General features: G+C 40.5%; 1 protein-coding gene across 1 annotated transcript; it reads right to left on the bottom strand.

Moving 5' to 3' along the window:
* Window positions 1-21,868: 21,868 nt before the first annotated feature.
* On the bottom strand, window positions 21,869-43,712 carry cnr2 (cannabinoid receptor 2). Its single transcript, XM_072547856.1, has 3 exons — window positions 43,485-43,712; window positions 43,033-43,122; window positions 21,869-23,885 (listed from the first exon to the last, which is right to left on the bottom strand). Exon 3 carries the CDS (start codon window positions 23,734-23,736, stop codon window positions 22,627-22,629), a length of 1,110 nt encoding a protein of 369 aa, XP_072403957.1. The 5' UTR covers window positions 23,737-23,885; window positions 43,033-43,122; window positions 43,485-43,712; the 3' UTR covers window positions 21,869-22,626.
* Between the last annotated feature and the right edge of the window lie 28,377 nt (window positions 43,713-72,089).

The raw sequence follows: 72,089 nt of genomic DNA, 5'->3' as shown, positions 1-72,089 counted from the left end.
CACCAACAATAATTGCTCAATGATGCTGAGTGATTGCAACCAGTGACAAGACAATCAAATTGTCAGCCAAAAACAATTGAGAAGAATACACCCTTCTGGAGAAGGGTGTATGATCATTGGATCAAGACAAATGTCAAAAATCGAACCATTATATTGAAGTTTGAATTATTAATCTTTTAAGTCTGTTTTTGCATTTCTATATAATTGTTGAATTAAAAACAAATGGTAAGATCCTGGCAGTGTTGCTGAAGAAAGAAACAATGGAATGCCAGTTCAGAGTTCCTTGAAAGTAGAGTCGCAGGTGGATAGGATGGTGAAGGAGGCGTTTGGTCTGCTTTGCTTTATTGGTTAGAGCATTAAGTACAGAAATTGGGAGATCATGTTGTGGCAGTATAAGAATTGGTTAGTCCACTTTTGGAATACTGTGTGCAATTTTGGTCTCCCTCCTATTGGAAGGATGTTGCAAAACTTAAAAGAGTTCAGAAAAGTTTTACAAGAATGTTGCCAGGTTTGGAGGATTTGAGCCACAGGGAGAGGCTGAATAGGCTGGGGCTGTTTTCTCTGGAGCATTGGAGGCTGAGTGGTGACCTTACAGAGGTTTATAAAATCATGAGGGGCATGAATAGGGTAAATAGACAAGGTCTTTTCCCTGGGGTGGGGGTGGGGGGGGGTTCCACAACTAGAGGGCAAAGATTGAGGATGAGAGGGGAAAAATTTAAAAGGAACATAAGGGGCAACATTTTTTTCATGTAGAGGGTGGTATGTGTATGGATTGAGCTACCAGAGGAAGTGATGGAGGCTGGTACAATTATGATATTTAAAAGACATCTGAATGGGTATATGAATAAGAAGGGTTTCGAGGGATATGGGCTAACTGCTGGCAAATGGGACTTAGATTAATTTAGGATATCTAGTCAGCATGGACGAGTTGGACGAAAGGGTCCGTTTCTGTGCTGTATATCTCTATGACTTTATGTGCCTATGCACTACAATGTGTACCTGTTTCAGATTTTGTTTTGGAAATTTGGGATTTTGTCTTATGTCTCACAGCAGATATGCAATATATCTTCAAGGAAATGCTTATGATGTCATCACTATATTATGACATGTGATCTAATTGTATAAGTTCCCAGTGTCCACCTTACTAAATTCTGCCTTCTTGCTGCATGACATGTGACCAATTCATCAGAATTGCTTTACTTGTGTCCAGACATACATATACCTGTGATTGTCATGTACATATGTAAATATCAGCATCTGTAACATTAACTGAATGTTACATAATTAACATTAATTAATTGAATTAATCTGTAACATTAATCTGTAAACATTAATTGAATACTTCAGTACTGCATGACTCATATCTCATCCTCATGTTGCAGGAGTTAACATAAGCATCAATTTGTGATAGTTACAGATCATCAGTACATTACTCCTTATATCACATTAACAGCACACCTGGTAGATTTCTGAAATCTTAATCAATATTAAAAATATCAAATACTGCTAACACCATAGCAATCGCCAGAGAAATCAACCAACAAAAAGCCTATAAGCAATTGCTGATCTCTTTAAAAACCTTTGGGGGACTCGGCAAGATGGCGGCGATTCAGAAGGATTGCTGTGGATGGCTCTGCCTAACAGCCAAGGCATATTGGTGTTTTTTACCATCCCTGACCAACTTATGTGGAGGAATTGTTAATTTAAAAACTTGAAGAACACATATTCGTTGACAATTTGGAGTGGGAAGGATGGCAAAAGGAAAAGGAGAGAGCAAACAGCAACAAGGAGGACACACAGCCTCTCCCGAACCCCTGGGGGACCTGACAGACTCACAGGAATTGGCAACGGCGATGGCGAGACTTACTGTGAAGGTTGAGGCTGCGATTGAGGAGACCCGTGCCCAGGCCCAATCCATTGTGTCCATGCTCCAGAAGCATGAACGGGAGCTCCAGGGTGTCGGGGAGTGGCTGGAGGAGGTGGAGGATTGAACCAAGGCCTTGGAAGCAGCGATTGAGTCCTTGTCTAGAAGGATCCAGGTGCTGGAGCAACAAGTGTGGGCCTTGCAAGATTAGGTCGACAACCTCGAAAATCAAGGCCAGAGGACAAATCTTCGGATTGTCGGGCTCCCTGAGGGTGAAGAAGGTGGGCAGCCAGTCAGATTCTTTGAAAACTGGCTCCATAGTTCCTGGGCCTTCAAATCAAGTCAGGCCCATTGCACACTGAAAGAGCTTATCAGCTGGTGGTGCATAGGTCTGGGCCAGTACAGCACTCCTGCCTGGTCCTAGTGCACTTCCTCACGTACAGGGACAAGCAAAGAGTTATAGGACCCTCCAGATCACTGGGGAAAGATCCACAGGCACTGCTGCACAAGGAGTCAAAAATCATGTTTCCCATGATTTCTCAGCAGCTGTAATTTGAAAGAGGAAGTCCTTCGGTGAAGTTAACAAGAGGCTGAGGAACCTGGGCATCCAGTACTCCATGAGATACCCCACAGTTCTCCGTTTCAGCCACGAGGACTCAGTTTATACGTTTGACTCAGCGGATAAAGCCAAGAACTTTGCAGACACTTTAAAATAGACATATTGGTCCCAAGACTATGGTTAACATTCATCCTCTTTTCCTTCTTTCCCTGTGTTTTCCCTTTTCCCTTTCCCCCCTAATTATTAAAAAAACACAGAAATCTTGGAATATGTTGGTGCTATTATATTTTTATAACTGGATTTTATTATGGGAAATTTTGTGGGTGCCCTTTGTTGTTTTTCCCTTTTTAAATTCTTTTTCTCTTTTAGTCACAAGTAGGGGTGACACGGAGCTAGGGATGGGCGGAGTGCTTATCCTGACTTTGTCTTCTTTTGTTGACTTAAGGATATCTCCTTGTTTATTTACTTTTATTTGCCTAAGGCTGGGGCACAGTCTGGGCCTGAAGGAGCTGTGGAGGAGGTGGTGGGTAGGGTGAATGACTTTATGAGCGGGGGGAGAGTCTCCCATTCAAGGTTTTGCAATTGGTTTACTTTGTAGTTTTTTGGTAGCAATAGTTGTTTGTATTTATGATCGAGTAGTTTTTGTGTACACAATTCTGTGACTCTGAGTCTCCATTTACTTGCAAGCAGGGGTTTCCCTCCGGGGGTTCAAGGGTCTATGAAAGGGGATATGGCTAAGTGTCTTGTTAAATAGTGCACCTGGAACATCAAGGGAAGTCATTCACCTGTTAAAAGGAAAAACGTGCTTTCTAGCCTTAAAAGGGAAGGATTGATATCGGCCTGTTGCAGGAAACCCCTCTTGATGATGGGAAATACTTGAAGCTACAACAGGGGGATTATGTTCTTCCTTTCACATTATTTGAGCAGGTGAAAGATGAACAAGGGCAGTTTGTGATACTTGGGGAGGAATATGGTATTTTAAATGTCTATTGTCCCCCAGCGCATTCCCTCAAATTTTTGATTAGTGCCTTTTCTAAGTTGAGTGCCTTTGGAACACGGCACATTATTACAGGGGGATTTCAATTGCCTTTTGGATCTGACAGTGGACAGGATGCCTTGTGGGCTCCCAACTATTTATTCGCAGGCCAAGCAGGTGGCTGACTTATGTGAGAAGTTGGGGCTGGTGGACATTTGGAGATGTCTTCACCATACTGGCAGGGACTTCACCTTTTCTTCAAACCCACATAAATATCACATGAGGATTGATCTTTTTCTGGCTCCCTCGGACCCTTCTGAATTTGATTATGGGTTGTAAAATCGGGAACATAGCTATCTCTGATCACCCGGCAGTATATTTGGAGGTTAAGGCCAAGAGTGATGGGCTAGGTTTGTGGCACTGGCATCAGGATCCTTTTCTCCTTAAGGATTCCAAATTTGTAGAATATATTTTGAAGGGGTTTCAGGAGTCCTCGACTATCAACTCAGGCACGGCTAGTAGTCTGTCAATGCTATGGGAGACCGCTATGGCCTTGCTAGGGGATTAGCTATTTCCTATTCAGCTAGCTGTAAACAACAGAAGGGGGAACAGCAATGTCTACTTGAGACGCAGCTGAAAGCTGGTGAGGTGGCACATTTTGCAAGGCCTTTGGTGACCAAGCTATAGCGCATCACGGCCATTCAGGCTGCCTTGAATTCAATACTTACACTAACCTCAAAGAAAGAACTTGCTTTTGCTAGACAAAGGCTGTTCGAGTATGGGGAAAGGCCAGGAAAGTATTTAGTGTATCTGACTAGGAAAAAGTGTGCTCCCTAATCCATTACTGCAGTTAGAGACAGTGCATGGGTCCTTACATACAATACCAAAAGGATTAATGAGGCTTTTCAGAGTTTTTACTCTGAATTGTATCAGTCTGAAGGTTGCGAGAATGGGAGGGCCAAGATGGAAACCTTTTTTAAGAGCCTGGACCTCCCAGGGGTAACCTTGGAACAGGCCTCTGTCTTTAATGCCCCCTTGACAGTTCAGGAAATATAGGAAGCAGCTAGACAACTTCAGAGTGGGAAAGCGCCTAGCTTTCTAAAATGATTTGGATGAGAATATAGAAGGCATGGTTAGTAAGTTTGCAGATGACACCAAAATTGGTGGCTTTGTAGACATTGAAAAAGGTTTTCCAAGATTACAAAGGAATCTTGATCAAATGGGTCAATGAGCTGAAAAATAGCAGCGGGCTTCAATCTAGATAAATGTGAGGTATTGCATTTTGTGCAAAACAAACAAGGGTAAGGCTTGTACAATTGAGGGTAGGGCCTTGGGTAGTGTTTTGGAAAAGAGGGACCTAGAAGTACAGGTAGATTATTCTTTTAAGTTTGTGTCACATACAGACAGGGTGGTTAAAAAGGCATTTGGCACACTTGCCTTCGTTATTCAGTCCTTTGAGTATAGGAGTTGGGAAGTCATGTTGAGCTTGTACAGTACATTGGTGAGGCACCTTCTGGAATACTGTGTCCAATTCTGGTTGCGCCGGTTAGAGGACGGATATTATCAAATTGGAGAAGACTCAGAAGAGGTTTACCAGGATGTTGCCAGGTATGAAAGGTTTGAGTTATAAAGAAAGGCTTGAAAGGCTTTTTTCACTGGAGCTTAGGAGGTTGAGAGGCAATCTGATCGAAGTTTATAAAACAATGAGAGGTACAGATAGGTTTAATGGTAGTTTCTTTTCCCTAGGATGGGGGATTTCAAGACTAGAGCACATATTTTTAAGGTGAGAGGAGAGAGACTTAAAAAAGACATGAGGCAAATGTTTTACACAGAAGGTGTTTCGCACGTGGAATGAACTTGTGGTGGATGTGGATACAATTACAATATTTAAAACATTTGGATAGATACATGAATAGGGAAGGTTTGGAGGGATGTGGGCCAGGAGCAGGCAGGTGAGACTAGTTTAATTTGGGATTACGTTCGGCATGGACTGGTTGGACCGAAGGACCTGTTTCTGTGCTGTATAACTCTGAGATTGTTTCGAGAGATGAGGGGATTGCAATTTGAGATTAAGCAGTTTTGGGCCAATATTCTAGAGTCTAGAAGTATGAAAGGGGATCAAATTGAGTCATATACGAGGCTAAGTGGGGTTTATAAAGTAGAGAGGATGTTTCACCTTGTTGGGCAGTCTGTAACAAGCAGTCAAAGTTTTAGTATAAAGGCAGCAGATTTAAAATAGGGATGATGATGAGAAATTACCTCTCTCCAGGAATTGTGAATCTGTTGAATCCACTACTCAGAATGTGGTGGATACTGAATAAATTTAAGGAGGAGACCGACAGATTTTTAATTATTAATGGGTTGAAAGGTTATGGACAGTGAGTAGGAAATTGAGTTAAGGTCTTGATGAGATCAGTCATGATTGTACTGAAGTCAGAGCAGGCTCGAGGGGCTGAATTGCCTGCTCCTGCTTCTAGTTCTTGTAAGTTCCACCTCAAAGACTGCTGGCTAATCAAAAGGCTGGCAGCACTTCAACTCAAGCATCACTGGAAGTGGTCACCCTTGTTTATACTGCAGGCGGTCCCAGAGCAGTCAGAATGAACAGGACCTGGACTGCAGGTACATTCGTTATGCTCACCGGGACCAACCTGGTAAGTGCTGATCAGGTGAGTGGAGTGGGATAATTGTGGATGCTTCGGTGGGGATCTTTCACCGTGGGAGCCCTTACTACCAGTGGGAGAGGTGTGGTGGTGACAGTGTGGGGATGAAATGCTTCTGTATTGCACAGGATGCCCAGTTCGGAAGACCCCACTGTGCCTGCAAGAAGACTGCCAGATTCTACTGGGCAGCCTCTTAACCGAGCCACTTAAGGGTTTAAATTGATCCCAGGGTGGAAAGGCTGTCTTCAACATTCTCTCCCCAACTTCATCAGGAAAAATCAGGAAAGCAACTTTCACCTTCCCTCCTGACTTTACAGCCACCCAGCCATCCATTCTGCTCTTGATGAAGATGGGGAGGGACATGGAGAATTAAATTCCTCCCTTTGAGTTTTCTCAATACTTCAAAATGGCAAATTGGCAAAGACAAACACTTTTGGGTGAATCACACCAACACCATTTTGGTGATGGTAATAACCTGTGCGCAATGGAGCAATCAGCTCACATTGCCTTTTTGGGGATCAAGACTCCAGCCAATCCTTTTTTTCAATCTTGCACATCTGAACATGAATTCAACAGCACAAAGGATCTCCCCTGACGCTTTTGTTCTTGTAAATACATTTATTAGCAAAAAAACTTTTTTTTTGACTTTATAAAAATGTAAAGTTATTGAAATATAATAAAATACCAGTATAAATTTTAAAAAACAATGCTCGGTACTGTCTACTAGCTAATATCCTACTGTATCATACAAAACAAAATCATCACTGTGCAAAACAACACCAATAAATAAGTAAGTGATGAATAAAACAAAAAACAACAACAAAAGAATACAAAAAACAATGCTCGGTATGAAGCTCCCAAAAAAATTGGGAGCGTTGTACCTCTCGCTGTATTCTCTCAGGAGACCCTCTTCCAGGGCCCAGGGCTCAGCAATCCTAACCATGCTGGTTAAACAAATGCCCTAGTTAAGATAGTAGACAGATCTGTGTCCAAATAACTCAAAAAGGGCTGCCATGTCTTATAAAAAAGGTCTGTTGCGTGGTGTACCATGTTTGTGAGAAAATCCAAGGGAATATGCTCCATATTTGATTTCCACCATCGCAGCAAGCCCAGCGGGTTCTCAGACGCCAAGGTCATCAGAATATTTTTCCGTGCACAGTAAATAGTTTCTTTCCATGCCCATCGAAAGATGATAAATTCGGTAGACCGAGGAGGAGAGATGTCTACTTTAACTTTGGTCCTCAATACCCTTCCTATCTCTCCTGCCACAGTACTCCAATAAACATGGAACCTGTGGCATTTCCAGAAACAGTGGATAAGAGTACCTACACTTATTTTACATTTGGGGCACATTGAAGATGCCCCTTTTTTAAACTTTGCCAGATGGTCCAGTGTCAAATGAACCCTGTGCAGAACTTTTAACTGCATCGCATATGTCCTTTTACGAATTGAGATCTTTCGCACGTTCTCCCATATTTCCTCCCATGCTTCAGAAGAGATCTCCACTCCTAGCTCTTAATTCCAAACCTCACATAACCGGTTAATATCTTGCCATGCCCAATCACCCAGCAGACGATAGAGGGCACTAACCGAAAGGGTGCTTGTGGAGCGTAGCCACAACCTCTCTGTATCAGGCTTATAGGGCTTAGTGAGAAGCGTAGTATTCTTCTGGATGAAATCCATAACCTGAAAAAAATGGAAAAGATCTCTGTTGGGCAGCCCATATTTGCGGCTCAGTTGCTCGAAAGGCATCACAACTTCCCCCTCAAACAAGTCTCCCAAACTGGAAACTCCTCTCGCTGCCCAAAGTCTAAACCCTGAGTCTATCATGCCTGGTTGGAACCACAGTATACCAACTATGGGAGTGAGTGGCGAAGTCTTGGATAAGCAACCCTCACTCTGACGCATTGCCCTCCATGCCTTGACTGTACTAATAACAATGGGGTTCTGGCAGTGGTCCATAACAGTCCTCATCTTATCCAGGAATAATAGGTTAATAAGAGGACACTTTGCCTGGGAGGCTTCGATATCAGCCATATTGAGCCTGGATCGTTACCTGTCCGATTGCACACAAAGGACAGCAGGGAACTCAGTTGATACCTCCTGATGTCTGGGAAATCAACTCCTCCCCATCTTTGAGACAACTGCAATTTAGTAAGTTTGATGAGGGGTCGCCAACGATGCCAGACAAAGGAACTAAACCAACCCATAAGTTTCCGCAAAGTTGACAAAGAAAAGAGGACACAGAACCGATCCCTGTGGAACACCACTGGTCATGGGCCTCCAGTCCAAAAGCAACCATTACTCTCTGTCTCCTGCTGTTAAGCAAATTACATATCCAATTGACACCCTGAATACCATGTGAGCTAACTTTACTAATTAGTCTACCATACGGAACCTTGTCAAAGGCTTTATTAAAATCCAAATAAACATCATCTACTGCTCTGCCATCTTCAATCTTTTCCTCAAAAACTTAACCAAATTTATGAGACACAGTTTTCCTCACACAAAACCATGCTGACTACCCTTAATCAATTTTTGCCTCTCTAAATGTCCATAAACCCTATTTTTCATAATCACCTACAACAATTTACCCACAACCGAAGTCAGGCTCACAGGTCTATTATTCCCTGGTTTCTCCTTACAACCTTTCTTAAACAAACGTACAACATTAGCCACTATCCAGTCATCAGGCACCTCACCCATAATTATAGATGATGCAAATATTTCTGCAAAGGGTCTCGTAATTTCCTTTTTTAGTTCCCACAATGTTCTGGGATGCATTACATCAGGAGCCAGAGATTGAGCCACCTTTTTACTCTCTAAGATCTTCCAAAATTCCTCTTCTATAATGTGAACTGTTTTTAAAACATCAAAATTTGTTTCTCTGCATTCTCTAGACTCCACTTCTTTCTCCACAGTAAAAACTGATACAAAATATTTATTTATTATCTCTCCTATCTCTTAGAGTTCAACACAAAAACAACTTCCTTGATCCTTAAGTCCAACCCGCTTTTTAGTTACCCTCTTGCTGTTTATGTATTTGTAGGATCTCTTTGGATTATCCTTATCCTTATCTTCAAATGCTATCTCATATTCCCTTTTTGCCTTCCTGATTTTTGTTAAGAATGCCCCTAACACTCTTTATATTGAAGAGATTCAATTGAACCAAGTTGTCTCTGTCTAAAATAAGATTCACTTTTATTCTTGACTGGAACCTCAATATCTTTATTCGTCCATTGTTCCTTAGTCTTACTAGCCTTGCACTACACTCTAACAGGAATGAAATGCCTCTGAACTCTCGTCATCACACTCTTGAACGCCTCCCACTTGTCAGACCCCCTCTTACCTGTGAACAGACTACTCCAATCAACTTTTGAAACATACTATTAAATTTTGCCTTACTCCAATTAAAACTTTAACTTTTATGGAAGGGTTATCCTTTTCCATAACTATTTTGTAATTAATATAATTAAAATTGACATGTTCTTCTCACATTCAGAATCTTTCCCATCAATCTTCCATTGCAATTAAATCCCTCCTCAAGTAAAGCGACCAAAGTAGTACACAATACTCCAGGTGCGGTCTCAGCTCATACAGTTGCAGTGACACTTCCCAGCTTTATGTTCTATTCCTTTAGCAGTAAATGCTAAATCCCATTTGTTTTCTTATTTACCTGCTGTATGTACATGCTACTTTTCCATGATCCCTACATGAAGGAGCCCAGATCCCTCTGCATTGAATAACTCTAAAGTTTCTCTCCAGCTGGATAATAAATTGCTTTTCTGTACTTTCGATCAGAATGGATAATCTCACACTTAGCCATATTAAACTCCGCCTGCCAAATTTTGGTTCATTCACCTAATCTATTGTATTTCTTTATTGCAAATTAGTTTCCCACCTATTTTGTTATCATCTGCAAATTTGGCTATAGTACCTTCTAAGCTTGGCAGCACTTTAATCACAGCAGCATCATTGTAAGTGGTCCCCCATCTTTATACTGCAGCATACTCCAGAGAGTCATTACTATAATTGGGCTTCAGAACTGAACCCTGTTACACTCCATTAGTTGCATTTTGCCAACCAGAAAAATGTCTCATTTATCCCGACTCTCTGCTGTCGGTTAGCAAATCCTCTATCCAAGCTAATAAGTGACTACTAACCTCATGTGATCGCAGCCTGTATATTAACCTTTTGTGAGGCACCTTATCGAATACCTCTGGAAGTCTATATATATATATATATATATATCTCCACAGGATTCCCATTATTCACTTTGCCTGTTACATCTTCGAAGAATTCCAGCAAATTAGTCAAAAACAATTTATTCTTCATAAAACCACACTGACTCTGATGGATTGCGTTTCGATTTTCTAAATGTCCTGTCATTATGGAGTCATAGAGTTATAGAAATGTACAGCATGGGAACAGACCCTTTGGTCCAATTCGTCCATGCTGACCAGATACCCTAACCTGATCTAGTCCCACTTGCCAGCACTTGGCCCATATGAATCATCGAGTTGTACAGTACATAAACAGATCCTTTGGTACAACTTGTCCATGCTAACCAGATATCCTAAATTAATCTAGTCCCATTTGCCAGAATTTGGTCCATTTCCCTCTAAACCCTTCCTATTCATGTACCCATCCAGATGCCTTAAAATGTTGTAATTGTACCAGCTTTCACCACTTCCTCTGGCAGCTCATTCTGTACACACACCACCCTCTACATGAAAGTGTTGCCCCTTACAACCTTTTTATATAGAATCATACAGTCATAGAGTCATACAGCACAGAGAAAGTTATGCCAAACACTAGTCCCAGATGTCTGCTCCTAACCCATATTCCTCCAAATCTTTCCTATTCATGTACTTATTCTTTTAACCATTGTAATTGTACCCACATCCTCTGCTTCCTCAGGAAGTTCATTCTACACGCAAACCACCCTCTATGTAAAACAAAGTTCCTCATGTCTTTTTAAAATTTCTCTCCTCTCACCTTAAAATTGTGCTCTTTAGCTTAGTCTTGAAATCCCCCATCTGAAGGGAATAAACAACTATGTTTAACTCTATCAATACCACTCATTATTTTATAAACTTCTATAAGGTCGCTTCTCAAACTCTTACACTCCAGTGAAGAAAGTCACATGACATCCCATCTGCTATACTCAATGGATTGACCAATAGAGGTAAGCATACCAAGCACCTTCTTCACTACCTTGTCTACCTGTGATTCCACATTCAAGGAACTATGAAGTTGTACCCCAAGGTCTCTTTGTTCAGCAAAACACCCCAGGACCCTACCATTAAGTATATAAGTCTTATCCTGATTTGCCTTACCAAAATGCAACACCTCACATTTATCTAAATTAAACTCCACCTGTCATTGCTCAGCCAACTTGCCTATCTGATCAAGGTCTCTTTGTACTCTAAGATAATCCTCCTCACTATCCAGTACACCACCAATGTTTACGTCATCTGCAAATTTACTAACCATTCCTCCAATATTCACATCTAAATCATTAATATAATTAAGAAGATACAGTGGACCCAGCACCTGCAGCACACTGATGGTCACAGGCCTCCAGTCCAAAAAACAACCCTCTATCACCATCCTCTGTCTCCGACCTTCAAGCCAATTTTGTATCTAATAGGTTAGCGCCTGCCCTGCCTGGATTCCATGTGATCTAACTTTGTTAAGCAGTCTACCACACGGAACCTTGGTAAAGTCCACATAGACCTCTCTGCCTTCGTCAATCATCTTTTCCACCTCTTCAAAAAACTAAAATCAAGTTAGTTAGGCACGATTTCCCATGCACAAAGCCTTGCTGACTACCCCTAATCAGTCCTGGCCTTTCCAAATATATGGAGATCCTGTCCCTCAGAATCCCCTCTACCACCTTACCCACCACTGACATCAGGCTCACCGGTCTATGGTTCCCTGGCTTTTCTTTACCATCTTTCTTAAATAAGGGCATCACATTAACTGCCCCCCAATCTTCTGTCAACTCGCCCATGGCAATCGGTGATACAAATATTTCAGCAAGGGCCCAGCAATCATTCAGCTAACTTTCCACAAAGTTCTGGGAAAAACCTGTTCAGGTCCTGGGGATTTAATCACCTTTATGTGTGTTAAGACATCCAGCATCTCCTCTGAAATCTGGATGCTTTTCATAATATCACTGTTTATTACTTAAAATTGTCTAGCTTCCATTTCTCTCTCCACAATAAATACTGACACAAAATATTTGTTTAGTATCTCGCCAATCTCCTATGGTAGACAGCCTTGTTGATCTTTGAGGGGCTGTATTCTTTCACTAGTTACCCTTTTGCCCTTAATGTATTTGTAGAATCTCTTTGGATTTTCCCTAACCCTATTTTCCAAAGCTATCTCATGTCCCCTTTTTGCCCTCCTGATTTCCCTCTCAAGTATACTTGTACTGCTCTTAAACTCCTTCAGAGATTCACTCATCTGTCTATACCTGCCATATGCCTCCTCTTTTTTCTTGACTAGAAAGTTCAGTCCATATTCCTTATATATTGCGCATAGAATAATAGAATTCTCACAGTGTGGGAGCTGGCCATTTGGCCCATCGAGTTCACACTAACCCTCCAAAGAACATCCTACCTAGACCCATCTCACCCCACTCTATCCCCACATCCCCAAATTTCCCATGGCTAACTCACCTAGCCTACACATCACTGGACACTATGGGCAATTTAGCATGGCCAATCTACCTAACCTATACATCTTTGCACTGTGGAAGGAAACTGGAGTACTTGGAGGAAACCCACACAGACTGTCACCCAAAGGTGGATTCAAACGCTGGTCCCTGGTACTGTGAGGCAGCAGTGCTAACCACTGAGCTACCATGCTACCCTCATGAGCAGCTATTTTCTGGCTCAATTTATCAAAGGCCAGAATCCAAAATGATTATTTAAAGAGAAAGTTCAAGCTCCAAATAATTTCCAATTTATTCAGAGATTGTCCTTCCAGTATCCTGCTCCTGACACTGCAACATGTTTATAATTTTTGCAGCAGAAATGTTTCAAAATAAATTACCCCAATTAATTCATAATCCATTAAAGCACCAGTTTTCAATATATTTTTCATGTTGATTACACAATAACAATATGTAGATCTGTTGACAATCAGAAACATTGTTCAACCTATCAAACTTCAAAACAATGATCCAATCAACTTCAAATATCATAAGTACAGGCATGTTTCTTATTATGCAACAATGATTGCAACATATTTGCAACACTTCTGGCAAATAGTTAATGTTAAATATTAACTGTATTGTAGAAATCATTAGTAACATTGTGTTACTTAACCATGATATTGTGGCCAGTTGTTGGTGGAAGCATTTCATGGGAACCTAGGAATATTGTTGAAAAGCTGTGAAATAACTCCACGAAAGCTGGTATCCTGTCACCTAGTAACCCCTTATTTACATGTGCATAGTACATGACACTGACCCAGCTAGCACAAAGCCAGCACCCAGAATGTTTATTTTTTTAAATTTTTTTTTCCTTTTTCTCTTCTTTTTGAATCTCCTGTTTATATCTGTCAGCCAGGGCTCCCTGATTGGACAAGGTTAACAGCCTCAATCAGGAAAATCATATTCAAAGAGATCCACCTCGCTGACCTCGTTCTATTCACTACATGCCTGCCCCTCTAAGTCCTGGAACATAGGCCTGTTGTTTTTCCTATAGCTTCCCTTGGGACTTTTCACACCATAGAACATAGAACATTGAACATTACAGCTCAGTACAGGCCCTTCAGCCCACAATGTTGTATTGAGTATTGATCTTAATCCAAGATCAACCTAATCTACATACCCCTCAATTAACTGCCGTCCATGTGCTTTTCAGGTTCTACTCTGCCTCAGATATGATCATGTACCGGACCATAGACTGCCTCTTGCGCCCAGAGCGTCATGGCCAAAACTCACCTTCTTCTTCAGATGGAAAAGCATTGAGGCTGCAACATCTGCCATGTCCATCTTGTCTTCAGAGGTTTCTTCAACACTAGGTAGAGGGGGAGATCCCATGGGAACTGTCTTTTTGGATGTTTTGAGGAACCAGGTTTGTTTTGCTATTGCTCTGTTTGCAAGGTTGCAGCTTTCATGTGGTCCACATGCTTGTTCTGGTCCACTTCTCCTACCCGAACATTGGATGTCACAGGACCTGACCTCACACCGACCATGCCTCTTACTCATGCAGGGCCATCCCAGTGGTTCCTACACCAAACCTCATGTCCTTCCACTCTTGCCTAGAGGAGCCTTCCGTCAGGCATTTGTATTCCTGATGCTGTTTCACCGTCACCCAAGGAGTGAGAAGATCAGATTTAACCTGGTGTGGAGTCTTCTCCCCATTAGCAATTCTGCTGGAGCTATCCCTATGGTTGCATGAGGGGTGATCCTATAACCAAACAGGAGCTGGGAAAATTTGGTATCGAGTGAAGCTGAAGGCTGTTTCTTTAAGCCAGTCTTCAAAGTTTGGACAGTTCTTTCCACCAGATCATTGGATGATGGATGGTATGGAGCTGTCCTTACATCCAATTGGCATTTGACTTTAGGAAATACTCAAGTTCCTTGCTGGTAAATGATGGCCTGTTGCCTGTGACTAACTCCTCCGGGAGTATGTGTATTGCAAATGATGCTCGCAGCTTTTCAATCGTGGTCCCTGTATTTGACAAATGAACTCTGTGCATGTCCAACCACTTTGAATGGGTGTCCACAATGGCTAAGAACATTGAAGTCATTAAACAGACCTGCATAGTTGACATGTAACAGGGTCCAGGGTTTACTCGATCATTCGCACAAATGTGGGGCATCTGCTAGTGTTAAGTTTTGCCTTTGTTGGCACTCTGGGCATTGCCCCAACAATGTGGTTATGTCGGCATCCAATCCTGGTCACCAGATATGATGTCTCACCAACATCTTCATTTTGGAAACTCCTAGATGACCCTGATGGATTTCAACCAGTATCTGACAGTGACCTTTGCTCAGGACAATCACTCTTGCACCCCATAATAACATGCCACTCTTAATGGTGATCTGGACTTGCCGAATCCAGAAAGGTTTCAATTCCATTTGTGTTGGCCCTTTTGTTTCCCCCATCACAACCAGCTGTTTTAGGTGTGTCAGGTTGGAATCTTTTGTGTCCACATTCTGCTATTGTTAGCAGTGACCAAAAGGGTGTCCAGAAAGTTTACAACCAGAGCGGACCCTTCCAATGGCAGCACCACCAGTGGTGTATCCGCCAGTGGGAGGCAGCACAAGGCATCCATATTTGCTGCTTGACCTCCCGGACAATGTTCAAACTTGTAATGGTGCACACTCAGAATAGGCTGAATCCAACCTGAAGCTATGGGCAGCACAGCCTTGTCCTCTTTAAGTAACCCTAACAGGGGTTTGTGGGTGCATTGCTATCGCAAATTTACATCGTTAAAGGAATTGGTGGAACTTTCTCACACCGAAGATGACCGCCAAACCTTTCTTCCCTATCTGGGTGTATCTTCGCTTGGCATCAGCCAAAGTCTGGGAAGTACCTGTCTATGCTATCAGGCATTCCTCTCCACTGGGCCACCAGTCAGCCAACACTGTAATGCACAGTGAAGCATCACATGTAAGCAGCACATCTCACTTGGGATCATAGTGGGTCAACACCTTAGATGATGATAGCTGCTTCTCTACTTCCCTAATGGCTACATCTTGTCTACGAGACCATATCCACGACTGACCCTTTTTCAATAGCAAATGTAAGGATGGAGGCCAGGTTATGTATGATTTCTCTGTGATAATTCATCAATCCAAGGAAAGACCTAAGCTCTGGAACAGACGTGGGAACCAGGGCACATTTGATTGTTCTCACACTTTATCTTCCACTGGATGTAACCCAGTCTTGTCAACTCTGTAACCCAGATAGGTCACTTGGGATGCCTGGAACACGCATTTTTCCCTCCTAAGGCATACCCCTGCCTTTAAGCACTATATCTAATTTTTCTAAATGCTCTTTATTGGTCGTCCGAGTTATTAGCACATCATCCAGATAAATGGCAACCTAGGGTAGACCTTGTTAACTTTTCTCTATCATCTGTTGGAAGATGGCACAGACTGATGATACTTCTGGGAATTCTGATCTAATTGCAATTGTAAATAAGCATGGCTCATGTCCAGCCTCATGAAGGATAGTACCCCCTCCCTGCCAGTGTGGCCTGATATTCCTCTATGTGAGGGATTGGGTATTTATCCAGCTGTGAAAAGTAGTTCACCATTTGTTTGAAATCCTCACAAAGGTGAACCAACTCATCAGACTTCACAATCGGTATGACCAATGCTGCCCATTCCACAAACTGGACTGGTTTGTTGATTCCCTCACTTTCCAGCCCCCTGATTTCTGTATCTACTTTTGTACATAGGGCAAATAGCACTGGGCTGGCCTTGCAGAATCATGAAATTGCTTCTTGGTCAATATACAAGGTAGCCTTGGCCCCTTTGATAGTCCTTAGACCTTCCTGAAAAACATCTGGATATTTAATTAGGACTTCACTCAGGCAGCTATTTTTTAATTGAAAAATGTTGAGCCAGTCAAAATGAATCTTTCTCAACCACTTCTGCCCCATCAATCTTGGACCCAAGCCTTTTATTCCAATCAGTAGTAATTGAACCAATTGCTTCTCATAAGAGACCAGAAACAAAGTTGTTTCGTAATCTGTAAGGGTTGCCCAGTATTGGTTCTTAGCTCAGCTTACGTCTTACACAAACTTAAGGGTTGGAAACCAGAGCAAATTTTGGTAAAGACTTGTTCTGCAATCACTGATACAGCCACACAAGTATCAACATTCATTAGAATTGGGTGATCTATTTAACCAGACATTTATTTTGATTGGTTCTGATTTGGATGTTGCTAATCAATTTACCTGTTCCAAACTAGTTGTAGGTGGACTTTCCAGGTTGTGCACTCTCCTGGATACAGGTCTCTTAATTCTCTTACTCGATTCAAACCTAGTGGGACTTTTTTGCTGTCTCAAATCTGCATACCATAACAACTACATGGCCTGCTGGCCTGGATCCTTGAGAAAATTTTAATCTTTAGCTGAGGCATGGCTTTATTTTGGGGTTTTGCTGTTCAGGAGATGTCCTGAGTGATGCTATGCAATTGTGGGTGGCACGGTGGCACAGTGGTTAGCACTGCTGCCTCACAGCGCCAGAGACCCGGGTTCAATTCCTGCCTCAGGTGACTGACTGTGTGGAGTTTGCACATTCTCCCCGTGTCTGCGTGGGTTTCCTCCGGGTGCTCCGGTTTCCTCCCACAGTCACAAAGATGTGCAGGTTAGGTGAATTGGCCATACTCAATTGCCTGTAGTGTTAGGTAAGGGGTAGATGTAGATGTAGATGTAGATGTAGATGTAGATGTAGGGGTATAGGTGGGTTATGCTTCGGCGGGGCGGTGTGGACTTGTTGGGCCGAAGGGCCTGTTTCCACACTGTAAGGAATCTAATCTAATTATAGGGTGTCCATGTCAAACTACATATCCTGTAGCTCATAAGCTCTAATTGCTGCACTTTCTAATGTCAAAGCCAGTTGTAGTGCCTACTGAAGTCCAGTTGGGCTTCAGCTATTAGGTGCTTTTGCACAGTCGCATCATTAATCCCACATACCAAACGATCTCTCAGCCTCTCACTTAGGATTAAACCAAAATCATGTGCCTCTGCCAGTCGTCTTAACCCTGTCAAAAATTCCAATTTGATTCTCCTGGTTCTCGAACTATCGAGTAAAATCAATAGAGTCTCAAAATTAGAGAAGGCTTGGGGTCGAAATATTCCTTTGCTGAACTCTTGAAAAGTTTTAGTTACTGGTGCCTCTGGGAAAGTTAGGCTCCTAATAACTGAAAAAGCTGCAGGTCCACACGCTGTCACGAGAATTAGGCATTGTTTTTCATCTGCCTCAATGCCCAGAAAAAAACACATTCTTTCCATATACTGGGCCCAGTCTTCAAAAGCAGAATCAAATGAATCAAGCTTCCCAAATAGCAGCATTATGCCAAAAATGCTTACCCCGCAACCCCCCCCCCTCCCAAAGACAACTTGCAAAGGAAGTTTTTCAGGGTGTGCTTTCCTCTTGAGTGCTAAACTCTTCAATTGAGCATAAAAAGTGTTGTCTCAGCATTACTTAGCACCTCAGTGCGACCACAACTAGCGACAAAAGCTGTTAGCAATGCCACAACTGCATAGAAAATTGCAGACAATCCATGTTGTACTGTTTAATCATACAGTTATAGTTTTATTGATATATACAATTCACAAATGTCTACTACAAAGTATTTATTTTTTCTTTCAGAAGTAACTATTTAGACAGAACATGACTTTAGTTCAGTCTAGTTTACTGTATTCATTGTTCACAGTGGTCTCCTCTACATTAGGGAGACTGGGTGACTGCTTTACAGAACACCTATATTCTCTCTACAAAGATGACCTCAAGCTTCTAGTTGCCTGCCACTTCAACAGACCATTGTGTTCCCTAGCCAATGTTTCTATCACAGGCCTTCTGGAGTGTTCCAGCAAACCTCAGCGAAAGCTCAAAGATCCATACCTCATTTTCTGCTTGGCGACCCGACAGTCTCCAGGATTCAACATCAAGTTGAATAACTTTAGAGCCTGAATCCTTCCTTCCATGTCTTTTACCTACCGCACGCCCAGTACTGTTGTGACATGGGTTGCTTTTAGCAGAGTCACTCATTCTCATATACTCCTCGATCTATTATCACATTATATGGGATGCTTTCAGTACAGCTTGTCCATTCTCTTCCAGCCTTAGCTCTTTTTATCACTTGTACAGCTTTTCTTCTATCCTGGCCTGCTATCCATTATCTCCTTGTTTACCTACCTCTTTCGCAGCTCTCTATGGACTCCATCCCCACCTATCTGCTCACTTATACCCTTCCCCCAACCTCCAACCTCACTTTCAGGTAGCATGGTGGTTCAGCAGTTATCACTGCTGCCTTACAGTGCCAGGGACCCAGATTTGATTCCACCCTCGGGTAATTGTCTGTGTGGAAACATTCTCATGTCTGCTTAGGTTTCCTCTGAGTGTTCCGGTTTTCTCTCACAGTCTAAAGATGTTCAGGTTAGGTGGTTTGGCCATGCTAAATTGCCCATAGTGTGTAGGCTAGGTGGATTAGCCATGGGAAATACAGGGTTACAGGGATAGAGTAGGGGGAGTGGGTCTGGGTGGATGTTCTTTGGAAGGTTGATGTGGTCTCAATCAGCCAAAGGACCTGTTTCCATACTAAAGGGATTCTATGATTCAAAGTAAATACTACATTTTCCTAGTTGCTAATACTTCTGATGAAGAGTCACTGGACTCAAAACATTAACTCTGATTTCTTCCCACAGAGGCTGCCAGACCTCTTGAGTTTCACCAGCAATTTTTATTTTTGTTTCAGGTCTCCAACATCTGCAGTTCTTTGTTTTATGTTACATTAAATGATTTTAATAAGGAGAGAACAGGGCTCCTTAAAGATCAAAAGGCCATCACAGGAGATGGGTAAGATACAAAATGAATATTTTGCATTGTATTTACTATGGAGAATGACCTGGAAGCTAGGGGTCTTGGGAAAATAAATTGTGAAGTCTTGAAATTGTCCATATTCCAGAAGAGGAAGCGCTGGAAGTCTTAAAATGCATAAAGGTACATAAATCCCTGAAACCTGATTTGGACTATCCCAGACTTTTGTGGGAAGCTAGGGAAAAGATTGCTTTGCCCCTTGCTGAGATATTTGTATCAATAGCCATGGGTGAGGTTTCCAGAAGACTGGATGGTGGCTAACATGCTGCCATTATTTAAGGAACGTAGTAAGGGAAGGCCAGGGAGCTATAGACTGGTGAGCCTGACATCAGTGGTGCGTAAATTGTTAGAGGGGATTCTGAGAGACAGGATTTACGTGCATTTGGAAAGGCAAGGACTGATTAGGGATAGTCAGTATGGCTTTGTGCTTGGGAAATCAAACCTCACTAACATATTAGGTTTTTGAAGAGGTGACAAAGATGATTAATGAAGGCAAGTGGTAGACATTGTCTGCATGGACTTCAGCAAGGCTTTCAACAAGGTTCCATATGGTAGACTGTTAGCAAGATTAGATCACATGGAATCCCGTAGGAGCTAGCCGATTGGATACAAAATTGGCTTGAAGATAGGTGTCAGAAGGGATGGTAGAGGGTTGTTTTTCAGACTAGAGGCCTGTGACCAGCGGTGTGCTGCAAGGATCAGTATACTGGGTCCACTGCTTTTTGTTATTTATGTAAATGATCTGGATGTGAATAGAGGAGGTATGGTTAGTAAGTTTGCCGAAGATACAATTATAGTCAGTATTGCGTACAGTCAAGAAGGTTATCTCGAGAGTACAACACAACCTTGATTAGATGGGCCAGTGGGCCAAGGAGTGGCAGATGGAATTTAATTTAGATAAATGTGAGGCATACTATATTTGTAAGGCAAACAAGGGAAGGACTGTAGGGTCCTGGGGAGTGTTACTGAACAAAGGGACCTAGGCATGCAAGTACATAGTTCCTTGAAAGCGAAGTTGCAAATAGACAGGGTGGTGGAGAAGACATGTGGCGCACTTGCCTTTATTGGTCAGTGCATTGAGTATAGGAGTTGGGATGTCATGTTACTGCTGTATAGGACATTGGTGAGGCTACTTTTATAATACAGCATTAAATTCTGGTCCCACTGCTATAAGAAGGATATTATTAAACTCGAAAGGGTTCAGAAAATATTTGCAAGGATGTTACGGGGATTGGAGGGCTTGAGCTATAGGGAGAGGCTGAATAGCTGGGATTTTTTTCCCTGGAGCATCGGAGGTTGAGGGGTGATATAGGGGTTTATAAAATCATGGGGGGCATAAATAGGGTGAATAGCCAAGGTCTCTTTCCTAGCGTAGGGGAGTTCAAAAATAGAGGGTATATATATATAAGGTTAGCGCAGTAAGATTCATAAGGGATGAGAGTGGTATGTGTATGGAACAAGCTGCCAGAGGAAGTGTTGGAGGCAGAAGGAATTTGGTTGGGTACATAATTGGGTACATAAATGGGAAGGATTTAGAGGGATATAGGCCAAATGCTGACAAATGGGACTAATTCAGTTTAGGATATCTGATTGGCATGGACTAGTTGGACTGAAGTGTCTGTTTCCATGCTGTATAACTCTGTGACTCTATAATTGCCATCTGAACAAAATATCACACTCACCCCCTGAAATACATGAGCTAATTCACTTAAACCCCATTAGTATATATTTTCCTGGTTGTATGCAAATGTGGAATAGGTAAACAATTTACATTGACGTAATTGTTGCATTTTATTTCATTGTTTCCTTCAATATTGCATGCAGATTATCAATAATGAGGAAGTAACGCTAATTCTTATCACTAGCTTCAATATGAATTGAAAATAAAAGATAGCAGATCATTAATGGTCAGTTATGACTTGGTCTAGCAAATGTACATATTATCTGGCCACCTGCAGTGGAACCTAGAAATTCTATCACAATGATGTTGTCACTGACAGACTGAACTACTCAATTGAACTGGTATACACAGTGATCTATAGGATGAAACAAGAAACTTTTTAACTAAGTTGTGAAATATAAATATCATTTTCTTTCATCAGTCAGAAGAACAAAGAAAAATGCTTCCGGTATTTACAAAAAACACAATTAAAATTCTTTTTCATAACATTATAAGTAATATATAACAAAAACTGAAGAGAAAATTGCATTCATGCTTCAATATGGTGTGAAATCATCAATTGCAATCAGATAGTAATTTTTCATTTGAGAACAATGATCCAAATAACAAATATTACTCTTTATCATATTCTCTTTTGTTAAATTCTGCAAGTTTCTTGCTATTGCAAATTTACAGAAAGGCATCAGTCTGTTGTCATTGTGCTATACATTAAAGATCCACAGTAAAATTTATGAAACATGGGCATATATTTTGATCACTCATTGGCAATTAATGCAATGTTCACTTTCAAACTGTTAATTAATTTGACCCTGAAGTTATGAGCATGAATCTTTTCCATGAAAAGCTCACAAGCATGATGTTTGAATTCTCTAAATAGTTTTGAAATTGAAACGATCCTATTTGTCTGCAGATAGAAGTGCCATTGCTCGGTGCAATGGGACCAAGCTGTGCCTAAGATAGCATTTCTTTAAAACAAATCCACAGTAACAATGTTCACAATCAATAACATTAGCTGCACAGCTCTTTTGATGTGCATAATTTGGCCTGTGCAGTGATTACTACAAGGTCAGCCAGGTGGACCTCATAGAATATGAATTCCCTATTAGGGCTGGTAACCTGGTCCAATCAGGGAGTTCTTGCTAACAGATATAAACAGGAGTGTCAGAGATTCTGTTCACTCTGAGGAAGCTGGACCAGTGTCAAGTACGATGCACGTGTAATTGAAGGGGACTTGGTAACGGCATACCGGCCTCAATGGAATTGTCTTAGCCTGAATGTTTAGCATTCAGGTGAAGAATGATTTGATTCATTCAGAGATCATTCTTTGAATTGTCAAGATTGTATTGCTCAACTGAAGAGATGGTCACAATTGTATTGTTGTTTTTAAAATGTCCATCTGATTCTGTGCTGCCTTCCAGAGATGGTAGCTGCCTTTTGTGCCTCAATAAGATATTTAACAATACAGTTCGCATGTCTTTACTTCTTAGGGCATAAATGATGGGATTTACTGTAGAATTTAACAAACAAAGCATACTACAAAAAGCAAATACCTTTTTGGTTCCTTTGTTTACCTTGGCAAATACATCATATATCATCAGAGACAATACTGGAGACCAACAAGCAATCAGCACTATTAATATGAGACCCAATGTTTTGGCAAGTTTAATGTCCATACGTGTGTGGCCCACTTTTACTTGTCCTTTCCTTCCCTCTTTCTGTTTCTCCATGTAGATTGAATGAACGTGGGCTTTCCACAGAATATGTATATAGGCATAAATTATTAATACTAATAGGAAAGTTATAAACATAGTCCAGCAAGCTAAATAGCTTTCATCTACAAGAGGAAATAGCTCAGAGCATTGACATCGTAACTTAATGCAATTCCATCCCATCAAAGGAAGAAAAGCAATAAAAACAGCAACTGGCCACATGAATAGAAGAAAGGTCACTGCTTTTCGTCTCGTTAAAATTGTCCTGTATTCCGACGGCTTATGAATGCATATGTACCTGTCAATGGCAGTGAGCAGCAAACTGCCCACAGAAGCTGAGAAAGATGCAATGACACATCCAAGCTTAAATAAGAAAACATAATTTTCATCCTTGTGTTTGAAAACATGGAAGTCGACAAAACTGTACACAAAAATAATGCTTGCACAGAGGTCAGCAGATGCAAGGCTAGTTATAAACAAATAAGAAGGTCGATTTCGAAGTTGTGGAGTAAAGAATATGACACATAAAACTAAAATGTTCTCTATAATAGTAAAAGGCCCCACTGTCAAACATAATGCAGCAATAACCTTTCTTTGTTCTTCTGTCAGAATCATGAAGCATTCCATATCCATGAAATTTTGTTCACATTCCTTTTCAAGCGTTGCATTAAAAGAAGTAGTTGAAATTGTAGTTGCATCACTCTCATTCATTTTTGAAGCAGAATATCTTTAAAGTGTTAATTCTCAAAGATCTTCTTTATTTCTTATGGTAATTGATATGGTTAAGAATCATTCACGATGAATGTAAAAGCTGAATTTTTGAAGTTCCTTACTCTGTTCAGTGAATTCCGACTTTGTACCTGAAAGAGAAAGATAATATTTTGACTGATAATTGACAATTTTTATAATATCTTATTTTTGTAATGATTAAAAATACACATTGAGGGAGTAGAATCTTTTCTATTACTGTTTTGATATCTAAGATTTAGCAAAATGAATGAATGATCATTTTAGTCCTAGAAACTTGAAATATTTCTAAGAAATCGTTGACATTTAGGTTCACTGACTATTTCATGGCATTCCGATGCAGTTTTTAAATAGCTTTTAGGAAAAGTATAAATGTCACAAGGATGTATGTTGTGAAATCTTAATACATCTTGGTAGCAACACCTTTTGCCATTTTTACAATAATTCATGTACTGTATTGTGTTTGTCTTTTTTTGAAGTTAATGAACAATAATATTACATCTGAAACTTTCATTAATATATCATCTCATAATTTCAATATGGTTCTTTATTCAAAGGGGAACAAAACAAATTAACATTAAGAAAGGGTAAGGAAGGCAGGCAGAGAATTCCTAAAAAAGTTATTTATTTTTATAAGAATAACTTATAAAATGTTTTTTGGCAAGTTTGGCAAGCTGTCTTGTTGCAGTAACACTTGGTTCTGCAAATCCCAATTCCTGTGCACAGCCTTCAGCCTCTTTTGTGTTTCTATCTGATGTTCTATCCTCCGCATAAATTCCAACTTACAACTATTTACCAGCGTACTTACAACTACAAAGAAGTAGGAACAAATTTAATAAGTAAAATTGTTGATTCAGATATATTGCTTCAGAATTGTGTTAATTGATATTTTCAGATGTTGTCCACTAAAAGAATCAGACTGTTTAAGGCTATATAGTAACATTACTGAGAATGGGAATAACATCTGAGCAAAACTTTTACTTTGGTAATAAACTAAAACCTCACAAGAACTAAGGTTTTTTAGTTGCTTCCTTAGGTGGCGCTATGTAATGCAACAAGAGAACTGAATGTTGAATCGTCAGAGATGGAAATTATTTCTAAATTGAAAATAAATCTATTCGATGAAATGTGATTCAAATAAATTAAAACTATATTTCGGGTCTTATCAATTATTGATCAACCTCATTGTGGATTTTTTTTAAACCTCTTATTCCCAAACAGTTTCCTTTGTGGACATTTTTGAATCAGTGTCCAGACATGGCATTACGTACCTCTGGAACAGGAGGGACTTAAATTCAGGCTTTATGGCTCAGTGTTATGGACATTCCTAATGGGGCACAACAACATTAGTTTTCTCTGAATACTTTCATGGGAAACTTTCACGCAAGTGCCTTGAACAAGGGAAACACAGCAACGTTTAAAGGTTTACACATAATAAGCTATTTTTTGAGACAAATTATAATTCTGATACAGGCTATTCTACTGTAATGCGTGTTTCCTCAACATGAATTTGCTGTAATGCAATTGATGAATGGGGGCGCTATTTGTAAAGTATGAATGTGATTACACCGCCAACACTTTAAGTGCTATTTCTAAAGCATGATTTTTCTATAAAGCAGGGTTGCAAAAAACGCAACCGTTGCATTACAGAAGAACTGACTATATTTTCTATTTGCTTGATTTAATTAAATAATTTGAGTAAACCAAGAAACAGTGCTCAAGTCTTCAGTTGAAATTAGAATGAATAATAAGGAAAAAGGAAAGTGTGTTAAAGAGCTGAAAAATAATGGTCATAACATGCAGGTTGATTTGTAGACAGGATTGAGAGTAAGATTTGAAAATGACACATAAGTTGGCACTTTCTTGTCTTTCAGTGATCTTTCCTAAGGATTAGTCAATGTGGCACCAGTTACCAAATTAGTAGTAGCGTAAGCAAATTAGACCATTTAGGGGCTAATGCCATGACTGAGGCAGAATGCAGCCAAACTTTTCCTGGCACTGGACAGGCTCCTTGCTGACACTGAAGACTAATCAATTCTTGAAGGCAGTGACCAGCAGCAGGCTGAAGGGGGCCAAGGGCACCTCCCCTCCAAGCCTCCACCACAAAAAAGATCAAAAGACTAAAGCTACAACCAAGGCAGTCCTCTGAGGGATTAACTCCCCACAATGATGGCCTGATTACTGCAGGTAATCTTAATGTTTAAACTTGCAGAGATGCCCTCACAGGTTCGTGGGTATTTCAGCAAGTGTTGAATTCTCCCATTAAGGGCTGCCAGTCTTCAGTGCCTCTGATTGGGGCTCTATATTGGGACACCTCCATTGTACTTAATGAATGGCAAACATCGGACATTCTTAATCATTGTAATCTAAAAGATGACAACACTGTGCAATCAGCTGACACCAAAATAGTTAGGATGCACTTTTATATCCATAAGCAGAATAGATCCAGAGGTGTTAAGATCCTGCCAATGTATTAAATTAGAAGGTTGCAAAATTATTTCTCCCTGTTCTGTCAAGTAAACTACTGAAATATAGTTCATTTGTATATTTCCAAGTCTAACTCTATTATCTTTCCAAACTGAATACTCCACTGCTAATTTTTAGTCTCCCAATATGTGAATTTACCATGCTAGTGTGAATTATGCATGCAAATTCTTGACACTGACTTGGTTGTCTAGTTTCACTGGTTTTGATTGAAATGCTAATTTCAGAACAGCCAGTTTAGTATATTCCATATGGGTTCCCTAGACTTGCTGCAATCTGTGGTCAGGTGATCACAACAGCTATTTTAAGGTTAGCATTTGCCTGCATTAAAAATCACTTTTGTCCATGAAGTCGCCGATATTAAAAGGGAGTCCCAAACTATAGAAACCATAATTGTAATGTTTGATTGATAATTTACTTGTTCATTCAGAATTCAGTTTTCATGCTCTGTATGATGGAAGACAACTCAAAGGTGAGACAACATTTTCATCGAGGAAAGACAAGATAATCAGTTGTATTAATAAATTACAAAACTTAATTAAAGCAGTGAATGAATTACATGGCATGTTACAAGTATGCTTCCAAGGTTTCAGATTAGTAACATCTTTGCTGCCTCCATTTGGACTTCTGACCATAACATGCAAAACCTTTATCTCTATTAGTCACAGAGAAACAATATCCCTTTTCTATGGCACTACCTGTGTAGAGGAGATGGTGGCATAGTGCTATTGTCACTGGGCTTGTAATCCCAAGACCTAGGCTAATGTTCCAGGGCTTAGAGTTAAAATCCAACTGATAGTACCTAGTGGATGTTAAACTCAATTAATTAACACATCTGGAACTGAAAGCTAATCATAGAGATACTGACCTTGAAGTTATCATCAATTGTTGTAAAAGCTCATCAGTTTCACAATGTCCTTTAGTGAAGGAAACAGACTGTCCTTACCTGGTCTGGTCTACATCTGGCTCAATATTTATCATTTTATGTATCTTTTATTTACATATATAACTCAAATTATTTGCTTCAATTGAGATAATTCCAGTTTGGAAAATATGTAATTAAAGGTTAAGAATGTCAATCTGGATTCAATACTTCATAAGTTACCAATTCTACCTTGGCCGAAGAAGAGATAATGAGGATAGCTGAATATATTTATTCATAAACAATGGCAGACAGAGGTGATAAAGATCTAAGCATTGTGGTCTAAAAGGACAGGAAGCAAACTTTTTGGTGACTTCTCAAATTATGAAATATTATATTCTGGACATGGATCTCTGACCTCTGACCCATATAAACATGCATCTTGTGTGAGTTTTGTTAGCATAATAGTCAATTCTAAATGAGAGCTGTCTCACCAAAATACTACAAAAATATAGTTAATTTAAACATTCTAATCAAATGGTAACTGGAATAGGGCATATCTGCACTGATGCCATTTCTGGTTTTCTGTCTACATTAGCACATGTAACGTATACCACAGAGAGTTAAACAGACATGCTCATGACAGACAGGATCGGCTGGGATTCACAGTGCTGCTGGTACCATATTTAAAGTGCAGTATTGCACCAGGTCAACACTGTCAGTCCTAAGCTGCTTTGCATGATTCCTTCTTCTCAACCATTGTCCTGGACATGGAGAGCAGAGGAAATTTGGCACCCTGCTTTGCCAACAGGTAGCTGGAGGTCCTGGTGGACAGAATTGGGGAGACCATGCCAGCAGACCTCACCATCTGGTTTCAGGTTTCCACTCGGGTCACTGTTGTTTCCACAGTCTTGGAGGAATGTACAGCAGTGCCACAAGAAAGTCAATGATGCTCTGCACTCCATAAGGGTAAGTGCCACCATCTTCCCACTGCTACCTCACACTCTGCTTCTGCTACTGCACCAACCTTCCACCAAGCCTTATGGTTTAGTGCCGTCACTACTGCTTACAACATCTTCCCTCACATATTAATAACAATCCAATGCTTCAGACTACTAACCCTGCATGATTTCTGCACTTTCTACCCACTCTTTCAGGGCATCTCACCACCTTACCCCAACCTGCACCAGCTCAACTGCTCTGTCAGTCACTTTCATCTCATTCAATCCTTCCCTTTGTTTCATTCCAGCAGAAAATAGGCCACAATATGGCAGAGAGAGCCAAGACAGGTGGTGGGGTATCTGACATTTGTCTCCTCACCACTTATGACGAGAGGATCCTTGCCCTAGTTGAAGAGGACCAGAGGCTATTTCTGTGGGAATGCTGAAATCTCCATGTCCCACTGAACAAGAATCACTGTTTATTGTTGTGCTGCTCTCCCATTACCACCACTGTGGATATACACTTAACATACCTTAAATTCTACCCCTTTTTTTGCTACACAATCTTTTGTCTTGTATAGGCTCTGGTGAAATCTGTGTCGTCCTAACTCTTGGGTAAAAAGCAACAAATCCCTGCAAGGCTGCCTCTGGCACCCCACAATAGCTCAGATACTGACACCTCAGTGGATACTTAGCTAGATTAGAGTTGGGAATGCATGCTGGTGAGTATATCACTGCCATATCCCTGCAATTGTTTGAAGAAGAATTGCCCAGGTCACTGCAGTTGAAAGACTGCTGGAGACCAGACTCCTGCTCAGCCCAGGCAGGTCAAAGCACCACAGAGTCAGCAAATAACAACTTCACAGAAATGGACAAGTGAACACAGGAGCAGCAAAGAGTTTGTTCAAGACACTGGGCAAGCTGACTCAAACATTAGAGAATTGCATTACCAATGTGTATACTGTGTTGCCTATGTCATACAAGCACCTAGCTTGTACTATACATGAATGCACGAATCATTAGAAGTAAGATGGATGAGCTTGAGGCTCTTCTGGAAATTGGCAGATCTGATATTGTGGGGATAACTGAGACGTGGCTTCAAGTGGACAGGGCCTGGGAAATGAATATTCAAGGTTACTCGTGCTATCGTAAGGACAGACTGACGGGCAGAGAGAGTGAGGTGGCCATTTAGGTAAGGGATGATACTGAATCCCTTGCGCGGGGTGACCTAGAATCAGGGGATGTAGAGTCAGTATGGATAGAGCTGAGAAATTCTAAGGGTAAAAAGACCCTCGTGGGAGTTATCTACAGGCCCCCAAACAGTAGTCTGGATGTCGGATGTAAGTTGGAATCAGGAGCTGAAATTGGCCTGTCGCAAAGATGTTACTACAGTTGTTATGGGGGGATTTCAACATGCAGGTAGACTGGGAGAATCAGGATGGTATTAGACCTCAAGAAAGAGACTTTGTGGAGTGCCTCCGAAATGGATTCTTAGAACAGCTGGTGCTGGAGCCTTCCAGGGAGAAGGCAATTCTGGATCTGGTATTGTGCAACGAACCAGAATTGATCAGGGACCTCGAAGTGAAGGAGCCATTGGGAAGTAGTGACCATAACACAATAAGCTTCAATCTGCAATTTGAGAGGGAGAGGGTACAATTGGAAGTGACAATATTTCTGTTGAATAAAGGGAACTATGGAGCTATGAGGGAGGAGCTGGCCAAAGTTCAATGGTGCAATACCTTAGCAGGGATGACAGTGGAGCAACAATGGCAGATATTTCTGTGTATAATGCAGAAGATGCAGGATCAGTTCATTCCAAAAAGGAAGAAAGATCCTAGGAGGAGGCATGGGTGGCCGTGGCGGACAAGGGAAATTAAGAAACGTATAAAGTTAAAAGAGAAAAAGTATAACATAGAAAAGATAAGTGGGAAAACAGAGGACTGGGAAGCTTTTAAAGAACAACAGAGGATTGCTAAGCAGGAAATAAGCAGAGAAATAAATGAGGTACTAAGGTAAACTGGCCAAAAATATAAGGGAGGATAGTAAAAGCTTTTTTAGGTATGTGAAAGGCAACAAATGGTTAAGACTAAAATTGGGCCCTTGAAAACAGAAACAGGGGAATATATTACAGGGAACAAAGAAATGGCAGAAGAATTGAATTGGTACTTCAGATTTGTGTTCACTGGGGAAGACACAAGCAATCTCCCTGAGGTAACAGTGGCTGAAGGACCTGAACTTAAGGGAATTTATATTTGCCAGGAATTGGTGTTGGAGAGACTGTTAGGTCTGAAGGTTGAGAAGTCCCCGGGGCCTGATGGTCTACATCCCAGGGTACTGAAGGAGGTGGCTCGAGAAATCATGGATGTGTTGGTGATTATTTTCCAGAGTTCGATAGATTTGGGATCAGTTCCTGCGGATTGGAGGGTGGCTAATGTTGTACCACTTTTTAAGAAAGGTGGGAGAGAGAAAGCAGGAAATTATAGACCAGTTAGTCTGACCTCAGTGGTGGGAAAGAGGCTGGAGTCTATTATAAAGGATGAAATTACGACACATCTGGATAGTAGTAACAGGATAGGTCAGAGTCAGCATGGATTTATGAAGGGGAAATCATGCTTGACTAATCTTCTGGAATTTTTTGAGGATGTAACTCTGAAGATGGACGAGGGAGATCCAGTAGATGTCGTGTACCTAGACTTTCAGAAAGCTTTTGATAAAGTCCCACATAGGAGGTTTGTGAGCAAAATTAAGGCACATGGTATTGGGGGCAAAGTACTAACTTGGATTGAAAGTTGGTTGGCTGACAGGAAACAAAGAGTAGTGATAAACGGCTCCATTTTGGAATGGCAGGCAGTGACCAGTGGGGTACCACAGGGATCAGTGCTAGGATGACAACTTTTTACAATTTATTTTAATGATATAGAAGATGGTATTAGTAATAACATTAGCAAATTTGCTGATGATACTAAGCTGGGTGGCAGGATGAAATGTGAGGAGGATGTTAGGAGATTACAGGGTGATCTGAATAGGTTAGGTGAGTGGTCAGATGCATGGCAGATGCAGTTTAATGTGGATAAATGTATGGTTATCCACTTTGGTGACAAGAACAGGAAGGCAGATTACTACCTAAATGGAATCAATTTAGGTAAAGGGACAGTACAAAGAGATCTGGGTGTTCTTGTGCACTAGTCAATGAAGGTAAGCATGCAGATACAGCAGGTAGTGAAGAAGGCTAATAGCATGCTGGCCTTCATAACAAGAAGGATTGAGTATAGAAGCAAAGAGGTTCTGCAGCTGTACAGGGCCCTGGTGAGACACACCTGGAGTATTGTGTGCAGTTCTGGTCTCCAAATTTGAGGAAAGACATTCTGGCTATTGAGGGAGTGCAGCGTAGGTTCACGAGGTCAATTCCTGGAATGGCAAGACTACCTTATGCTGAAAGACTGGAGCGACTGGGCTTGTATACCCTCAAGTTTAGAAGACTGAGAGAGGATCTGATTGAGACATATAAGATTATTAAAGGATTGGACACTCTGGAGGCAGGAAACATGTTTCCGCTGATGGGTGAGTGCCGAACCAGAGGACACAGCTTAAAAATACAGGGTAGACCATTTAGGACAGAGATGAGGAGAAACTTCTTCACCCAGACAGTGGTAGCTGTGTGGAATGCTCTGCCCCAGAGGGCAGTGGAGGTCCAGTCTCTGGATTCATTTAAGAAAGAGTTGGATAGAGCTCTCAAGGATAATGGAATCAAGGGTTATGGAGATAAGGCAGGAACAGGATACTGATTAAGGATGATCAGCCATGATCATATTGAATGGTGGTGCAGGGTCGAAGGGCAGAATGGCCTACTCCTGCACCTAATGTCTATTGTCTTGGAAAGGTAGGCGCGACCATAGATTCAGGTGTCTACCTTGGAGTCTGCTGGATATGTATTGCAATTTGCATTGTGGGTCTACCTACAACACATGGACTTCAGTGGTTCACAAAGGCAGCTCATCACCAACTTCTCAAGAGCAACTAGGGATGGGCAATACATGCTGGCTAGCCAGCGGCACCCATATCCATGAATGAATAAGAATTTTAAAACGACATGCTGACTTGCACGTCATCTCTCTGACTATCGGTGCTCAGCAATATATTTGAACTTGCAGGGGTCAGTTTCAGCATGAATGCATGGTGTCCATTCTTTTTGGGAATTATCATCTGGATGGAGGTAGAGGCTTCACCTTTTTGGATGATATCCATGTGATGTTTAAAGTTTATTGCACGTACTGGCTAATTGGGGTTTTTAAGCTGTAGTGTTGTAGGTACCACTTAGACTTTGCAATCATGCTGTGTGCCCTGGATACAAGTTTGAAGTCTTCTTTTACATTGTTCCATGTTTGGTTCTTCTTCACATGCAGCTGTGAGGAAGTGTGTTACACTTTGGGTTTTCTTGACAATTGGATTATTACACATTTCAACGTATTTTAGAACATCTGTTGCACATATCACAACATGATGGACATTGTCTTGGTGGGAAAGACATGTCAAATCTGATGTAAGGTTTGGATGTTCCATTGAACCTGTTAATGGATACAATAGTTCTTCCACAGTCAAACACTTGCAGATGTTACCAATCTGCTTAAAAGCTCAACTTCTTTGTTTAGCGAAGTATCAATGGTATATTCCTTAGGTTTGTACAGAAATACTTTTTGGAAGAAACTGATAATGTAAAGAGGTAATGTCCAGTTTCATGAGCCTTTCACCTAAATTAGCTTCAGTGAGATCACATTCCACACCTTTGCTTCAACACTTGTCTACAAATTGGCTGATCTTCTAACCTAGCTGTCGTTGGTGTGATATAAACTCAAACCTGGGTATCCTGAAGTTGACTTGAACTTTAAATTGATCTTCTAAAATCAGAATTAGTGTCATCAAAAATATCAGAAGGCATTATTGTTCTTAATCCTTCAGTGCCCAAAATCAGAATAGGTTTGACTGTCTGCCTTTATCAATTATTTGTTGATCTGTAAGTTAAAGATTGACATAACTTACGTTCTAACAGTTTGTTAATGAAATGCCAATCAATGGTTATGCTTTTTTCCTTGCCTTTTTGCTCTTTAAAATGTCAGTAGAAGGATCTAGAATGCTGCATTGTTCTTTGTTGCATTTTGGAGGCTTCAGTTTTTAGTTTATGCTATTGATTCCTTAGAAATTACAGGCATGTTTTAGCAGGTTGTTATTCATCAGTTGCATTGATGTTAAAAACGAATAATGATATCATGAATGCATTTTCTTATTTTCACACCGATTGCTGGTGCAGTCGATTGATATCTGGAAACAGGTATAGAACTTTAGTATACAGAACATATTTTTCAGTATTTTAAAGCTGCATTTTCTTCTTGTGGTATCTTGGAGTTGTCCTTCCAGAACCACTTTAAATTCCTGTTTTTTTAATTAAAGGATCAAAAGACTTTTATGCTTTTTTAAGAGGGAGGCAGAACACTTACTGTGTTTCAGGAGAAGATTGTAACCTTTAGCTTTGGCTGCAGTAATTTAGTCTTCATTATAATTGTAATTCTAGCTCTGAGCTTGGATGGATGATGAGGAATGATGACTGTTATTAAAAGCATTTTTACAAACATCATGGTGCCTTTATCTTCATGCCATTTCTGGTTTTCTATCTACATTAGCCCATGTAAGATGTGCCAAAGATAGCCACATTCTGTTGAGTCAGATATCTTGTTGTTTATCTACAACACTATATATTTACAAAGCTACAATATTACAAACCTACAGGTAATATCTAGGTTCTGTCTTACCAATGTCACTTGTACATTACAGACACAGAACTGATTGACCACACTGACTTTACTACACAGGGAAAGTGATTGAAGGTGAGGCAATAAATACTTTGATGCTGGAACATTACATGTCATGATATCATATAACTTTCTGAAAGGTATAGAATTGTTTGGTTTGGAATCTATGTGATAATGCATCACAGGCTGCAACTGCACACCTGATTTATGTAACAATGCTGCTCAGCCAATTCCAAAAGATCGTGATCAAATATGTTGAAGGAATTGCTAAGTCTGAGCCCAAGCAGGAAGAAAATGAGCACTAGTGAGTGAAGGAACACAGCTACTGAACAGTCAGGGAATAAACTCTACAAGTTAAAGGCAACATTACCTGTGCTCCAGCAGTGCTTGAGACCAAGGCTGATTATTGCTGATTGCTGCTGACTTTGTTAAATATAATTTTACTTCCTTTAATAAATGTTGGTTGTTTCACAAATTATCAGTTGTCCTACCTTATTGGATTGAAATCTTGTTTAAAATTCTGTAATAGTTTTCGTTCTTTGATATTTGTATGCTGCAGTAAATCTTCAAAGAATTCAGAAATTCTGGTTACATTTTCCAAATATATTCTTATCATTCATGGTCTTGTATAGAATGAGGTTTCAGATTGAAAGAACAATGTTTTAAAAGATTATTGTCACTTTGGTATAATTCCAGAAGGAATTACTTCATTGCAAAGGATCAACATCTGAAATAATTTGGTAGACAGGCTGACAGAGACAATAGGCTAATTTAAACATGGATAGCAATGTTACTGGATTGTGAGTTCAAACTCAAGCATATGCCATTTGAAAATTTGTGTTTAGTTTAAAAATAATCTGGTAATAATAATTATTAACAGTAATGACTGATGCAAGAGTAATAAAATTCTAATTCATTTTTTGGAAAGAAAGCCTGACATGTCTATTGAGCCTGGCATACACATAATGGTCCCAAATAAATATGAACAATTCTTAACTACCACCTGAAGTGTCCTGGCAAGGCTCTCAGTTACATTAAAATAGTAGCAAAAGAAATAAAAACTGTGTGCAGACGCACTATCTCTGAGCACTAGATGTTAAAGCAAAGTTGTACCCAACTAATTCAGACTGTAAAATTCATTAAAATCTGGCGATGGTTGTCAAAGTTTGGAAAACTGAGGATTAGGGTGGATGTAAATCAGTAGGCTTGTCTAGCAACAACCTGAAATGATCAGACTCACAGAATCATGCCAATCATCAATGTCAGCATCTTTCATCATTGTTCTGTCTGTTTTGTCTCACTCGCAGGGCAGATTAGTAAGAGGTGGGGAAACAATTTATACATTGCAAGCCAGCAATCTATGAATACTATAACATTCAGGAACCACAGTATTCCTAGGGGTTGCTACTTTTGACTGTTCCAAAATATAATTAATCTATACTGCCAATGGACAAAAGTGGGCTTGTTGCAAGGTTTTCAAGAGATTCTACAAAGCATTTGCATAATTTATTGAAAAACGTACAAGATAATCAGAAGGTTAGATAGGATGGACAATGAGATCCTTTTTCCTCGGTCGGTGATGGTGAAGTCCAACACTCTTCACATTAAGGATTATATCATTCAACATTACCATTAGGTGAAGTGTGACATATTGAGAATAGTTCATGTACCTCAAAAATAGGCATGCATGAGGTGTCATGGTCATTACCAAGAGCACATTTGTCAATCACTGCAATCTATACACTCATATCTGGCATATCCCTCACACTTCTACCCAAACTAAGCCAGAGAATCAACACCGTTTCAAAGAGGCATATAGAAAAGTGTACCAGGATACCACTACATGCATCTGGAAATTACATGTTAATCTGGTGAAACCTCAACCCCAAGTCACATATCTAGTAATACGGATTACTACAGAACTATTTGATCCGACAACCACTGAATTATGATAAAACCACACAATTGTGACACATTCCATCATTTTTGGTGGCCAACACATACAAATCTAATGAACAATGAAAGAGTACCCATTTATATCCATCTCCAATCTTCAGCATGGTGGGGCCCAACACGTGACTGCAAAAGACAAGGCTGAGATGTTTGCAATCATATTCAACAAAAGTACAAAGTAACGATCTTTCTCAGTCCTCTCCTAAAGTCTACAATATCACAGACAATCTGATTCACTCCATATAACATTCGGAAATAGCTGTGTGCACTACATAATGTAATTGCATGTTCCTCAACAACATCCGAGCTGCAGTACTTAAACTTGTTGCACTGGAAGTAGCCACCCATTTAAGCAACTGTTTCAGCACAGCCTAATCATTTATTTGACAATCTGGAAAATTGTCCTTGTATGGCTTGCCCACAAGATACAGAAAAGATCATTCTCAGTTGTTAATGAAGTGGTGGAGTCGCAATTTTGTTGTCAAATGACACTTTCTAGCCAATGATCTCTTCACTAATGCTTGACTTAGACTGTAAAGTGATCTAGAACTGAGTGATCCTGGCAGAACCTTAGTCTGGATGTAGACAGAGCATCTGAGTTCTAAAAGTAGGATGTGTTTGACTGTCCTTGACATGAAGGCAACATTTGACTAAGCGTGGCACCAAAAACCTAGTTAATAAAGGGCAAAGTATTCCAGGAAAAAACTCACTCATGCATTGGGACACAACTGACATAAAGAGTGATGGTATGGCTGTGGGAGAACAATAATTCCATTTCATGAGCGTCAAGACTAACTGTCTTCAGCTGTTTCATCAACGACATGCCCTCGATCTTGTAGTTGACTATCTGGTAATTTGTAGTTGACTATTTGAATCAATCCGGATAATGATATCAGATAATGAAGCAATGCAGGAAAATCTGCCAAAGATCGATATTTGGGTTGATAAGTGGCAATTAACATTCAAAAATGCCAGAATATGACTATTTTCAAGAAGACAGACAGCATAATCACACCCCCTTGATGGTCAATGCACATACAATTGTTGAGCATCCAACATCAACATTCTGGGAATCATCATTAACCAGAAGCTCAATTAGATTAACTATATAATTGCTATGGTGACCACGGTGGATTAGAGGATGGGCATTCTGTAACAAGTGGTTCACTTCTGCAACATTTCTCCACTCTGACAAGATAACATTCAACAGTGTGATAAAATAATCTATATTCACCTGAATTGGTTAACCTACAACAATATTCAAGAGGCTCAGCAACATCCAGGAAAAGAAAAGTCCACTTGTAAAATATCTAACCTGTCAGTTTAAAAATCTATCAGAGAGAGCTCTTCTGTTGCCCTCCCATAACGTCAACTAAATGATCACAATTAGAACATTAAAAATACATTTTCCACATCTTAAGTACCCTTCTGGAGACTAATTTTCTCACCTCACTTACATATGGCAAATTCCAGACATATTATCAAAATGGGAGCACTCATCATATAGAAGTCCACTCTCACCCACATCACAGCTAGCATCCAAACCACTGGAATATTGCTAGAAATAGAAGGAGGCCCGACCAATGATAAAATAAAGCTGGCAACTTAATGTAGAAATGAGTTCTCTCTCAAGGCACTTCACAAACAATCCTGTCACATCTCCTGACCCATCATTTGCAACTGTGAGATGTCATGGTATGGCATAGTGACCAAACGTTCCCAACGCCATCATCTGAACCGACCTTCCAAGCACACATTAAGACCAGAACAGAATCATAGATTAAACACAAGAGATTGTTGCAAGTAGATGGCGTAGGCTCTGCTCTCCTTGTCATTGATTTCACAAGATTCCAAAGGTAAAGTCATCACTAATCCATCTCCTTCTTTCAGTTCAAACTAAATTGGGATCTGTGAACCTTTTCTAGTGCCATGTCACACTATCAATCAGATGTCATCTGCAGATGGTGAACAAAGAACACCAATGTCTTCTGGTTTCTTCTTTACACAATCAGCGCCAAGTTCCAGCAGGACAGCAGGGGTGTTCCTAATGTTGAAACTTTATTTCCATTTTGCTTTGTCTTTCAAACTTTGAAGTTGCAAAGTAACTTTCTTTGATTTGAAGCAGCCGTCCAAATTTTGTCCAAAAGATGAAAGAAGACTCAGGCAGGGATCCCCAGGATGTGAACCAACAGGAGTTTTTCATTATCTTCATGAAACACATCTGCCATGGAAATGTTGAAGTTGTAAATTGCCGGCAATTCTAAAATGATGTTGTCACTTGGGAACATTTAAGTAAGACTTTAGCACGTGTATATGAAATAACTCCATAGAGGCCGGTATCCTGGCACCACATTACCCTTTATTTACAGATGGAGAGTCCTTCATACTGATCCAACTTCCACGGAGCCAGCTCTCAGAATGAACTAGAATCTCTGCCACTCCTGTTTACATTTCTCAGCCCGAGCACCCTGATTGGATCAGTCTAATGGCTCCAATAAGGGAACTCATATTCTATGAGATCTGCCTGGCTGGCCTCATTACACTCCCTCTTCCTCTGGGTCTGAGGATGTAGGCTGGTTCTTTGTTTTGTGGCTCCTTCTGGGACATTTCAGCACTGTGTCAGGTTCCTCCAGCTCTGCCTCTGATACGGGTGGTACGTAATGCACAATAGCTTGTCTTCTGCACCGAGAGCATCTCAGAAAAAATTCATTGTCCTCTTAATGGGAAAAAGGTGTTGAGGTGGTGACACTTACCATGTCCATCTCAGATTCCAAGGTATCTTCAACACTAGATGGACACTGAGAACACATGGGTTCTGAAACAACTGGGAAGGCAGGCAAGGAGCCAGGCACATTTTGCTGCAGCATCATTTGCAATTTGCAGCTTTCATATGGTCCACATGCTTGGTCAGGACTGTTGCACCTACCCAAACTTATATATCACCAGACCTGACCTCATGTCGACCATGCTTCTTACCAATGCAGGGCCATTCCCATACTCCCTTGACCAAACTGACCCCTAAGGTAAATGATCTCTCCTGCTTAGCAAAGTTTTGTGTCCAGCATTGGTGTTCCTGATCCCATTTCACCCTTCCCCCCCAGATCTAGGAAGATTTAACCTGGTCTGGAGTCTGCTTTCCATTAGCAACTTTGCTGAAACTAGCTATGTCGTTGTATGACGGATAGGAATCAAAACATTTTGGTAAGTAGTGAAGCTGTAGGCTGTTTCGTTAAAACTGCCTTCAAAGGTTGGACTGCCTTTTCTGCCAGACCATGGAATGATGGATGCTATCGATCTGTCCGTTTATGATGAATACCATTAGACTTTAAGAAATACTTAAATTCCTGCTGATAAACAATAGTCTGTCATCAGTGACCAACACTTCTGGTAGTCTTTGTATTGCAAAATATGCACACAGTTTTTCTATCGCCATTCCACTGTCTGACAAATGAACTCTGTGCATGTCCGGCCACTTTGAATGGGCATCTACAATGACTAAGAACACTGAGCCCACAAAAAGACCTACATAACTGACATGTAACTGAGTCCAGGGTTTAATCAGCATTCGCACAATTGTCAGGGAGCTACTGGCGGTAATCTTTGTCCTTGTTGGCACAATGGGCACTGCCCCACCTATGAAGCCATGTCTGTTTCCAATCCTGACCACCAGATATCGATTCTTGTCAACATCTTCATTTTGGACACCCTTCAATGAACCTAGTGGAGTTCAGCCAGTATCTGGTGGTGACCTTTGCTTGGGCCAATCACTCTTGCTTCCCATTATAACATGCCATTCTTTACCACAACCTGGTCACACTGGGTTCAAAAAGGTTCCAATTCTGGATGTGATGGCCCTTTAGCTCCCCCATCACCACCAGCTGTTTCAGTTTGTCAGGACCGGATCTTTCTATATCCAAAGTCTGATATTGTCAGCTGTGACTGGATGTGTGTCCAGAAAATGTGAAACCATTACAAATTGTTCCAGTGGCAGGACCCTGGCAGTGTATCAGCCAGTGAGAGGTGGCTAAGCCATCTGCATTTGCTACTTGGCCTCTTGGTGTTCCAACTTATAATTATACGCACTTAGTATTAGACCCCACCACTGAATTCAGCCTGAAGCTATGGGTGGCACTGCCTTGGACTCTTTAAATAAACCTATCAGGGATTTGTGGTCTGTTAATATTACCAATTTATGTATATAAAGATACCGTGGAATCTTCTGGCTCCAAATTATGACCGCCAAATCTCTTTGTCTATCTGGATATATTTAAGCTCTGCAATAGCCAAAATCCTGGATGTCTACGTGATTGGGCTTTCCTCTCCATTGAGTCACCTCTCAGCTAATACTACTCCGATGCTGTATGTGGAGACATCATATGTCAATACCAGATCATGCTGGGAATCATGGTGTGCCAACAGGTCAGAGGGTGATAGCTGTTTCTTCCCTTCCCTGAAAGCTATAGCTTGGCTATGCAACCACTTTGAAGGCTGACGCTTTTTAAAGAGTTGATGCAAAAGTGCCAGGATGGAGGCCAGGTTGTGTTTGAACTTTCCATAATAATTCACCAGCCCAAGGAAAGACCTAAGCTCCAATACAGACATGGGAGCTGGGCACATTGATCATCCTCACCTTATCTTCCAATGGATATAACCTGACCCTGTTGACTCTGTAGTCCAAGCAGGTGACTTAGGCTGCCTAGAACACCCATTTTTCCATTCTGAAGCATACGCCCACCTACGGGAAACATCTAAGAATGACGTCCAAGTTCTCAAAGTGCTCCTTATTGGTCTCCCCTGTTATTAGCCTGTTATCTCAGATAATTGGCGATCTAGGGTAGACCTTGTAAAATGTTTCTCTTCGTCCACTGAAAAATTACACAGGCTGACGATACCTCAAATGGCAGTGTTGTAGAATAGTGCAAACCCTTATGGGTATTAATTGTAGCATACATCTGGGAATCCTCATTTAACCACAATTGCAAGTATACATAGGTCATGTCCAACTTCATGAAGGATCATCCCACTGCCAGCTTTGCAAATATATCTTTTATGCGAGGGATTCGGTATTTATTCAGCTGTGAAAAGCAGTTTAAAGTTTGCTTAAAATCCCTACAAAAACAAGTTGACCTGTCAGGCTTCACAATTGGCATGAAAATTGCGCCCATTCTGCAAACTGGACTGCTTTGCTTTCCACTTTCTGATTTCTGACTCTACTTTTGCCCGTAGGGCAAATGGCACTGAGTGGGCTTGCAGGAGCATGTAGTGGTTTCTTGGTCAACATGCAAGGTGGCGTTGGCCCTTTGATAGTCCCTAGACCTTCCTGAAAAACCTCCTGGTATTTCAGCATTTCTCCCCGTGTCTGTGTGGGTTTCCTCCAGGTGCTCTGGTTTCCTCCCACAGTCCAAAAATGTGCAGGTCAGGTGAATTGGCCATGCTAAATTGCCCTTAGTGTTAGGTGCAGGGATAAATGTAGGGGAATGGGTCTGGGTGGGTTTCACTTCGGCGGGTCGGTGTGAACTTGTTGGGCCGAAGGGCCTGTTTCCACACTAAGTAATCTAATCAGGACTTCATTCAGGCAGCCATTTTCTAACTGAAAAATGTTGATCCAATTGAGCTGAATCTTTCTTAACCAATTTCGCCCTATCAGGCTTGAACCCAAGCCTTTTACTTGGTAACTGAACCAACTGCTTCTCGTAAGAGACCTGAACTGAAGTTGTACCCTTAATCTGTAAAGGTTCCCTGGTACAATTTTTCAATCTGGCCATGGTCTTATGCAAGCTAAGGGTTGGAGTCAAGAGTGAATTTTGTTAAAGACTTGTCTCCAATCACTGAGATGACCATGCCAGTATCCACCTGGATGACGATTTATTTTGATTGGTTCTAATTTGAATGTTGGTAAGCAGGTTAACTGTTCCAATCCAGTTGTAGTTGGACTTTCCAGGGGATGCACTATCCTGGATACTGCCCCATGAATTCTCTTACTCCATTTAGGTCTAGTGGGACTGTATTGCTGTCTTGAGTCCACATACCAGCAGCATGTGCAATGGCTTGCCAGCCCTGATCCTGAAGTAAACATTAACCATTTAGCTGAGGCTTGGCTTTGTTTTGTCGTTTTGCTGTAGACTGACCCTCTGTTCAGGATATGTCTTCAATTGTCTTCGCTCAAGTGATGTTCCCCAAGCTCAGTCAGCTTGGTGAGGGTGTCCACTTCCACCAGAGTATCTCGGCATCAATAACTCATGCATTTTCCAACGATAAAGCCAGTTGTAGTACCTGTTTGAAGTCTAGTTAGGCTTTAGCTGGCCGGAGTCTTTGCATGATTACATCATTAATCCCAATCTCATCACCACAGAAATAACTCCACAGATGCCAGTATCCTGTCACCAAGTCACCCTTTACTTACACATGGAACGTCCTTGATACTGATGGCTGGCACACCTGCTTCTACCTGCCAGCCAGGGCTCCCTGATTGGACCAGACAAACATCCAAGTTTTGAGGTCCACCTGGTTCACAATCACTACAGTATTATCACATACAATATGATAAAAGGATTTGCAGACATAGAAATAATGCATGTCTTCCGCATAGCTTTATCGAGCTAATATGTGTCAGTAATTTGCAATGATTTCAGTCCAAGCTTCTTTCAGCCCTGTTATTTCAGTCAAACCGCATCAATATGGAACGTGCCCATCCTGGGTCGCTGTCTGTAACAGAGTTTACCCGCACAATGCCATAGAGTGAGCTTCGTTACTGTGTTGAAACTGCTGTTACATTATTCACAAGAGGCACTACGCTCGATACGCTGCTAATCTGCTCTCGGCAAGTTTGTTCCTACCAGCAGCTACAATATGGAACTAAAAGGACAAAGTCCTTTCATAGAGCCAGAACAGGCACGACTGGCCGAATGATCTTATTCCACGCTGAGATTCTATCAGTTTCCCATTTCTCAAACCTACATCATTTTCCACTTCCGGCTGCATCAGCACAATCACCAATTCCATCTCCTTTCACCAAAACCAAGAAACGAATATTCGGCAAATCGTGTGAAATTAGAGAAAAAAAACTGATATAACTTTCTCTGTCTCCAGCTGATTATTCTGAATTGAGACAATCCTACGGTGGGAACTGTTCTCGCCCCGGGATGGCTTAAGAATTGCAACTCGATATAAAAAAAAGGCGCCTTTCAGGGAGCTGAGAGCAATGAAATCTCCTTACCCGAAGAATTCCAGTGTCTTCTGTGGGATTGAAGCAGGCGCTCAGCTCTGACCTTCAGGCATTCTTCACGTCTCACCATCCGCTGGACTCCTGCACAAGTGACGGACAGTCAACTTTTCAACTTTTTAAAACATTGTCACAAACTCTCTCCCGGAGATTAACGATTTACCAAAGCACATGGATTAATATCGGGAACTGTAACGTCCTCTCAATCTGCATGACTACTGTAAATTAATCAGAGGCAGGAGATTTCAGACAAGGTTCTACGCAGTAACTAAATCCGCCTCATTGTCAGCGCAAAACACTCCTTATTAATAATCTGCTAAAACAAAACCTTAAAGATATCAAGGGGTAGACAAATTAAAACTTTTATCAGACGAAATATTGATTTCTAACAGCGGGTGATAAGCCTGAACAGTTCCAGGGGAGAGTTAATCCTGGATTTGCGTTACCTTGAGTCTTCCGATTCTCTCAGATAGTGGTTTTTGGGTGTGACTGGTTAGCCCCGAATGTTCTGGATCTCAGCTCCTGGTCTCCTTTAATGTGTTGGGTTCCTCGGTCCCGTGCCGTCGCTGTCTCTGAAGCCGCCCCCCCCCCTGTCACTGCACGCTGCCTTTTTGTTCGCCTCCGAGTGTTTCATCACAGGGTCACAGGTTCCAACCTGATCACTGGGCTCTCTCACACTGACACAGGCTTTGCCCCACACCCTGCTTCCTCCTGACTTTACCAGATAAAGGGCAGAGGCGAGGAATTCCTTGACAACACATCGAAACTCACGATCCAAGCGCCACTTTCGTCACCGTCCCTCTTTCTCCCAGAGAAGTCTGGACCACGAAATCACAGCGATAGGTTTAGCACACCGTTCGTTCCGATGGTGATTTAATAACGTTGCATAGACCCTCTCTCACACATCAGCCAGTCACGGTACCTTGGGGTCAGGAGGACGGGAGGCGGTGTGGGGTTTGTAACTCGCAGACAGCAATCCTTCTTTAACAATTAATACTGAAATATATTGTCACTGAGGAGCTGGAAGGAGAATAACGGGCATCTAGTGGGGAGGCAGTTACAAGCGGTTAATTTTTAATAAGGGATTTAGTTAATGTGAGAAGCAGCAAGGCGCCCGGAATAGCTTGTGGCCATCAGCTGTAACCCCACAAGGTATTTTAATCATTCATTAGTGGTGCAATCTTAACCTTTTTTCGCCATTTTAACCTGTAACACATGCTAGCTCCTGCCACACTCTGTTTAAGGAAGCCGACCCACCACAGCAGCGATAACAAGAAGTAGTCAGTTGGAGGGATGGCATGGGTTACAGATTTTATCTGTCCAGGACTGAAATAAAACAGACAAAATCACTGTTAGAAAATCGAACCAGATGTGAAAATGTCAACAGAGTAGGTTACCTTCTTAGGGCGTTTTGTTTTTCGTTGTTACTGGTTAGGCCAGTGTTCACTTCTCATGCCTAACTGCCCTTGAGAAGGCGGTACTGAGCCGCCTTCATGAGCAATCGCAGTCAACTTGCTGTGGGGACACAGCAATAGTGCTGTTTGGAGAGAGCTCCAAGATTTTGAGCCACCCACAGTGAAGGAATGGTAATGTCATCCCAGTTTAGGATGGTATGTGATTTGGGGGCTGTGGGGAAGTTACAAGTGGTGGCCTTCTCATGCATTTGCCAACCTTGTCCTTCTCACTAGCAGTGGTCTCCACTTTGGAAGGGGGTGTGGAAGGAGCCTCAGTGAGCTGCTGCACTGCACCTTGGAGATGGCCACCCTGCTACTACTACTGTGTGCGATGGTGGAGGGAATGTATGTTTAATCTAGTGTTAGAATATTAATTGAGTGGAATGTTTTCTCTTGAATGATACTGAGCCTCTTTGAGTATTAATGAAGCTACACTTATCCAGACTAGTGCACAGCATTCTGTCATCCTCCTGACTTGTGTCTTTGGCGTGTCAGGAGGTACACATTACTCACCACAAAATTATCAACTTCTAACCTGCTGTAGTTAGTGTTTAAATGGCAGGTCAATTCAGTTTCTGATCAATGATAATTCCCAGTATATTGATGTTGATGATTAATTAATTGTAATGCCATTGAATGTCAGGGAGAAATGGTGAGATCATCTCTTGTTGGGAGATGATCACTGGTTTTCTTCTGTGATATTGATGACCCTTGCTCAAGCTGCAGGTCTTTTGCTGTATCTGACACCTGGTGATTAAGTATCTAAGGAGCTGCAAATGGTACTGATCTGTGTATACTCATCAGCAAACATCCCTACTTCTGACCTTATGTAATAGGGATGGTCATTGATAAATCAATTGAATGTGATTAGATATAGAACACTATACTGATGAAATCCTGTGGCAATAGCTCAAGGATGAGATGATTGATCTGTGATTTCTGTGAGCTAGGTATGATTCCAACCAGTGCAGAATTTCCTCCAAGTCCCATTGATTTCAATTTTGATATGTCTCCTGATGCCAAATTTGGCCAACTGCTGTTGGGTGCAACCATTCTGACCTCATTCTTGTGATCCAGTTATTTTATTCAGATTTTGCACTAAGTCCTGGAGGTTTGGAGCTAAGTGACATTGGTGGAACTGAAATTGAGTCTTGGTGAGCAAACTGTTGCTAAGTAAATATTGCTTGGTAGCACTGTTGACTACTCTTTTCATTATTGATGGAGAAGTAACTAACTTGGTTGAATTTCTCCTGCTTTTTGTGAACAGAATGTACCTGGAGAATTTTCCAAGTTATTGGGTCGATGTCAGTGCTGTACCTGTTTTGAATAACTTAACTGAAGTCAAGGCTACTTCTATAGCATAAGCTTTCAGCTGGGAACTTGACAGTGCCCACAGTATTTATTTTATCCCATACCTCCAGCCACTTCTTCATATCACAAGGAGTGAATCGAATTAGCAGCTAATAACAGTGGGAAATGCAGGAGGAGCTGTAACAGACCATCCAGTCGGAGCTTCTTGTAGCAGATGACTGCAAATATTTTCAGCTTTGTCTTTTGAGCATTAAAACCCAATCAATGAGCACCAGAATTCAGTGCATTTCTGCTGACCACCTTACAATCTTTATTCAATTGACACTGTGTTAGAATTTATAAGAAACCTACCAACTCAGCAGGGTACTGTGAACAGAATTCATCATACTTGTCTATAGAAAAAGAGACAATAGTACCATCAACAATACTATGGATTTGATCCCATGGCTTCCTACAAATGTCATGATAGATGCACATTGAAAGGATAATAAATGATTAAAAATGCTTTACAAAACTAGCTGGGGAGTTTATTAATATGCTGTTCAGCAATGGAGGAGGCTAACACTGACTCCCAAGTAACATAATGCTTTGAATTAATCTTCAAATGTGTTTGAGTTAGTGAAATTTCAAGTAATGATACTATGTATTTTAGCATAAAATATAAAATTTACAATGTAATGAATAAGTCAGTACTTGGAACATATAGGATAGAAAACAAATTGCCAAAAATTGGCTGTCAACTTATGTGGAATTGAAATAAGTGGCTAGCTCTGTAATTCCCTACAATAACGTCTCTGGTTGTGTTTCTTTTTGACCTTGCAATTTACATTTGCTGTTTCAACATTGACCTAAAGGGATAGCTGTATGAGTTGACAAATTTTTGTTCCTGTCCCAACTTCTTCTATCTGAAACAACCCAGATATTTTGACATTTTTAGCAATTAGTGTTTGAAATATAAAGTATTAAACAAAACAGCATCAAAGTTGCTGCTTCATTTCTTCTTCCCAAAGTTCTTTACATATATTAGCATTTTTTTGACAAAACAGAATGAATAAGTACTTATTTATATAAAACTGTAAAAGTATAGCAGACAGTAAGTGAGTTAAGGATCACAAGGAGGTAAATATTATAAGGAGAGGGACACTACCCCTTTAAGTTTGACGTGCAGACTTCAGTTTAAGGAAGATAGTATAAGTGGGCCTCATTAATTAACCTTTCAAAAGAGGTTAGAAGTCTGAGACTATTGAAGTTTTGTCCTGCATCAGTTAAAATTTGAATCTTTAATTACAAGCCAAGCATATCTTTTCTTAAGTGAAAGACAACATTTATTGATTAGTGTAGAAAAATCAATAATGCAATCTATTATTACTCAGCATAGTACATACTAATATGTTGTCCACTCCAAGTTTTATACACACACATACATATATATGTATCTGCACTATGTGATCCACCATTATTGTGGATCACTAATTTTAACAACCTATTACATTGACAAACTTAACATGGGTTCAGAAGTGTTAACGTAAATAGCTATTACTGTACAAAGATCATGAATATTGGCAGAACCCAAAGAATTATGTTTTTGAAAACAATTAACATTACTGCATATAAAGTGTTTGAGATTTTGGAGAAGTTGAAAGTTTAACTTGTATAAAGTTTACAGACACATTGTTGAATTAAAAACACTAACTGGGCCTTTTTTGTATTTTCGTGGTTTTGATCGGTGACATAATTTAAAAGAGAAATAGTCCCTGACAGCACAAAGTACCTCTTATAACATTTTAAAATTTATTGCTGACAAATAATTGAATCACTGCATAAATGATTAAAACTAAAGTCTGTGACAATAGTCTGTTAATACAGCTTTGTGGCACATATGTGATATCATTGATTGAGGGTGCTGTACCTGTATTGAATAGCTTAACTGAGTTTGCTACTTTTTGGTTATGAATACTGTAAAATTTAACAGTGGCTTTTGACAATCAAATCAACCTATTAAGTTGTTAAATGTGCAAATGCAAGTGCAATGAAAATATTGCTTTTTGCTATTCTTTATATTCATTTTACAAAATGAATAGTAACACTGAATTATTCTTTTAAAATAACCACTACACCAACTGGGAAAGTGCGATAATACCCATGGTAGCTTAAAAAAAAGAGTTGCTGGTGTTCATTCATTCAGACTTGAAGAGCTTACATTTGTTTGTGCAAATTGCAAGTACCTGCAGAACCACAGTTTCCCCTTTTATCTGAATATTTTGAAATTTGAGATATCCTGTATGTAATGTAGTTCTCATTACATAAAGGATATTGCTTTAGAAGCAGTGGCTACTATACCAATTGTCAATAATGAGAGAAACTCTCAACTTTTCTTAAGAAAAACATTTTAACAGTGGAAGCTGTATGAATTATTTATTATGAATTGAAAAAGAGCAGATGAAGGTCACGGTATGTGTCAGTTACCCCATCACTTCATGGAAGGGTCTTTTCCTGGCCTTTACTTTGATTATATATATATTCACTGTTTCCATGTATAAAATCTAGAATCACACCATGTAAAAGAATAGCCTGTTAAAGTGTGGGGATTGGAGGCAGCATGCTATAATGCAGGAGCACAATAATTGTGATGGGGGAGGGGCATTCAATATATGGTAGGAAATTATATTGCAATGGAGGACGTGATTACATGGTACGGGATGGTCAACAACAGTCACTATCAGCTGTCTTTGAGTGGGTGGAGGGACAATGCAGCATGATTCAAACCCTAACCTATCTGAATCCCTAAGTTTAAACCAACTACAACATGAAGAGACCTGGGGAAGTCCTGGAACAACAGGAAAAGGTACCTTAACACTGGGCCTTTTCGCCTATCGCCTTTTTTTACATACTGCCACCTCATTCAGAGCTTACAATTCACATTACTTCTATCTTGCTTTGCCTTTTAGTGCAGAAGTAAAGCCAGATCACCTTGGTATGTTTGTCAGCAGTGATCAGTCAAGGAGATGGACATGTTGCTGTATGACACTGTGCTATGCTAATGTCATGCCTATAACAAATGCCGGGAGTTAATGCAGCAAACAAACTGTATATGCATCAACCAAATGGCCATATCTCATAGTCTATAAGGAGTACAACTCAGTCATGTCAAGGGCCGCTGCTGTAAATCAGGAAGCCCAGCCACAGTCAAAGGCAGTGTCCAAGAGGAGTTCAGGGGCTTGGGTATGGTCGGTTAATAAATTTGGGTAGACAGGGATTCTATATCATTAGAGTCCACAGATCATTCCTGCTTGTCCAGTGTAATCATTCTATTGCTAGGTCTATCAAGCAGCTGTATAGAGATCAGTCATGGGTCTTGACACACATCAGTCAGGGCTGTCTTCAAAATTGGTCAGAGGAGGGGGCATGGGCCATAGTCAGTCCTGGATGCCTGTTCAGTAAAAGTCATGAGGTGGTGGTGTTGGTGTTGGACTGGGGAGGACAAAATCTGAAGTCACATGACTCCAGGTTATAGTCCAACAAGTTTATTTAAAATCACAAGCTCTCAGAAGGTAGTACCTTCACCTGACGAAGTGCCTTCTCCCCAAAAGCTTGTGATTTCAAATAAACCTGTTGGACAATAATCTCTTGTCATGTGACTTCTGACTAAAAGTCAAGGCAGGCTATTAAGGGCCATTGCTGTGATGGACAAGTTTGGGAAGTTAATAGTGGGGATTGAAGGCAGTGTGCTACAATACAGGGTCACAATAATTGTGACAGGGAGGCAATTCAACAAAGAAGGATGGGAGAATATTTTATGTTGGATGACCTGCATTACGGTGGGAGGGGAATGGTCATCAACAGTCACCACCCCTGTCCCTGAGAGGAATGTGGCTGGGGCAATAGTGCAATTTGTTGGTTGGCATGACTAAGATGTAGTTCCAGGGCTCAGGGGGTATTTTTGAGAGATGTAGATTTAAACGAAAGACTGAGTGGGAATGTGTGGAAGCTCAGAACTAATGGACTGATAGGGAGTGCAAGGAAGAAAGGAGCATAAAGTGTTGAAGGTGACCTAAATTAACAGCCAGGTGCAGGAAACCTAGTTTAATTTTGGTAAAATTCAGTCCTATGTCTCCTGATTGTAAGTGATGCAAATTTTTCTATTCCTCCAACTTTAGAAGAATCTTGCCATGTATAATATAATTACTATGAAAGTTCTTTTCCCTCACCCCTTAAAATATCTTAAGGTGTTTTCTGCATTGAACTGCACCAGCCACCTGTTTATTAATCTATATTCTTCTTTTCCCATTCTTCCACATTTCTTAGTTTGCTGCCAACAAAATATAACATCATTTCTCATTCTTATATTGGAATCATTTATATTAATGAAGAACAAAGAGATACCAGCACAGATCCCTGTGGCACAGCATCAATAAACTGAATTAGAGTGGAAGTATGTCCTGAATGTGCTAACAGCTTCATTGTAGAGATTACTAAAAGTAGAACAATTTTTCCAACAGCAGACCACTTAGGAACTGCTTCAATCTGGAGAAAACAAAATGTGTGAATTGAGCAGTTAAAGTGAAATCTTTTGTATATGTTGCCACTCTATTAGAAGAGACAGCAAGGTGATCCTGTCTGTAACAATTTCTGAAACTGGTGGATGTTTTTGCCTTTGCTCATTATGTTGATATTTTTGTTAAATTAATTTTTTAAACACTTCCTCTTCCAGACATGCTAATTTGCAGTTAATATGACAAGGTCTGATAGTGGATCTAGGGATCTCTCCAGTTTTCTGCACTACCTTGACAGTTTCCCTGTCCCTTTCTGACGTCAGTAAGAAAAATGATGGAGGAGAGAATTGAAAGCAAAATACTGTGGTTAAAACTGAAATAAAAGCAGAAGGAGCTGGAGAAAGGCCTGGATGCACCTGTGGAGAGAAAAACAGAGTTAACATTTCAAGTCCAGTACAACTGTTTGGAAAGAAATGTTGCCTCTGCCACCTATACCTCTGCAATTTATTACTGGATGCAGATAGCATTACACCAACCCTCTATCAGATATTTCACCAATAATTTGGTAAGTAATTAGACATCCATAAATGTGTTGCACATTACCACATCCCAGGGATCATGGATTATTTCAGTCTTGCTGCACTCACACCAAACTAACTGATGCCCACTTATGAAGAGGAGCACGACTACATGTGTGGAAAGACCAAATTTTACATTTATGCCACTACCAGGGAAAAAAAGCTAACAACAATGTTTAGTTATTGTTGAGGGCAAAGATCATTGATATAAATAGTTGCAAATATATAATACTGTGAGTTCCATGAGCAGAATGTTTTCTGAGATTTAAGCAGAGGCAGATTTCCATTTCTATTCTCATTTTCGTCCTCATTCTGGGTGAGCAAGAACAGAAAAGTAGTGATGATTAGGAGATGATGGGAAGGGAATTGACTGCTTCTTTCCCTTCTTCTTGAACTGGACCTCCATTCTCAATATTGAACTGAGATTGTCAATATATGATTCACTCCTCCAATGCACTTTCTTTCTATCTGTACCAATATTCATTTTGTAATATAAAATGTCCAGTAATGTACACATTATACCTATTGTTTTGAAGCATAATACCAGAGGTAACAAGGACAGAACTAGTCATAGTCTTCTTGTGTTAGAAACAGTTGTCATCTGAGTTAACCAGCACTTTCCTGAATATGGAAGAGACACTAACATCAGATTTAAGGGAGAGATAGCTGAAATAGATAGATTCTTGATTAGTAAAGGGACGAAGGGTTATGTGGAGAAGACAGGAGGATGGGGCTACAAAACATATCAGATTTGATCAAATGATGGAGCTGACTCGATGGGTCGAATGGCCTAATTCTGCTCCTGTATCTAATGGTTTTATAAATTAGAATACACATCAGATGAACATTAGATACCCCAGGACAGCCAATATGTTATAGAAGCAAAAGCTGCACTTGGACTAGGTAGAGATAATCCAACCATATCTTCTATGGCAAAATCCTCCTGAAATGATACAAATATAGTGTTAATTCCAATTGGATAGAGTTAATCAGGAAACTGTGATGAAACCTTTGCTGAAAAGTCATTATGCTACTTTCGTAAAAACAAAATCTGCAACTGATGTTTTCTGAGTTCATGAAACTGGAATATTGGAGAGTTCCCTAGATGCAGTCTAATTTCATATGAGTAATCAGTACACTAAGCCCTGATAGCTTAAAGTACTCTGCTTTATTTTGTAAATGTAAACTAGCACAATAGAGAGGTGTTACAAAAATTTGATCAGCTTGATAAACAATAAAACATTGGAAATTTAATCAAAAGTCAAATCAAGACAGTGTAATGAGCAGCCATGGGATTTGTGCAATATACTCCAAGAAGGCTGACTTGATAATTCAAAATTAACAAAATGACAAATGAATTATACTTAACACCAAAAATAGGATACAATATGTTTCATTACTTGTGCTGTAATTAATATTTTGTTTACACTCACAAAAAAGAAATGTCAAACAAAACCCAAGTTTAAATGGGAACTATATTGTTATGTGGGTTATGACATTCATCTGTTGAAGTCCAGGTGATACAATTATCTAGTAACATTTATTCTGATTGCATTTGTGCCAAGTGGGGAGTAGGTAAATAGTGCAGAACAGTGTAGCACTGTTTAAGGATTAGTTTTGGGCCTACCAAACTGTTTCCTTTTAAACAATCTGTGAATTACAACAAGAAACTCTGAGTACATTATCATGCCCTATGTACGAATAATGGCCACCAGTCTATAAAATGTGTTGAATAAAGTGAATCAACTTGAAATGAAGAGAGAAACTCAAAGGAGATATTTAAAAGGAGGAATTTCATGCATCGTGGTGATTTTGATTGCAAAATACACAACAACACAGCTGGTATGGTTGGCCCAAGCAATAATAATGCATCTCCATACAAGATATTCATTTTTGTTGCTTTGAAGTTAATAACACGCAAAACTCACCATAGTATTGGCTTTTGTTTGAAAATAATACCATGTGGTCAGCATTCATGTTATTCTTAATATTGCTGAAACTATAAAAATAGAAAATCGTAATTGAGTAAATATCAATTTATTTTTCAGAAAGTAAGTGACAAAGAAGAATTAGAAATAGAATTAATAAAAGCATATTTGCATTAATCTTTAATTCCAGTGTTCTGATCATCCAGAATCAAATATTTTGATGCTGAGTATTTGGTCAACAATACAATTGACCAGAAGCTGATCTGGATATAAATACTGTGGCTATAAGAGCAGGTCATAGGTGAGGAATCCTGCAGTGAGTAACACCTCCTGACTCCCAAAACGCTGTTTGCTAATGCACAAGTCAAGAGATTGATGGGTTTACTTCACCTGATTGAATGAATACAGTTCCAACAACACTTAAGAAGGTTGACACCATCCAGGACAAACTAGCCAACATCCACAGACCCTCACTTTATTCATCACTAAAAGTCAGCAGCAGCAGTATGCATCATTTACACGAAGCGCTGTAGAAATTCACCAATGATCCTTAGACAGCATCTTCCAAACACACAGCCAGCATTATCTAAAAAGACAAGGGCAGCAAGTCCATAAAAACACCATGACCTACAAGTCTGTCTCCAAGCCACTCACTATCCTGACCGAGAACATAGATTGTAAAACATAGAATGCACAGCACAGGACCTGGCCCTTCAGCTCATGACATTGTGCTGAACATGATGCCAAATAAAACTAATCCCTTCTGCTTGCCCTTGGTCCATACCTATTCATTCCTTGCATTTTCATGAGCTTATCTAAAAGTCTTTTAAATTCCCATACTGTATCTGTCTCAACCACCACCCCATGCAGTGCATTCCAGACACCTGCTACTCTCTGTGTAAAAGACTTGCCCCTCACACCTCCTTTGAACCTTACCACCTCCCCCCCCCCCCCCCCAACCCCCAACTTAAATGCATGCCCCTTAGTTTTAGACATTTCAACTCTGGAAATGATTCTGACCATCAACCCTGTGTATGTGTCTCATAATTTTATAGACTTCTATCAAGTCCCCCCTCAGCTTCCAAAGAAAACAGCCCAAGTTTTTCTAGCTTCTCTGCTTGTAGCTCATGCCCTTTAATCTAGGCAGCATTCTGGTAAACCTCTTCTGCATCCTCTCCAAAGCCTCGACATCCTTCCTGTAATGTAATGACCAGAATTGAATGCAATACCTAACCAAAGTCTTATAAAGCCGCAACATGACACCTTGATTCTTGTACTCAATTCTCTGACCAATAAAGGCAAGTATGCCATATGCCTTCTTTTTCACATTGTTCACGTACTAGTCAGTTTCAGGGAGCTATGCACTTGAAACCCAAAATCGCTCTGTACATTATTGTTGTTCAGGGTCCTGCAATTAACTGGATACTTTTCCTCAACATCTGATCTCCCACAGTGCAGCACCTCACACTTACCCAAATCAAACTCTATCTGCCATTTCTCCACCCATATCTGCAACTGATGTATATCCCGCTGTATCCTTTTACACTATCCATTGATCTTTATATTGTCTGCAAATGTGTTAATCCACCCATCTACATTTTCATCCAAGTCATTTCTATATATCACAAACAGCAGAAGTCCCAGTACGGATCCCTGCGGAACACCACCAGTCACGAACCTCCAGCCTGAAAAACATTTTTCCACCACTACACTGTGCCTTCTATGGACAAGCCAATTCTGAAGCCAAGTCACCGTGGATCCCATGCATCTTAATCTTCTGGATGAGCCTACCATGAGGGATCTTGTCAAAAGCTTTATGAAAATCCACATAGACAATATCCACTCACCTTTGTCATCTCCTCTAAAAATTCAATCAAGTTAGTAAAACATGACATGCCCTGCACAAAGTCATGCTGACTGTCCCAGGGCTCAAGGGGTGTTTTTGAGAGATGGAGATTTTCACTATATCTCAGTCCATGTGACAATAATAAATCAAATCAAATCAAATACATCAAGTACTCACCGCATCTATGACTTAACCAGACTTTATGACTGAAGTAGTTGTTGCACCAATTATTTAATTTTGAAAACCTTCAAAGTAAAGAGAGAAGAAATCTTAATATGAGTCAAATCCTAAACCATGGAAATTTTTAATTGTTCCAGTCCTGAATTGGAATTCCTAACTACAAATCCATTTATAAATAAATTAGGACCTCTCACAGCAATGTCTGGTATGGAAAATGTGTTTTTTTCCATTTGATTAAGATTAAAGTCTGCAGCATGAAGTACCAAAAGAGAACTTACAGAATAAATAGAGTTCACTTTCAGTCATTTTCACGAAGTCTTAAATTACTTGTATATTAAATAGTTTTGGTTCTCATTAAAAAACATTGTTATCATACTTTATGCTTTTTTTCATGTCAATAAGTTTTTTGGAATATTTCAGGCAATTGTTTTAGTTAAGTCTCTAAATATACTTGGCCTCTTCAGGGTAGGTATCTGCAAATCAAGGTGCAATAGTTTTATTTCCCATACTGGACCCGAAGGCCTCATAGCAATTTCAGAGTTGTTAAAAGCACATTTGGCGCTCAACAAATTACTCAGCACAGAGTCACACAGAGAGATTTTAGTGCCATAACAGATGTCTTAACAGAATGCATACTTTTTCCATAAAAGAGTGAACATTCTCTTTATTTGCTTCTCACGTCCTCTAAGCATGGATCACTAAATTGGTTTGAACTGAGTAGGCAGGAATGCATTCTTCATCCTCCTTGATGTGTTTTTTTTTGGAAAGTTGCCTACAAAACACAAATACAATTTGAATGCTAGAACAACTGACATTCAGCAGCTGTTGCAATAAAGAACTCAAAGACCCAATGATAGACTTGCTTTGGCAATTGCGAAGCTACTGTCCATGTCTCAGTTGTTTTCAGCTCTGTAAATGGAATATATCACTGAGAAAGGAACCCTTCCAGTTGCACTAGGCATATTCCTCATCATCTGATATGGAGCTCTGTGTTCAGCAGGAATCGTGAAACAAAGGGGACAGTATCCTATAGGAATAGCTAAAGACAATCATTTATATTTCATTGGAGCCATTGCAGGTTGAAACTTCACAAAATCTTCCATAATGAATAGCTCATTTTAAACCTTAATTATTTCATTAATCCTACATAGTAATTTCCCTAATGGAAATTTTTATTTTGTAACATACAATTTTATAACATTGTATGCATCAATGTTGCCATATAAGTGGCACATTCCCCACTTGCCTATTTGAAGTTTTAAGTCTTTCATCAACGCTTGCATTGTAAAAGCAGAGGGAAGAATTTGGTCTCAGCATTTTAAATGTTCATGTAACAGCAATTTCTAGAGTTGGTTTAAATAACAAACGCTTTAATGTTATTAGAGTAGCAAGGGCTAAATTTTGACAACTGATGTTGGTAACTTGAGTTGGAAACTTTCCTGAGTCACTGGACCCATCTTAGTAAATAGGAGCCTGAACTGTGAGATTTTTGTTCAGTTGGGGAATGGGATGCAGAACAATGGCAGCAATGGGAATAAGCAAGTATTGGGATTGACTGATTAGAGTGCCGTCTTTGGGAGCTGAGTCTAGTTGATTTACATGAATGTAGACCTTCCTGTCCTCACCTCTCACTCCACCGAATGTCCTACCCAACCTCTCCCACCCCATAGGCCTTATCCTATATGCCAACTTAATAGCTATTGTCCTGACATCTACCATGGACAGACCTCATAAGCATGTAGAAATGAAATAAAATAAACTTTTTAAAATCTGTTGCAGCTTATCTTATACAAGTCTTGATAGCAAAATAAACTTTCCATTCAAAATCCAGTAACAAAGCTATTAAATCTCAACTGGTTCTTTTCTTTTAAAAGCAAAGAAGCCTCTGTTGACACCCTAATCCTTTAACAGCCTCTTTAAGCTGCCAATCAAACTGTACCTCAAATTGCTCTGCTGAAGGTTTTTAGCTTTCAAAATTCAATTAAACATTCATTCTGAATAGTACTGAGGAAATATTAGCAAAGAGTATTGAAAATACCCAAAAAGGTACATTTGTTGACATACAAGACAAAGCAGTCCAGCATAGGCTTGTTTTAAGCAATCACCTTGATCTACAACCAGTTTTTAAAAAATAGTTTACAGGGGGATCTTCAAAAGTTCCAGATCAAGTTCAGTAAATATGCATCATCAATCCTTCATGGACACATATGTCTGCTTCATAAATTCATAGATTCCCACATGATTGGTTAAGATTCCTTCAACAGTTAAAATGATGTTTGTTTGAATGCAGGAATGAACTGAAATGATATTGCTGAGTTTGATTTTCACTCCTGAGTGATTCACGTCATCCCACCCAACCCCTTCCCCTAACAACAAGATATCGAATCAGATGGGACATCTGCATCTAGGTCCTACATACCAGCTCTAAAGGTCTGTGACTCCACAAAAATGTAACCTTGAATATCAGATAGCTCTATTATAAAGCAACGTAACCACAGATGATGCCACAAAATGGAACAAACAGTAAATGTTTCTGTATGATTGTCTGTCATTTAATAATTCTCAACTTTTAAAATAAAGTAGATGCTTGCTTGTAGATAATTAAAAACAGATGAAACATACTTCAGTCACTTATAACTGTGTTCTGAGCTGCCCAACCGTATAATAGTCTATGTAAATTAAAATCAACATTTCAAACATCTATTCTCTTAAACAGTTAACAGATGTGCAGAAGTCTATTGCAAAGCTGAAACACAAAAGAAAAAGCTGTTTTAAAAATAGTATGTGAAAAGGGAAAGACAGTATAAAACACAAACTCTTCTCAGATGAACTCCCTCTTACTTCTGAAACAGAAATAGAAATTGCTGGAGAAACCCAGTAAGTCTGGCAGCATCGGTGCAGAGAAAACAGAGCCAATGCTTTGAGTCCAATGATCCTCCTTCAGAACTGACTTTAGCTATTGGCATATACGTTGAAGACAAGTACGGGGCGGTGGGGTGGGGGGGGGGGAGGTGGGGGGGGGAGGTGGGGAGCGGTAAGTGATATGTGAAGATGATACCCAGAGAGAGAACAGCAGTCGATCAGATAAAAGAATGGATAATGGTGAACCAGGAATAAAGAAAAGCTGATAATGAGGACCACTAGTGAGTGAAAATGAGCTGGCTGTGATGAAAGCAGTTCATGTGATGATAAGGCCAAGGTGTTGGGTGGGTAAGGAAGGTATTCAGGCCCTTGATGTTCAGTCCTACAGGCTCCAGTGTCCCTGAGCAGAAGATGAGATGCTGTTTTTTCAGCTTGCATTGAGCCTCACTGCACCAGGTTTGAGACAGATATGGTGGTCAGAGAACAAGGTAGTGTGTTGAAATGACAGGCAACCAGAAGCTCAGGGTAATTTTTGCAGATGGAACGTAAGTGTTCCACAAAGTGGCCTCCCAATCCACGTTTCATTCCCCAAATATATAAAGGAGACCACATTGTGAGCAGTGAATACAGTAGACTGGATTGAATGATGTTCAGGTGAATTGCTGCTTCACCTGGAAAGTATATCTGAGGCCTTGAACAGTGAAGTAGGAGGAAGTAAACAGGCAGGTGTTACACCTTCTGTGATTGCATGGGAAGCTACCAGGGGTGGGGAGAGGTGTCGGGAACGGAGGATGTATGGACCATGATATCCTAGAAGAAAGGCTCCATGCAGAATACCAATGTGGGAGGGGAGATGAATATGTATCTGATGATGGCATCCCACAGGAGGTGGTGGAAATGGCGTATAATGATCCTTTGTATAAAGATGCTGGTGGAGTGGAAAATGAGGACCAGGGGATCATGTCACTGTTGTGGGAGGGAAGAGAAAGGGGAAAGGCAGCAGTGCAGGAAATAGTTGGACACAGCTAAGTGCCCTGTTTACCATGGTAGCGGGGAATCCTTGGTTGAGGAGAAATGGGGACATTTCTGATGCCCCCCTGCAGAAATTGGCATCATCAGAACAGATGCAATTGCTTAGAGAAACTGAGAGACTGAACTGGAATCCTTACAGGAAACAAAATGTGAGGATGTATTGTGCAGATAACTGTGGGAGTTGATGGGTTTGTAGTGTATGTCGGTGGCCAGCCTATTCCCAAAAATGGAAACAGATGTTAAGGAAGGGTAGGAGGAGACAAAGATGGAGCAGATGAAAGTGAGGAAATTGGAAGCAAAATTGATAAATTTTTCCAGTTCCAATTGAGAGAGAGAAGCAGTGCTGATGATGTCATTGATATAATGGAGAAAACGTTGTGGGTTGGGGCCCAAGTAAGACTGGAACAAGGAATGCTTTACATGCCCCGCAAAAAGACAGGTATAACTGGGGCCAATGGGTACCTATGGCCATGCCTTTGATATGAAGAAAGTGAGAGTGTTTAAAGGAGAAGTTGTTCAAAGTCAAGATGAGCTCGTCCAGATGGAGGAGGACATTGGTGGATGGGGACGATTCAGGCCTTTTTTTCAGGAAATTGTGGAGAGGCCTGAGACCATCCTGATGGGGGATAGATGCGTAAAGGGATTGCACAACCATGGTCACGAGGAGACTGGGGAGCCCACAAACTTGAAGTTCTGAAATCGCAGGTAGATAGGTTAGTGAAGAAGGTATCTGGTATACCCTCCTTTATTGGTCAGAGTATTGAGTACAGGAGTTGGGAGGTCATGTTGCGGCTGTACAGGACATTGGTTAGGTCACTGTTGGAATATTGCATGCAATTCTGGTCTCCTTCCTATCTGAAGGATGTCGTGAAACTTGAAAGGGTTCAGAAAAGATTTACAAGGATGTTGCCAGGGTTGGAGGATTTGAGCTTTAGGGAGAGGTTGAATAGGCTGGGGCTGTTTTCTCTGGAGCATCGGAGGCTGAGGGGTGACCTTACAGAGGTTTATAAAATTATGAGGGGCATTGATAGGATAAATAGACAAAGTCTTTTCCCTGGGGTAGGGAGTCCAGAACTAGAGGGCATCTATTTAGGGTGAGAGGGGAAAGATATAAAAGAGAACCTAAGAGGCAACTTTTTCACTCAGAGGGTGGTAGGTGTATGGAATGGGCTGCCAGAAGAAGTGGTGGTGGCTGGTACAATTGCAACATTTAAAAGGCATTTGGATGGGTATATGAATGGGAAGAGTTTGGAGGAATATGGGCCAAATGCTGGCAAATGGGACCTAGATTGGGTTGGGATATCTGGTTGGCATGGATGGGTTGGACAGAAGAGTCTGTTTCCATGCTGTACATCTCTATGACTCTATGATGTAAAGTGTCAGAAGAATTATGTGGGAAGGGAGTGAACAAGGAAAGAAAAAAATCAAGTTGCGTAGGAAGGGATGAGTTCCATTGGGCAGGAGCAGGCAGAAACAATGTGTATGCCTGAGCAGCACAGTTTATGGATTTTGGGAAGATGGTAGAAATGAGCTGTGCAGTGTTTTGGGACCATGAGTTTGTAAGCAGCTGGGGGGAGATCATCAAATAAGATGAGACTACCAACCATCGTGGACTCAGAGCCTGATGTTCAATGGTAGCATCATGCTCCAGCATTCCTTAATTTTATTGAGTTCCTTTAAAAGAAAATTTTACAAAGAATAGTTTTGTGTCAATGAATGTTTATATTTATTTAGTACTATGGGCTGTTCCAAGTGAATGAGTGTGAACCTGAGCTGAGGTTTAACCAGAGATTGGCTAAGTGTCAACTTTAGTGAGTTCATGGTGTGCTCTGGTCCATGAGTCCAAGCGAGTTTTCTTATGCTATCTTCTCAATTATGCTCCATTACCTATGCATGATGTCCCCATTCTATCCTGATTATGCATTCTCTCACTCATCACAGACCAAAGTAGTGACCGCTGTGGACCTTCTGGGAATCCTGCTGCTTGCATCATCTTTGAAGCACCACTGTTCACCTGGTCAAGTACTGGAAGCCCAGAGCTGTCCCGTACAGCTCCTGACAATTGTCCCAGATATGTCAAACTGAGGGTAATTGTCAACTGCCTTGCTGATGGCGACCTGAAGATTCTGCTGGACAGAGGTGCATATAGCCCCTGCTGACAGAGTATGGCCTGAGATGCTTGTGCCTGGTGTCCAAGATGGTAACTCAGAGGAGCAAGCAGTGAACTGGAATACCAAGGTAACTGCTCTGACTTTTGTGTTGGGAATTCTTGCCATCTAGTTTCTATCCCATAGATGAGAGAATGGGAAACATGTGTCAAAGAGACAAAATTATGTAATAAGAACATATTACTGCATGCTAGTGCATGAATCTCGGCCTCTTGTGACTCACTGGTCAGAGTCCTGTCTTGCCATTCAACACTTGGTTGTAAAATGGGATCTTTTGCTCTCAATGTCGAGGTACTCCCTGTTGACCATCTCGTGTCACTTTCCCAAATCTCTTGCCAATGCCCGTGTCATTCAGCACCAGAGAAGATTCTGCCCCCTTTTTTTCATATAATGTTTTAATAACTGACCTTTAGCATGACTCCAACTGTTAGAAAACTAATGGTATTTCCAGGAAGTATAGTCAGTGGTCAGTTGACAAACCTGCGCCACAGCCATAATGTGCTACAGTAGACTAAATTGCTGCAGAGTAGGAGTTCTGCTCCTCATTGGCATGATGTCCCAACCTGTGGAGCTGCCAGCCAAAACAGTTACCCAGTGACACAGAGGTCCTGGCAGCACAATATGTCGATATTGTGTGTCGCTGAGATTGCAACAAGTGTCAAGAGGGAGGCCTTCATTGGAATCTGGGTTCCAGTTAATTAAAAGCCATTATCTGAATTGGGTTTTGTCACCTAAGGGAAGTGGGTGATGGTGACAAAAAGGGTTAGAGGGGTTTTTATAAATTCATACAGTGATGATGGGAGGGTTACCATCTATCTCTGCTTTGTCAGTTTTTGTGTTCAGTTCTTCATTCCCATTTACCATGCATTGAACCATGGAACCATAGAAAAATACGGCATAGAAAATGGCCATTCGGCCCATCGTATCTGCATCAGCTGGGTAAACTAGCCACTGACTTTACCGTTTACCAGCATCTAGACTATAATCTTGCAGGTTACTACATTTCAGATGCAGATGCTGGTTTCTTTTAAATGAGTTGAAGTTTCTGCCTCAACCATTAAACTCAGCAACAAATTCCAGACACTGACCGCCCTCTGGATGAAGAGAGTTTTCCTCAAATAACCTCTAATCCTTTCAACAAGAACCTTAAATCTGTGTGCCTAGATACTTGACCTCTCCACTCGGAGAAATGAGTCTTGCCTGTCCACTCTATCCAAGTTCCTCTTTATTTTGTATACCACGATTAAACCAACCCTCAGCCTCCTCTGTTCTAAGCATAACAATTCCAGCTTATCCAGCTTTTCTTCAGATCTGCAATTTTCCAGCCTTGGTAGCATTCTTATCAATCTCATCTACTCTGTCCAAAGCAATTATGCTCTCCATGTGCTGACCAGAACTGTACACAAAACTGTAGCCTAACCCGTATCTTATATAGTTCCAACATTACATCCCTGTCTCTGCTGTGAGGTCTTCAATAATATTGGACAACAACTTGAAGAATTTGCTTGAAGGCAAGTTAACAGCAGACACTCGTTAGGAAAACTATATGGGGTTAAATGGAAGTTCTAATTGGAGTACTTGGTAGAGTCTTTCTGTTTTTGGATTGCAAAGGAAATGTTGAATGTAATCCTGATATAAATTGTTCAAATTTGCAGAAAATACAAAATAGAGGGAGATCATGCTGGAGACTTGAATTCATTGAATACATGATCTGAGAAAGCTCTTCGCAAGTGTAATCGACCCTAGGGCGAAAGATGAGTTCAGTCAGGAACCCTGGACAATTTCAGATTACAATTTGTGTTTCCGAACCCAAGAATACTGTTTAAGTTCAACTTTAGTGAATTTATAATCAGGGTTGGTGCATTGTTTCTTCCTGCCTGATGTCTGATCTTCCTTGCACTAATATAAGTTTGGGTGGAACTTTCTATTTCGGGAGCAGTGTGGGCAAATGTCAAAACATTGGGAAAAATCAGAAAGTCAGAATTTCGATAAAAGGGAAGTAATTTTTGGATTTTTCTCATTAACTTTAAACCGCAACTTCAAGAGCACATTATTAAGTGGGAACTACCCTATTTCCATGCACCTGTATCTTATCATTACCCAACTCACTTCATCAATACATGACTTTCAATGCTCCTTTCCAGAAACAAATTCCTGACGTGGAGATTATCTGGGAGTTGCATCACACTGTTTGCTTGTTGTCCTCACTTTCATACAACATTGTCTTCACCGAAGCATCCCAGTATGCTCCTTGAAAAACATCTTTCTGCGATGTTTGTCCATGCATCAGCAAACCATCAAGTAACCCTGCCTGCACTCAGACAATCTTTCCATCAATCGCATTCACCATTTCAACCTTCAGAACTTGGCTTTGGAACTCAAGATTGCATGATTCCACTAGGTCGCAGTGACACATATATCTTTCATTCATCTATACAGGATCCATGTTAGAGCTCTGAGCTTCATTTCTGAGTATACATTCACTTTGTGCTTATTTGAAAGCTGCCAGCCTCTATGGTTTGCCTTACCTTTTAGTGCTCATTCCTGATGAAGGCCTTTTGCCCGAAACGTCAATTCTCCTGCTCCTCAGATGCTGCCTGACCTGCTGTGCGTTTCCAGCACCACACTTTCGACTCTAATCTCCAGCATCCACAGTCCTCACTTTCGCCTATTACGTTTTAGTGAACAACTCTTCTGTGATCAGTCACAGGCTGCCAAGCTCTGTGTCCCACATTTTTTCTTATTGAGAGAGAGCGAGAGAGACAGGCAGCTTGGTGGGGATCACTGAACGGTCTGGTTGGATATGTCGCCATATGGAATATTTCTATGTCATACCTACAACAGTTTACATGACAAATACAGAAAAAATATCAGGAATGCAAGGAAAGCAAGAAAAATGGAGGATGGGGAGATTAATTTACATCACAGGTGGATCCTGTAAGTTGCTTACAAAGTCAAAAAGTTGAAATATTGCTGTCTTTAGTTGATAGTCACCTGTGCAATAATGTGTGGCATGGTGACTCAATGGTTAGCACTGCTACTTCACTGCACCAGGGACCTGGGTTCGATTCCACCCTCAGGGTGTTGCAGAGTTTGCACAGTGTCACCAAACTGGTACTTGGTTTCTTCCCACAAACCAAAGATGGGCAGATTAGGTGAATTTTCCATTCTAAATTGCCCAGAACTAGTCCTGGTATATATGGGATTGTGGGGATCTGGGTGGGATGCCCTTTAAAGGGTCAGTGTGAACTCAATGGGCTGAATGACCTCTTTCTGCACTGTAGGGATACTGTGATGCAAAACAGCTGGCTGACACCACATGTAGAATAGGTGGAATAAGTTACTGCCTTTCTTTTTGGAGGCAGGCTAAGGTTGTTTGCATATGAGGCCCTGCTAGGGATAATTGCATTAATCATGCAACTGCTGAATGTGTAAGCCACTCATCTCAGAAAAGTTCAAAGTAATCAGTCAGTCAGAGTGTATTGTGGAGGTGAAGTCACATTTACCTGATCTATTGGAATTCTATGAGCAGTTTGCGCAAACTGAGAATAAACTGGAACTGATATATCCTCTATACTTTGATTTCCAAAAGGAATGTAATACAATGCTACATCAAAGTTCATTATAACAGTGGTGTATTGATGTGGACGGAAGATTAGCTGACCAACAGGAATCAGTAAACAGGGATAAATAAGGTTTTCTTGGGTTGGCAAGATGTAATGAGCGCCACAGGAATTGATGTTGGAATTTCAACTATTTACATACATGATTTGGATGAAGGGACAGAAGGCATAGTTGCCAAATTTGCTGATGACACATAGATAGGTGGAAAAGTAAGTTGTGAAAGGACTGAAGGAAGATGCAGAGAGAAAAAGATAATTTGAGTGGACAAAAATCTAGCAAATGAACTATAATGTGGGAAAATGTAAGATTGTCAATTTTGGCAGAAAGAATATAGCGGGGTTGCAGAAGTCTGTGATGTAGAAGGATGTTTGAGTGCATAAATCACAGAAGGTTAGCGTTCAGCTACAAATGAAATGGAAAAGCTCATAGAATCACAAAAGGAATTGAATACAAAAGTTGTGAGGTAACATTTCTGTGATTCTGTGACTCTGAGGTAATATGGCACTGGTAAGACCACATCTGGAGCTCTGTGCACAGTATTGGTCACTTTATTTAAGGAATGATGTAAATGCATTGGAAGCACTTCAGAGAATTTTTTTCAGATTAACAGATGGAAAAGCATGTGATTCCTTATGAGGAGAGGTCAGTCAGGCTAGGCTTGTATCTGTTGGATCTTAGAAGAGTAAGAGATGACTTGATTGAAACTCATAGGGGTCATGGCAGAGTAAATATGGAGAGGATTTTTTTTTCTTAGAGAATATAGAACTAGGGGACATTGTTTAAAATCAGGGATCTCCCAATTAAAGCAGCAATGAAGCAGCTTCTCTTCTCTCAAAGGGCTGTGAGTCGTAGGAACTCACTTGCTCAAAAGTGATGGAAGAAGAGTCCTTTAATATTTTCAAGGCAGAAAGAAGTAGATTCTTGGTGAGCAAGAGGATGAAAAGTTATTGGAGTCGGCAGGAATGCAGATTTGATGTCACAATCAGATCAGGCTGGAGTGACTAAATGGCCTACTCATCTTCTTTGTTCAAATGTATGGATCTGGCATCAAATTGCTCTTTTGCGGGAAGTCACTCAATGTCCAAGAATATATTGTATAAATTATGATCTCAAGCAATTGTGATACTTACATTGTTTTCACTAAATCCCCACTGACTACCTGCCTGCGTATTTGATGTGTAGATAACGGTAACTGGAGTCCTTGTGGCATTGCTTCAAATGTGAAGACAACATTGAACAAGAGAGCAATTACAATGTATCAGCAGCAGCAACAACACCAGCAGCTGCTGCTCAGCCTCCAGAAGAAAAAACAGCAAATGAAGATCCCACAAAGAGGTGGCGAATGAGATGACCCTACATCTGCAGGCAACACTCTCATTTTCTACAGCTCTTGGAAAGACATGGTAAGCGCAGATTAAGGACAGACCAGACCATCATCAGCAAACTGTATCATCTACTGGAGCAGGACTTGTGCTCAGAAGGACTGAATGGTCATCTCAGTTCTGCTGACATAAAAATTCAGGTGCCCTGGAATTTTTCCCCAGGTGCAGATCACTATTGACCGCACATATATTGCTTTGAGAGGCCCCTCTCAACTACCTGCAGAGTTCATCAACAGATAAATCCATTGATGCTAGATTTTGGAAGTCTGCATTCAACATCCTGAGTGCTGACATGTAACATACAAAGTAGAAAACTCACAGATTTTCAGGCTATAGAAAGGGGACAAGAGCTATCTTATTATTTATAAAATCCTCAGACTGAAGCAGAATGAAGATACATGTTTCGAGCAGGGCCATCATGAAACAAACTATCGATCTTAAGTTGAAGTTTCAATGCCTATAAAGGTGGTTGAAGCAGAAATCCTGGTAACATTTAAGAAGATAAATTTCTTCACTTAAAGGAATTCAGAGGGTTGTTAATGTTTCACAATTGAATATAATTAATGTTGAAACATACAGACATCTGATCATTTCGTGATCAAAGGGACTTGATGAGGAGCTGGGAAAATGGAGTTGAAGCAGAAGATCAGCCATAATCATACTAAATGGCAGAAGAGGCTTGAAGGGATGGGTGGTCTTTTGTTGAATGTGAACATAGGAGGTATGGTTAGTAAGGCTGCAGATTACACAAAAATTAGTGGTGTAATGGACAGTGAAGAAGATTATCTCAGAGTACAAATGGACCTCGATCAGTTGGGCCATTGGGCTGAGAAGTGTCAGATGGAATTTGATTTAAATAAATGTGAGGTGTTGTAATTTGGTAAGGCAAATCAGAGCAGTACATGTACAGTTAATTGTAGCTCATAGGGAGTGTTGCTGAACAAAGGGACCTTAGGGGTGTAGGTACATAATTACTTGCATATAGAGTTTCAGGTAGACAGGATGGTGAAGAAGGTGTTTGGTATGCTTGCCTTTATATCAGTGAGTACAGGAGTTGGGAGGTCATGTTGCAGCTGTACAAGACATGGATGAGGCCACTTTTAGAATACTGCATTCAATTCTGATCTCTCCACTACAGGAAAGATGTTGTGAAACATCAAAGGATGCAGAAAAGATTTACAAGGATATTGTCAGGGTTGGAGGATTTGAGCTTTAGGGAGATGTTGAATAGACTGGATTTCTCCCCCTGGAGTGCAGAAGGCTTATAAAATCATGAGGGGCATGGAGAGGGCGAATAGCCAAAATCTTTTTCCCAGGCTAGGGGAATCCAAAACTAGAGAGCATGGGTTTAAGGTGAAAGGGAAAATATTTAAACAGGACCTGAGGGCAGCGTTTTCACACAGAGGTTTGTGCATGTATAGAGTGAGCTGCCGGAGGAAATGGTGGAGGTAGTACAATTACAATGTCTAAAAGGCACTCGGATGGGTACGTGAATAGGAAAGGTTTAGAGGGATATGGGCCAAATGGTGGGAAATGGGACTAGATCAGTTTAGGATATCTGGGTCAGCTTAGATGAGTTTGAACGAAGGGTCTGTTACTGTGCTGTAGAACTCTATGACGCTGTGTTCTTACCTGATCTGGTCTGTCTGTGAATCCAGATTCACAGCTAGATGTTTAACTCTTTAGTGGTCTCTGAAATCATCTATCAAATTTCTTAGTTTTAATTACTCACTTCAACGAAGTACAATAAGAATAAAACTTTTCGGATCATCTGGCATTGACATATGTACTGAATTCAAAAACAAAAAAGAACATCCAACTCAATATCGGCAAATTCCTTTTCATTATCGTCTGGGGGATTGTGTGAAAATTGTAAGGGGAATCCCCCAGACTTGACAAACAGCAACCTGACATTCATATTCACAGAATCACACTTTTAGCCAATGTCCCAGATTCCCCCACCATCATCCCTAACTGGGTTTGTCCAGTCTTACAAACAGGACAAATCCATCATAGGAAGTGACACAGTGGTATATAGTTAGCAAAGAGTAACCTTGGAAATACTTCGCATTGATGTTGGAATTTATCTCATGCATCAGACTAAACTTGGGCAAGGAAATCTCTTTCTGAATACTACTTGTTGCTCTACCTTAGCTGATGATTCAATTTGGCTCTACATTAAGTACTATTTGGAAGTAGCACTGAGGGTGACAAGTGCAGAAAATCTGCTATTGGTTGGGGGCTTAGAATTTATTTTGCCAAGAGTAGTTCAAAACATCACAATTAACCAAACAGGCTGTATCCTAAAACTGTCAAACTGTGCCTATGAAAACTGGTAAGAGAACAAATACAAGATCGAAACAACTGACTTCATCCTAACCACCTGACATTTGCAGATGGACCTGTTCATCCTAGGAGTGACTATTGGTCAGTCCTTATTGGGACAATGTCCTATTTTCACATTTCTATTATGTTGTGCTTCATACAAGATAAAAAATGATAGATATGTTTTGAATCTATCAGCTGAAAACCAAATATCTATCAGTCCTGTGGGCTGTTAGTAGCAGCAGAATTGTATTCCACCACAATCTGCAACTGCATGTGACAATACCATTAACCATGTTTTGACAAATAAGGTAGAAGAGAATGCTGGAGCAGGTTAGGTATTACCTATAAATGAGGTGTCAATCTGATGAAATGTATTAACATTCCACTTCACTGGAAATATTCAGCAACATCTGTGGAGAGAGAAACAGTTAAACGAAATGGAAGTGGTGTAGCTTTCTGACAATTTTCTTAAAGTAATTATAGCAAAGAGATAAAAGAATCTTTAATTTTAATTAAAATGTAAATATAAGTCAAATCCTCGAACATCAGATTCCTTTCAGTACACTGCAACTTGAGCAGCGGAACCAGCACAGCATTTCCCACGAGGTGACTCAGATCTCCTACTGGGACTAGCTTCAGAAAATTACTTCAGTTCTAAATATAGCACCAATCTTGGAAATATCAAAGACACTGGTGACTGGAAGCTGTCACTGTCTGGCAGCAAAGACTACATTTCCAGCTAAATTGCATCCTTTGCTTCCACTGCGCAGCTCATCACAAATCACAATGTTCACTGAATGACAGGTGACTTCAAAAAGAGTATCCTCAGTAATAGTCTCCTTTGCTGTTGTTAGCAACATTAGCTGCTCACCGTCATAGTCTTTAATATCAGCTAATGTGACAAGAAACTGGATATTGTGCAATAAAACAGCTTTCAAAGATTAAATTAAGCAGGTTCTGATCCCATTTTCCTACACTAATCTATTGAACTAACCCCTATTGAAAATAAACATCTCTTTACAATATTTAGTAAGGTCTAGAAATATCTCACTGAACGACCATCTAGAAGATGTTTTCTGAAGACTGTACTTGTGAGCACAATTTTCTCAGTGGATTAGGAAGTTCCTGTCTATTTGGTGAGATGAGAGGTGACAGGTTTTCTGCTTACTGTTTATTCTTCACTGGATTCCTGCCATTATTTATGCCTCGAAAAAGATACTGTATAACTGTACAAAGTCTGTTCTTATTATCAATATGCAGCTATTTGCATTTCCATGTGAGTATCAGACTTCTATAAATAATAAAACCATATGAAGTAGGAATGGGAGTAGGCCACTCAGTTCCTCAAGCCTGTTTTACTATTCATTGGGATCATAATTGATTTGAAATTCCTCACTGTTGTAAGAGGGATACAAACAGTTGACCGAGAGATAGACTGTCCACTTCCCTCTGTTTTCTCCATAACTCTTGATACCCTTACTGATCAAGAATCTATCTATGTCAGTCCTAAATACACACAAGGATGGTATCCCCACAGCTCTCTGTGGCAAGCAGTTCCAAAAACTCATAAATCTTTAAGAGAAGAAATTCTTCCTCATCTCAGTCTTAGGTTACTGCCCTTTTATACTGATAACACACCCTCTGGTCTTAGCCTCTCCCGTGAGGGGGAGCATCCTCTCAGCATTTACCTTGCCAAGCCCCTACAGAATCCTGTATGTTGAATTTAAATCACCTCTCATTAAATAAACTTCAGCGGGTAGCGTCCCAATCTGTTTAGCCTTTGTTCATGAGACAAACACCATCGGGAAATTTCTAGTGAAACTTCTCTTAATTGCCTTCAATGGAATAATATCTTTTTTTAAATAAGGGGAATAAAACTGCTTAAAGTACCCCAAATATGGTTTCACCAGCACCCTGTACAGTTGTAGTAAGACTTCTCCACTCTTATATTTCAACCCCCTTGAAATAAAGGGCCAACACTCAATTAACCTGACTGAATTCTTGCTGCATTTGTGTGCTAGCTTCCTTCGTTTCATATACAAGTACTGCAAAGCCCTTTGGGCTGCAAATCTCTGCAGTTTTTTCTCCATTTAAATAATACGTTGTCCTTTTATTCTCTCTTCCAAAATGAATAACTTCACATTTTCCTACATTATGCTCCATTTGCCAACTTTATACCTCTACTTAATCTATCCCCCATACAGCCTTCTTTTCCACCTACATTTGCAAATTTGGCTGCAGTACATTCATTTCCTGCCTCAAAGATGTTATTTTACATTTATTTCAGTTGCGGTCCCAACACTGATCCCCACTAGTTACAGGTTGCCAACCTGAAAAACACCTCTAATCCCCATGTTCCTTGTCCATTGGCCAGTTCACTATCCATGCCAAGATACTGTGGGCTGTTATCTTCTGACATCAACCTTTTGTGAGGTACCTTGTCAAGCGCCTTCTTTGAAGTCCAAATATAACACATCTACTGGTTCCCCTCCATCCATTCTGTCTGATATCTCCTTGAAAAACTCTTAAAAGTTAGTCAGATGCATTTTCCATTTCATAAAGTCATGTTGACTCTGCTTGATTAGAATGTAATTTTCTAAATGTGCTGCTATTCTTTCATTAATAATTGATTCCAACATTTTTCCTACAATCGATGTTAGGCTAGTCAGTCTCTAGTTATCTACTTTTTGCCTTTCTCCCTTATTAAATCAGCAGTTTTCTAATCCTCTAGTACTTCTCCAGAATCCAAAGATTTTTGGAAAACTACAACCACTAATTCCACTATCTCTGTCGCTACTTCTTTTCGGATGGAGGCCATAAGGATACCTATCTGCTTTTAGGTCCATTAGTTTTTCTGATACTACTTATCTAGTGATAGTAATGGCACTTAATTACTCCCTGGTATTCTTTAGCATTATTGAAGGGTTCAAGGTTTATTCCACCACAAACACTGATGCAAAATATTGGTTTAACTCCTCTGCCATTTCCTTCTTCCCCATAACTACCTTCCCCGATTCATATCTAATGGGTTGATAGTCACTTTGACCTCTCTCTTCCCTTTTATATGTTTAAAGATGTCTGACTAGACCTGACATGTTACAGCATCACTCAACAATAGTTCAATATAGAGTTATAGAGGCATTGAGATATACAGCACAGAAACAGACTCTTCGGTCCAACTCGCCCATGCTGACCAGATATCCCAAACTAATCTAGTCCCATTTGCCAGCAGTTGGTCCATATCCCTCCAAACCCTTCCTATTCATATACCCATCCAGATGACTTTTAAATGTTGCAATTGTTCCAGCCTCCTCCACTTCATCTGGCAGCTCATTCCATACACGCACCATCCTCTGTGTGAAAAAAAGTTGCCTTAGGACCCTTTTATATCTTTCCCCTCTTACCCTAAACCTATGCCCTCTAGTTCTGGACTCCCCCCACTCCAGGGAAAAGACCTTGTCTATTTAGCCTACCCATGCCCCTCATGATTTTATAAATCTCTATAAGGTCACCCATCAGCCTCTGACGCTCCAGGGAAAAGCAGCCCCAGCCTATTCAGCCTCTCCCCATGACCATGGAGTGAAAGAGTGTATTGTCTTTTCAGCTGCCCCAGAGAGGGGTTTACAGAGTCTGGAATCCCCACCTTGAGCTCCTGGAGGTTTCACAGAGGTGCCGTTTCCTTTACAGGATAAGGACGCCGTGCGGGCTGCAGCTTTCCCGGTTTTTGGGAAGCTATTGGAGATGGACAATTGAAAGCTGACTTTGTGGAACAAATTCACATGAGTCTGGTCAACCTGTTGCTGCAACTGAACAACAGCAGTGAGGAGGTGGTGAAGGTACAGTGTCTGAGGGGGCAGGGGGCAAG

This window comes from Chiloscyllium punctatum, chromosome 27, assembly GCF_047496795.1.
Source record: "Chiloscyllium punctatum isolate Juve2018m chromosome 27, sChiPun1.3, whole genome shotgun sequence".
NCBI lineage: Eukaryota > Metazoa > Chordata > Chondrichthyes > Orectolobiformes > Hemiscylliidae > Chiloscyllium > Chiloscyllium punctatum.
This window is presented reverse-complemented; position numbering and strand designations above follow the sequence as displayed.

Excerpts from the sequence above, each read along its gene's own strand:
- cnr2 (XM_072547856.1), bottom strand. The coding sequence starts at position 23,736 with ATGAATGAGAGTGATGCAACTACAATTTCAACTACTTCTTTTAATGCA.